General features: G+C 42.4%; 2 protein-coding genes across 2 annotated transcripts; both read left to right on the top strand.

Annotated features, from left to right (window-relative positions):
• Nucleotides 1-5331: 5331 nt before the first annotated feature.
• fhdc2 (FH2 domain containing 2) lies at nucleotides 5332-11770 on the top strand (the record flags this gene model as incomplete). Its single annotated transcript, XM_083890669.1, has 11 exons — nucleotides 5332-5811; nucleotides 5922-5983; nucleotides 7320-7422; nucleotides 7688-7773; nucleotides 8006-8106; nucleotides 8405-8475; nucleotides 8700-8807; nucleotides 8994-9064; nucleotides 9438-9555; nucleotides 9652-9816; nucleotides 9923-11770. 11 exons carry the CDS (start codon nucleotides 5332-5334, stop codon nucleotides 11768-11770), a joined length of 3213 nt encoding a protein of 1070 aa, XP_083746795.1.
• A 2824-nt stretch (nucleotides 11771-14594) lies between these two features.
• rhogd (ras homolog gene family, member Gd) lies at nucleotides 14595-18139 on the top strand. Its single transcript, XM_083891555.1, has 2 exons — nucleotides 14595-14615; nucleotides 15232-18139. The coding sequence occupies exon 2, from the start codon at nucleotides 15261-15263 to the stop codon at nucleotides 15834-15836; it is 576 nt and encodes a 191-aa protein (XP_083747681.1). The 5' UTR covers nucleotides 14595-14615; nucleotides 15232-15260; the 3' UTR covers nucleotides 15837-18139.
• The last annotated feature ends 42809 nt before the right edge of the window (nucleotides 18140-60948 follow it).

Raw genomic sequence — 60948 nt, 5'->3', positions numbered from 1 at the left:
TGTGTTAGTGAGAGAATTTGGGGGAAAAATGGGGCAGGACACTTACAGTGTGTGTCTGTGTTGTCTGTCTCCTCTTGTCTCTCCTTATCAGAGCGCCGCTTTGACCAAAGCCAGAGATCCTTGTCAGACCGTTCTGGATAACTGCACGTGATATGAGTGCAGCTGGGGAAACCAAGAGTGATCTGAGAAAGCTGCTTTTGATTAGGTATATCTCCCCAGGCCAACTGTCCCAGTCTGGGATCAGACCCAGGTAAGGCTGCATGTCTATACATGAGTTTAATATCCCCATGGAGTCGCAGCCACACTGACCTATTTACTCCATCATGGAAATGGCTAAGGCCTTATCCACATGGAATCAGAACGAAATGTAAACAATATTTTGAGTTGTCATTTTGAGAACATTATCCGTAAAAATGGCATAATTTCAGGATATGTTTTTAATCCACAAGAGATGCCCAAAATGACTCTAAAGTACATAAAACAGGCCAATATGTGGCTCTGTAATGCTGCTACACCTAAAACAGAGAAGAAGATGTTGAGCATGCACCTAAAGACGTGTCAACTTTTTAAATATATATATATATTTATATAGTATTATTTGAAGGAGTATACATTACAATGTATACAGAAACAGAAGTGAGCAAACAATATCATAAAGCAAACAGACCAAACAAATTCCAAAAACAAGAGTATGATGACGACAAAGATAGTGACAGTGAGTGAGAGAGAGAGGTGGGACTACTGTATCATCATTTTCCCAGAGCAGTGTACATTTGGTGGCTTTTTAAGATTTCCCCACTCGAAACCTGTTACCAAAAAAATATAATTTCAGGGCAAAACGACGTTTCCATGTGGATATAATAAAAAAGAAAAAAACTTGTGTGGACAGCCCCTAAGTCCAAGGAAGCAGACTATACTCCCCAGAGACAGAATACCACTAAGCTCACATATGGTTATATCAATAGATTTACATGGAATAGTTTTACAACCACTTTTAAAAACTATAAAAAAACAGGGCACCTGAACAAAAAAAGCCGTTGTATTGATTTCTTTACATCTGGATTCATTTCTTAAGTGTGAAAATAAAATGCTGCATAGGTCACTGTATAGAACTCGATAACCATAGCAAAAGTACTGAGCAAAACAAACTTTTTTTCTTTTCTTTTTGGCGTGGGGCTCATAGCCTTCAAATTAATGTAACCCTTCTGGAACTTCAAAGCAGGATTAAGAAGGGGAGATCACGAAGGGCTAACACTTGCTGCATGGGTGCAACCACCCCATCAACCTAAGCAACCTGAGCTTCTTAAGGGTTGTTGGCATTAAGGGGTCTCATGTGTTAATCCTTCATTTCTCAGTTAGGAAGAAAAGGTAGCCGGGCTTGTACAATGTAATAATATTTGGACGTGCAAATTGGATTATGTGCAAACTTGTGTTTATGTGATTTGGTAGCGATGGTGGTGTTTTGTTGTTAATTTCACTGTAACTGTGGAGGCATTTATGTGTGTAGCACCTGTGTGCAGCAGTGCAGACACGTTTTCCTTCTGGGGACAATAAAGTATATCGTATTGTATCATATTCCTTGCTTGAGCAAGTAAAAAATATGGACCTTCTCACAGTCAAGAAAACTCAAAGTATAAACCTTACACATGAGCAGTCTCATGCACGTTCATTCACTGAAGAATGGCCTGAATGGAGCACGGGCTCTGAAGCTGTTATGCAAAGGTGGGGGGGACTGGCTGTGAGTTGGCCAGTAAACACACCACACTGATTTTTTTTCTCCTTGCAATTTCACTGTCTTGGTGGAACAAGTGAGGGATGCCAAGTCAACTCCTCACTATACATTAATCACTGTCACAGCGTCCACACTGCATTAAGTCTGACATACTATGTGGAATTGTTAGCGTCCACACTGCATTAAGTCTGACATACTATGTGGAATTGTTCAAGGTTGTTCAAGCGCTTTATGGACTATAAAGCTGCCATCTCTTAACAGTGGCATTTCCTTGTATTCTGAGAAATGCACTGTACTCAGAAGAGAAGTGAGTGGCTCAATAGAAAGCGAAGTTTCCTGAGAGAGGTTTATTCTGGCACGGGTGCACTATAACATGTCCTGTTGCACAGCCACAACAGAAGCCAGATCTTTTGGGTCGTAACCCCCCTAATTACCACAGGCCAAGAAGTGATGACGACAACCTGTCAGCGTGGTCTGTGAAAGGGGCTACCTGAGCTGGTTCCATGAGCACCAGGTGACATGGGCCAAGAGCGCTCCAGCACCTCCAATGAAAGGTCAGTGTTATGAGTCTACATCCCAGCACCTGGGCCATTTCAGCACCCTAGAGGGACTTCTGACCTCTTAGCTTTCACCGGTGCCCAGTTCTTGGTTTAGGGAGGAGATGTGGACATCATTTTCCCATGTCTGATAGCCATCTGCTCCCTCTCAGGTTCACAGCAGCATCCTCTTCTTAGCCTGATCAAGGCCTTCTGCACCAATTACAGATCAGAGTCCTGCCCAATATGATGATTAGTCTGAAACCAAGGATGGATTACTGAACGAGCCTAACGTGTCCCAATGGCTCAGTAGCCCCTTTTCCAGTCTGTGCCCAGTGGCCCACTGGCTCATAATCTGTCCCCGCCTGAAACAGAGACATATCGAATTGACATTGCAACACAGGACAGCAAGCTTTCATGTTCCACCTCATCTCTACATGTCAAACATTATTGTAAAAAGCTATGCTGTTGATTAACAATGATTAACATTATTTCTCAGTATAGCAGGGCCTGCATGTTCACACACTGTGCACAGGAAGTGATTCATATTAGAAGCAAAAACAACATTGCACTGGTGAAGCAAGGCAGCTGCAAACTGGTTGGAGAATGACTAAAACCAAGAGAAGCACCCATTGAATGTTTTAGAGTGAATTCTACAGCTCAAAAATCCTGCTCACAGAAATTTGGTGTGATAAACGTTACTTGCCCTGCCTCTGCAATGCTGGTGTATACACACAAATGCTCCCCAGCATTGTTGACAGGGTCCATTTTCAGATAAAGGAAATGCAGCATACAAATAATTGTACATTTCTGTTCACAAAGGCCAAACAAAGGCTGGCCAATAACATCAACAACAGAAATTGAGCGTTACACACTTCAGCTTTTAAAATAACAATGGTTACACATATTAAGCATGTTGTGATCAAAACAGATTTATGATGTCTTTAGTTTAGTATTACTACTGAACGTGCTGGGCCTGATTCTCACAGTTTTGCCTCACTGACTATCATTAGGGCTACTTTCATATTACAAGCAGTCACATTGATGAGTTCAGACTCAAGGAGGATCAGATTTGACATTTGTAACTCAAAGTTTGTTTGTTTTTTTGCATGTGCATTACAGTGCATGTGACTGCACACTCTGCACCACTGTAATTTGTGTAGGTAGACGATGATGATGATGCTCGGCCATTCTCACTCATGTCATGTACCAGATAGGCTTTATAATCTGATTTAGGACAACATACTGACGGACGTTTATTTTTTGTGTCCACACAATCCTGAAAGAAAGTACTTTGAGTCACATCAGTGGAAAATATTTAATATGAGTTACTTCAGCCTGGTAATCTGAATGTTTTTCCTACTCACCAAACTTGAGAATGACTTTGAAACTATTTAAACTTGCGTGACATAACAGCAAGTCACCAAAAGCAAATTGTGAGACTAAACACGGACGAGTGGAGTCATCATGGAGCTTACACAGTCACCTGAAGCCCCCCCAAATCCGTTCATGGGAAAACTGGGAGGTTACAATAAAGACGGAGCAGGCAGCTTGCGGTGCGGGAGCGCGCCTGCGCGTTCCTGCTGAACACAGTGTGGAAGTTTCCCTGCAAGTTTAGTTGAGAGAGACGAGAGGAGCAGTGCTGGGAGCGGTGAGGCACAAGGAACAAGGAGATAAAGAACAAAAAAAAATTGGGATTGCACCGGGAGCAACTGTAACTTTGAATCAAGTCTGTCCTGGTCGCTGCTGCTGTTGTTTGTGTTGTTACCTCACAGGAGAAGAGTCATCAGCGTCAGGTAAGTGAAGTCACTTGATATCGCTGTGTTAAACCACTTGAACAGTGTTGTGGTCATCTGTAAGTGTGGCGTGTGTTTTCTTTCTCTTTCTGTCTTACTGTTTATTAAATTTGGATAAACTTTCATGTTGGAAGAGCTGTTTTTTTTTTGATAATTTCAAACAAATGTCACCATAAATATTAGAATTGATTTTATTCTCAATGAAAACAAAACAAAGGAGAACATTTTTGCGGTGTTTGATTTGTTGAGTTACCCACATTTATCTTAGCTTTACATCCTTCATATATTCCATTGTACAGTGACATCTGATAAGTGTTTAAATATAAACATTATTTTGATGAAGAGATTGTGAGGCGACGGGGTGATCGCAGCGCGCTCCTGCGGTGGACACTGGGACAGTTTGTTGGCAACCAAGCGCATCCTTCCAAAGTTTCCCAAAAGTTGTAATTCTGGCTGAGAAAGCGATGGAGGACACTGTGTATGTTTTTGGTTAAAAGCATAGTCATGCCATGATTAAAGACTTACCCCTGCTGCACCAGACACCTGAAGCCTCTGACTCATTCCCAACTGCATTACTAATCCTGTTTAAAACCTGCTGGTGCAAGTGTGTGCAACTGGCTTTCAGATGTTAATCTCCCCATAACGTGGAAAGAATATGATAAAGTTGGGATTTCTGAAGCTCAACCTCTACTTTACGGCGTTGTGGTTAAGTGAGCATCTATGTTGTCTCCATGTATTTTAATTAGAGGGGAGAGGACGCATGGTGGAGGTGTGTGTGCATGCTGTGAAGTGAAACTTAACAGGATGGGACAAGCTGTTCAAACTGCCTCCAGAGGGTGGTGGTGGTGGTGTGTCTGGTACTTTCTTTTTTAGAAAACCCCTTGAACTTCCACTTTGCTGAGTTGAAGTTGAGGTTACATGTTTAGGTTCAGCCACTGGTTAGATCAGCGAGTGCACTTGAAGCACGCTAATGAAAGGAGAAGTCAGTCCAGGTGTCGGCTCATGTGAGGTCATGGGCCTCTGTTCAAACTGCCCAAGTTAATGAGTATGACAAAGCCCCCAGCAGTGACAACAGTGATTGCTTTTTCTCCGCTTGCACGCAACATCGTCTGAGATAACACATTTTTTGTTGTTTCTTTTTTCCTAGACTGGAATTACTCATTGACCTTTGAACTTGAGGTAATGGGAGAGAGGAAAATACATTAATATTGACTGGCTGAGTGAGGAGAGAAGTTTCACCCACCACCACCACCACCACGTCAACTCTATGCTCATCAACTTGACAGTGGCCATCAAGGGAACTTGTGCCTTTCATGGAACACTGTCTGCCCACCCCGCTGCTGCCTCAGAAGCTGTGGAAGTGACGGCCATGGATTCACGTCCAGCGCTGGTCGCTCCTCCACCACCTTCCCTAGCACCTCCACCGCCACCTCCACCGCCGCCGCCTCCTCCACCACCACCCCTACCCACACCCTCTTCTTCTTCTTCGCCTTTTAGTCGAGCTGACAGCGCCCGTCGGAGCCGACTGAGGAAGCTTAACTGGGAGCGGATCCCTAAAGAAAAGGTGGAGGGGAGGAATAGTGTGTGGAGTGGGGCAGCCCCGGGTGAGGATGAGTTCCCCATTGACCTCCATTCTCTGGATGAGCTGTTTGGTCAGAAGGACAATAAGCCTCTGGACAGGAGCGGCACCCTGAGGCGCCGCTCTGTTCTGCTGCGCAGCAGATCCCCACAGGATTGCTCAGAAGAGGTCAGATCATGGGAGGAGCAGTGATAGCGTTTCGTCTTTTTTTTTTTTGAAGATGATGTGATTCCTTGTATGTTTCTTCCACTTATAAGTGTAATTTTGCCTCTTCACAGATCTCACTACTGGACTCCAAACGCAGTATGAACATTGGAATATTTCTCCGGCAGTTTAAGATGTAAGACTCCTTGATTGCTATCAGAGCTGAGAGATTAGTCAGTCATCAACAAAAGATTATTTGGCAGCTACTTTTAATAATAATAACTTTTGATGCAACAGTTATTGAGCTGATTAATTCATTAGGCCTTTCCTCTGAATTTGCTAGAGGTCACTATCAGTCAGAGCTTCAGGTGCTGCTCACTGAAGTGTGTTCAACTGTGCCCAGGGGAACAGGACTTCACTTAAGACTGAATTAAAGCGTGTGGATCATATATCAAACTTGGATAGGTGTGTGAGTGCAGCGTGTGTCAGAAGTGTGAAGTCTGAGTGCAGTAAACAGGTGCCGGGGAGGATGCGCTCTGAGCAGCTGGGCAGAGAGGGGGGTCTTGAAGGAAGGCTTGTGCGGCTAAGTGGCCCGGTATAGTCCGACACCTGCTTGACCGCCCCCTCCCGGTAAGAGGGACCCCACTGGTGGCCTGTCATATTCATCCTTCCCCTAAAGTCCTTTAAGGGTGTTTGCACTTCCTAAACAAAGCACAGCTAATGATCTCTAAAGAACATTCATACAGTATGGGATCTGAAACGGTGCTGACTCTGGAGATTAAGGGAAATAAAGCACTCGTTTTCGATATTGCCATGCTTACACGTGTGCACCCGAGTGAAGATCACTTCTTTAGTAAACTCGATTTGTCTGAACTTGTAGGGCAAGCCATTATGTAAAAAAAGAGCCTCTTCGGTACACAGACATTAGTCTTATTGGGAGCTTACTGGCCCTTTGTTCTGAAGTGAGTTGTTCAAATTTGGGCGTAGTTTAAACAAAACGTGATATTACATTGACATCAGTGTCTGGTTAGCTCTTACATAATGTTTTGATTATGTGGCAGTTCTATTTATAGGCTATTTATACGGAAACAATTCATACCCGGTGTACTTTGGATCGGATGTCGTCAAAGAGTTCGATGTGCATATGAATCAGGAGACTTTGTTTGAGAATAGAAGCTGCACATGACAGAACCAGGCAGACATGAGTATGCGTGATGGGTTAGCGATTGGGGCGGAAACTGTTGGAGTAGGCGACCAATGTGTCACAGGTTAGTCAGTCAGATTCTGCTCTTTCACCTTCGCCACCCAGATCTGTTTTTCTGCATGTCTGTCCCAGTAGATATTCCACTTTGCATCACCCTGAAGCTTTGATTGATAATAACAGGGAAAACCTCAGTATTATGAGGTAAAAAAAAGGGCTGATACTGCTCACAACATGAGTTTTCTTAAAAGGGTGGCGTTTTCTCAGGCTGAACTGTCCATTGCATGGTGATGTCATGCTAAAAAATGTGATTGTTGCTGTTTTTCCACAGGCCTGCTAAAGAGATAGTTGAGGACATCAGACAGGGTGTTGGGGGCCGTTATGCAGCGGAAAAGCTCGCAGAGCTCTGCAAATTGCTCCCCGACAGTGAGGAGGTAAAATGCCTTTTTGGTGTACGAATACAAGAGTGACAACCGCCCCCTCCCTGTCCCCTACCCCTTCTCTTACTCATCATCTGGCTTTGGTTAGGTGATCAAACGTTTGCTGTTACACCATGTCAAATGATGTGTTTTGTTTCTAGCAAAAGAGCAAGCTGACAGATAGTGGAATTGACTGTTAGCAGCATTTTGGTTTCAGTATTTCCATTTGTTTTAATTAAAGCGGTTTTCCAGATTTTACTCAGCATCTGTTCTCTCTCAGGAGTCCCGCCTGAGGACCTTCAATGGAGAGCGGAGCTGTCTTGAAGAGCCTGATCTTTTCATGCTGCTGCTGGTGGAAGTCCCCAGGTACACCCCACCTACGATTCCTCAGAACTATTTTCCAACGGAATTTTATTCCTGAGCTTTAAAATTCCTCTTTTATCTGTTTGTTTTTTATGGGATGCTTGTCCACCTCACAGGCTTCACCCTGTGATGACATGTCCTTGTTGAACTGCTGATTGATCAGGAGTGCCTTTCTGTCTCTGTCATCACCCCAGTCCATTCATCCAGTCATTCTTCTCTTTCTCTTTTCCATTAGTTTTCGGCTTCGCCTCGATGCCATGATCCTGCAACAGGAGTTTGACCCTGCTGTGACCTCTCTGTGTGTGGCGGCCAGATGTCTGAGGGAGGCGGCCAGAGGTAAAATAACAACAGGGAGTTGTGTACTCCACCACTATAAAGGTCTAGCTAGCTCTGTTTTGCCCTTTTAAATGCTCCTGTTTACTGTGATGACAATTGGATTCTTAACACATAGGCTATTACATTGCTCGGGTTCAGAATAAATGGCTGATTTTCAGAAAAACCTGCATTTGGTTTAATATTTTTGTTAAAAAAAAAAGTTGTTGAATGATTATATTACCTTGATAGCAGTTGCATAAACATCCATACTATTTACTTGAGACAGAATATTGAATCTCTCTCTCCTGTACCCCCCTAGAACTGCTGAGCTGTCCTGAATTACACTCCATCCTTCGTCTGGTTCTGAAAGCTGGGAACTACATGAATGCAGTGAGTGCCTCTTTATTTTATTTGTTTTATATTCTTTTCTTTTCCTGACAAAGCAGAGCCAGTCCCTCTTTCTATCTGTGTATAATACACCAATCCCTGTGGGGTGTGGTGTGTTGAAGGGGTGTCACTCTGACTGCACACCTGGGTTTTGTATTGTTTGTTTAAAAGTTGTCCCATGTTTTGTGTGCATTTGTTTTTCTGACCTTTCTGACGTGGCTTCTCAGGGTGGATATGCAGGGAATGCTGCTGGTTTCCGAATTGCATCACTGCTCACACTGGCTGACACCAAAGCCAACAAGCCTGGCATGAATCTGCTGCATTTTGTAGCCATGGTAAGAACTGGAATTTAGATGACACAGAGTAAATATCTGGAAATTTGATTTAAAAGAAATAAAAGTGTCCCAACTGTAACCCTCCTCTCAGTCTGCTTCAAAGCACACATTTAGTCTACATTCAGAAATTACGTGCTGCGTATTTAGAAACAATAGCAAGATAATTATTTGTGTTTGTCTCCACAGGAAGCTGTAAAAAAGGACCAGAGTTTATTATCATTTCCCAGCCAACTGGGTCATGTTGGCTCCGCCTTCAGGTTGGTCTCTACCCAAATTGCCATCACATTCAGCATGAGGAATATACTACTTGTCTTACAGAAGCCAAATAACATCAAAAGAAAACTCCTACTTAAACAGACACAGTGCACATGTATTTTCACTCTTCTATCATGGTAAGGCAGCCAGCTTTTAGCATCGGCTTTCTGTCTGGTTAAAATTGGGTCATGACAACTTTGATACTCCGAGCCAATATTTGAGCTCTGCTGCAGCATTTACCAAAACTCCATTCCAAGTTGGGTGAAAATATGTAGTTCCTGTACACTTTGGATTCAATTTCATAATGTTGGCTATGTTTTTAAGATGTCGTGTTGCACATAATTGCTTATTATCCTGCTTTCTCATTTCCTGCAGGTTGTGTGAGGAGTCTGTGCTGGAGGATTTAGCTAAGTTAAAAAGCAGAGTTGTTTCCCTCAAGGCCAACATCCAGACTGAAGCAGATATTCGGCAGCACACACAACCTTTCTTGGAGGTATACAAGATCATATGACCAAGATTTTTACACACAAAGTTTTGCACATTTAGTAGAGGGTAATAAAATGAATAATGTATTTCCGTCCGCGTGCAGGTAGCTGAAGAGCGTCTGAAAGAGGCAGAGGATGAGGTAGAAGGTATGAGGATGTCGAGTCAGGCTCTGGTGGAGTTCTTCTGTGAGGATGACAGCACTTTCAAACTTGAGGAGGCTTGCCGGGTCTTCCACTTGTTTTGTCTCCGTTTCCAAAAAGCTGTCCAGGTTAGATCCAGAAGTTGTTGGAAAAGTCTCATATGAGATGGAAAGGAAATCATTTGTCATGAACAGCTAGACTCAAGGAATGAACACATTTTAACTTTTTCTACAGGAGAATGCAGACCGGGAACTGAAGGAACAGAAACGTTTGGAGCGTCAGCGCGAGATGGGGGAGAAGCGTCGCTCTCTGGCTGTTTGTACGGGGCTGGACCTTGGTCTGAGTCTTGGCAGAGACCCTCACTGTCAGGAGAACCAGGACGAGCTGGAGAAACTTTTAGAGAAGAACCTAAGCTACACTTGGAGCCGTCGTAGCCTGAGAAACTCTGAGCACCGCAGACACTCGCACCACCTCCATGATGTGCAAAAGAGCTTCCCTGAGTTGGGCAGCAGCCCTACATCGAACAGTTATCACTTCAACAGTTCCTCAGAACACGACAACAGCATGGTGGTTTGTAGCTCTCCGGAGACAGATGGCACATGTTCCCCCACTGACCATGAGCCTGTTTTGAGAGGAGGGATCTTGGTCAAGCCCAGCCAAACAAAAGCAGCTCAGGACTCACACGTTGCTTTATTCCCTCAGCATGGACATGGCTACACAGTCAAAGAGAGCGTTCCCTTTGTGTTACAAGGCCAACCGAAGGAAAGTAGACTTGTAAAACAACGTGTAGCTTTGATGAACACTGAATCTTCTCCCAGCTCCTGTACACAATCTGCTGCTATAAATACAGACACAACTGCACTATGTGTTAAAACACAGACCTCTACGCACAGACAAAGGTTTGGCCCACCACTATCAGACAATAATCGCTCTCTTCTGGGTAAATCAACTAACTCTTCTGTCAGTGAGCCTGTAGCGGAGTCTGCTCATACAAGTAGAATACCCTCTCATAGTGACACCAACTCTACACTGTCAAGGTACCAGAGTTCTGAGAGCCAATCACAATTATCTCCAGATAAAACCCAGTCACAATCACAGATAAGCACTGTGACAAGTGCTGCGATGCCTTTGCCTGACAATGGACTAACAAGACCGACAAATACATCTGTGGACATGAACTGGATTCCACCCAGTCTCCCAGAGTTCAACCAGTCACAACCAGAGGAGTATGCTGACCTGCCAAGTCCTGAGAGGGAGATTGCAAAGTCATACTCCCGTGTTGGTGAAACACTGGAGTGCCACACATTGGTGAAAGGCCTCCGTTCCTATGACGCCTTGTCACCCCCAACCTCTCCACTCCCACGACCTGCACCAACTCTCTGCTCTAAATGGAGGAAAGAGAGGAAGGTTGACCTTCAAGAGGGGACAACTACATGCTCTTCTACATCAAAAGACAGTCAAACCATACAGATCCCCGTGCGTAGTGGAATTGGATCCAAAAGAGGACTTGTGTCACGAGCAGGACCTTCCAGCAACACAGGCATTCCCAGGGTCCGCTCCAAGACAGAGTCTTCAAATACTGGTCCAGTCAGTGCAAACCCTCCCATTCCTAACCGACAGTCCACAACTGGTAGCATATCAATGCGCTCATCTCCCACCAGCCGACCTGCCACCATGCAGGCAGAGGTGAAACGAAGTAACAGCACACAGGAGAGGACTGCAACTGAATCACAGACTTCAGGAAAGTCCACCCTGACCCGCAGGTCCTCAGACAGATCCGTATCAGAGAAAGTGACAGGTAGCCCGCAGCCAGCCTTTGTCAGAGCCAGTCCTTTCCGTGTGTCGAAAAGACTCGCCCCAAACTCTGAGACTCAGGTTTTGTCCCAGCCTCACGCTGCTCACAGCCCATCCTCTGCCACAGCCAAGACAATACGCACTGCTGTCATATCTGCAGCCCGAAATAAAACTGCCAAGGCCATAAGCACAAGCTCCTCTCCTGCTAGCTCTAAAATACCTTCAGCTTCTCGGATACCTGGTCTCAAAATGCCTCGAGCTACTGCAGCTCAGCCACTGTGGAGGTGATGGAAATAAGTGTCTGTACTGTGCAGTTTGTCATATCTGTCCTTTTATGTACTTCAGCAAGATATATGCAGTGTTGGTATTAATGAATGGTGTGAGTCAGACAATAGCTGATATCAGTTCTCGCTCACCGTTGGTTCATTTAATGTATCATGTATGTATTTCCAGGTACTTAGGTTCTAAGTGAAACAGAGCTGCACTGGGATCTCATTTGTTATAGCCACCACTCGATATGCAGAACAGATCGTTTAAATCCTACCTCCTTTTACATGTTCTTGTGTCCTGTGCAGGCAGTAGGACACTACAAAGAGACCCATGGCCATATTTAGAACAGTCTAACATGCAGTGTATTTCATGTTAGTAAAAGAGATTCAACCAAGTGAACACAGTGTGGCTGGAGTGAAGTGTGCTTTGCAAGGTGTTATTTGGGGAACTGTTTCAATCACTCTGGCATAGATTGAAATACATGTTATTTAATGTTATTATTTTATTTTAGGAGTTACCCAAATGTTCTGAATACTGTGACCATTTTGCTAAGTGATCACTGCATTCTCACACTTCACTGTCTCCCAATCTGAACTTAATTCAGCACACTATTTAACTGTTTGCCCTATTGTTGGGAGGCCTCATCAGTCAGATGCACTTTACAAACTGAAGAAGAGGCTTTGAGGAGATGATCTATAATTTCTGTTTTATATCAAAATATTCTATAACTTAATTGAATAGCATTGGTTGTTATTCACGGCATTGTGTGGCTTTGTCAATAAAAGAAGGTGAATAAAGATGGTAATGTGAGAAATGGTGTTGACTGTGAATTAAAAAATGCATCCATCAGTTGAATGAAAAAGCACTCGTGTTACTGACGTTCTCAAACCAGTTTTTACAGTCTGTTGCTGTCCTCAGTCGTCTTGTCACCTTAAATTTTCTGTCTCCATCTTTACTCTCGCTTGCTGCATCTCTTGCCACGTTCATCCTCAATCCTGTCAGTGCCTGTTGCCATGGAAATGCTACAGACGTCCCAGGGAATCTCCTGGCAGAATAGTGAGGTGCTAGGGTTGGGGTGGAGGGTGACTGAGGGTGTAGGGTCCCAGTGGGAATTCTCTCTTTATAGGCTCCGGTGACGCCAGAGCCTCTTGGGAAAGGCAATAAACTGGTGCCTCTTTGTGTTCTTGAGTGTCCGGTTGTCGGTCAGTGCTGGCCTCTTAACCTGGCTCAGTGTATAGAGGTGACATCATCAACGGGTCTCCAGGGGCGCGAGTGTGAGTAGTCTTAAGTGATCCCTTTTAAGCCGCCGTATGTGGTTTGCATTGATCTCAAAGCACTGGCTGTGAGAATACTGTCACGTCTGAAGGTCAATAAGTGATATATGAGCTTTAAGACTGGTTTTGACCATAGAGGGGATGAGGTCCAAAAGACCGGAGACAGGATTCTTTATAGTCTGTTTGTATTTGTGCCACTAATGCATACATAGTGACACACTGTGGCTTTTAAAAGCACGTGTGGCAAGTTCAAGAGAAAGGATGAGACCAAAGTGGAAAGTATATAGGGTGCCCATGCATTCAGACAATTCTGAAAGAGTTGGCAGGAAATGAAAATCAAGATAAGCCCTTTTGCAACCATCTACAGACTTGATTTAAAGTGTTAGAAAAACTTGATTTCCAATATGTGTCACTCAATGTATTATATTTTGTATTGAATGTAATGTATTTTAGTTGGTCATTAATGCAGTCAAGGGATTACCCTTGTGGAAAAGTCTGACTTCATCTTTGCATCACTGAGGGAAATGCAGGGGAAAATGTCATACCATGCTCCACTCACAAGTCTGACAGCTTAATATATTGGTTATAGTTCACATAATTGTGGGTGTCTGAGGACTTGTGCACTCAAATACAGTTTTAGCTTGTTATTTTCTGGTACTTAATACCTGGGTGTTCACTTCAAAGTTGGGTCTATTATATCTATTACTAATGTATATTTGATTTTACATGGAACATACTGGTTCAACAGATATAAATACAACACATTAAAAAGCATCAGTAAATCTAAAAGGACACACCTGGTATAGCCTTCTTTAGGTGAAGCAATATAATAAAGATGGATGAAATATCTGAGGATCCTGGGGTGAGTCACTGACAATGTGCCCTGAAACGTAGATGAAAGATTTTATTTTCATTATTAAAATAAGCAACCAAATGAGCAATAGAATGATCAAACCAAACCAAAACCTATATTTTAGACTTTTCGTCAAATATAAATAAACAGGCCTAGTATTTTGGTTTGTCCCCTAACAACTACTGGTAGGTGTTTACATTTGGGAGTGATCCCTGTCATCTGCTGATGAACCTACAAACAAAGTGTGGAGAATCTCTGACATATTGTGCATTATTAAAATAAAATATGAATACAAATAAAATGAAACACTCATAAAATAAACTGGACTGTTTCCTGTTCTTTCACTCTTAAAAACTACGTTGTTTTTAATACGTATTTTTTTCTGCTTAATTGCAGTTATGAATGCTGGTCTTTTTCTTGCAATAGGGTATTTTACTGGCTGGTTCACCATACGTAAATTATGAACGCTTTGAGTCTTGCAACAACCCTTCAACCTTAAATTATTGTGTGGTTTTCCAGACAGGGTACGGTACCGGCCACATACAGCCATAAACACAAGGGAAAGAGTACAGCGTAACAGCGCCACCCAGTGTACGAAAGACGGCAGTCACAAAATGAAACTACAACAACCAGTTTGCATTGTTTCCCGTACGTCTCTTTTTACGTATCGGACAGCTCCCCGGATGCGGCTGTGATTGACTATACCAGGCAAAAAGAGATCGAAAGCCAAGTGGCGGTAAGTCCCATAATCCTTCAAATTTAATATTTTCAGCAAAATGCCGGGGCTGAGACATACATTGGAAGACTGTGTAAATTTTAAAATAACTCGGCAGTGTTATCTGGTTGGACTCGGCCCTTTATAGGCAGCGGCTCGAAGAGAAAACTTTTAACTTGTTTGCTAACTAGCTAGGTTGTTAGCCACCGAATGCGCTAGTTCCTTAGCTTGATGCTAGTTAGTAGGGGAACGCCTAGTATCATAGGTGAACTGTGCTAAATAATATATGCCCGGAAATCGGCGTCTCTCGGCCGCCTCGCTCGCTGTATTTCTTCAGAGTTTTGTTTATCTTAAAACTTTATAAACACTTACTGTAAGTAAACGGCGGAAACTGTCGCTAACTTATAACTATGTACCGTTATTTACGAAGTTGAGCTAGCGTCGGTGGCGGTTAGCGTGACTGCTAACTGGGTGGAAAGCTGGGTCGATGTTCAAACTGCTGTCATGAGTTGGTTAGGGTGAGTTTACTTTGTTTACTGTCCACGGTCCTTATTATTGCTGCTGACGAAAAGCTCAGACGTGTATCTTGAGTGCTGTAACTGGACGTTACTCAGGTGACCCTTTCTTCTGTTGTCAGGTGCTGCAGCCCCAGTGGTCGTAGGCAGGATGCAGACCATAAAGTGTGTGGTGGTGGGTGACGGGGCAGTGGGTAAAACCTGTCTACTCATCTCTTATACCACCAACGCCTTCCCTGAAGAGTATATTCCCACAGTGTTTGACAACTACAGTGCCCAAATGAGCGTGGATGGCCGCACTGTCAGCCTCAACTTGTGGGACACAGCAGGCCAAGAGGAGTATGATCGCCTGCGCACGCTCTCCTATCCCCAGACCAATGTCTTCATTATCTGCTTTTCTATTGGCAGTCCCTCTTCCTATGCCAATGTAAGGCACAAATGGCACCCTGAGGTGTCTCATCATTGCCCCAACGTACCCATCCTGCTCGTAGGCACCAAGAAGGACCTGAGGGGTGATGCAGAAACGGTGAAGAAGCTGAAGGAGCAGGGCCTGGCCACAACCACTCACCAGCAGGGCAACTCGCTGGCTAAGCAGATTGGGGCTGTTAAATACATGGAGTGTTCTGCTCTGCAGCAGGATGGCGTCAGGGAGGTGTTTGCTGATGCTGTGAGGGCAGTGTTGTATCCAGTTACGAAAAAGAACCCCAAGAAGTGTGTGCTCTTGTAAGAAATGGTTCCCACTTTTGGACTGTTAAGAGAGATGATGGAGATCCACAGATGCAAAGGAAAGCTGATGAATGGTGGTTGTCATCTGGCTGCCTGCATGCCATGACCAGCAGTGCAGACATTTGTTTTCAGCACCTCTGTTACTGCTCTCTTCCTTATTCATCTCTTGGAGGATTTCTCTCTGTTGCCATCATCACCAAAGTGACTATGCCAAAATGCGGCAACTCACTGAATCTCCTCTATTTTTCTTACATTAAACTTTTTATATTTACACTTTTTCCAATTTTACATCTGTTCTAGATTTATAGCTTCTCTGCTTTGCTTTATAAAATGCTGATCATGGTTGTCACAAGCCATAATAACATCCAAACAAACCAATCAACCTGGCCTGTTTGACTGGAGAGAAGAGATTGAGCTATGTTCAGGTGGAGGAATAATGACTACCTCATAGTCACACTTAAGTTGCATCTCATGGGTCTCGAGCAACATCACCATCAAAAAGCTTTAACTTGCTGATTTTGACGTAATAAACAAACTAGAGGGTGAGCAAATTTTAATTCCAAGCCATTCAAGTTTAGAAGAGGTGTATGACTCCTTGATAAATGCCAGTATCCACCAATATGAACAAATAAGAGCTGTAGTTCCCTTTGTGCTCGGTCTGGCATGTCAGAGCTGTCTGTCAGGCTGCTACTCCAGCCTGTCACACTGCTCCCTCATTGCCACACATGCAAGAGCCTGTAAGCCTTTGATGATAAACTGCACCAGTAAAAGCAGCCGACCATTTTTGCTTTTCAGTCACAGAGAAGCAGGTGTCTGAAGGCCTCTGCCAAGTTAACCCACGCGGGTGCTGGATCTTATTGGGCTAACATTGTCAGGAAGTCAGGTTGTAGTTCAGCTCGCCTCTGTCTTCGTCTTAACTGTTGATGCTCACATGAGTGCCATTTAAAAACATGCCTAAGAATTGCTCTTTGACAGGGTGCTGTCAGAGAGTCTTTATTTTGTCTAATTATGTTAAATTTACTCTGTAAATGTTTTATTTTCCTCAAATGTTTTTAACCTACAAGTGTGATGATGGCCAAAGTTGAATATATTTTTTGTAATAGCCTATGTTTTATTACTACTCAGATTTGATAAACATCAACATTTTCAATTATGTTTTTGCCTTACATTTAAGGTTAGCAAACTATTACCACTGCATAATTGATTTAGTATAGCATATACTACCAGAATACCTTTAAACTGGCTTATACTAGGCTATATACTTATTTTCCTATAGTGTCTTGGTTAGATGAATATCATTTCATCTTGGAAGAAGCAGCATCTCAGCTGCCTGGTTAACCATGCAACAGCAGTTAATCTACAATGTGGAAAGAGCTTTTTATTTGGTCAGGTGCCTTATCTAAACCAGGGACCATCCTAGAACTCCTTTGTCAAGCCCAAAGTTGGTCACATCACTGCTATAAGTGCCACAAGACCTTTTTTAGATGCAGGTCAAACCATCTCTGGGTTTCATTTGTGAAAAGAAAAGATCAGAAACCTCATGCCTTAGTTCCTAATTGCGTCACTCATTGTAAGACACAGGTGCTAAACTGACATGTTGCTCGGCAAGTGTTTGTGCATTTTTTGAAATGGAACTCTCACAGCCCACAGCCCTTAACAGATTGTGGTTTACATCCCTGCAATGCATAGTGCAGTGAGAGCAAGGCACAAGCACAACTCGCAAACGTGTTAAGCAAGAGCTGCGTCGGTGAAAAGTGCCTTGTGTGATTTTTATACTTTTTATAAAATAATATTTTAGTAATGATTGGCTGTTCATTTGTGCTTTCAGCTGCCAGTAATAAAAGCACCCCTCTTAAAAAGTTATATTCATTTACTCACACAAGTGGGGTGTTAAATAAGAGAACCTATTTTGTGGCCTGTGTAAAATCTAGAATAACTAAAGCGCAACACGAGTGGGTGGTTTTGTGTATCAGCAGTGATTCGGATTGGGATTTGCCTAAAGATGTGTGAACATTTTTGCAGATCAGTGTGTGGAGGGTTTTATGTAAGTGCACAATTTGTCAAACTGTCAACTGTGGCGAACTTGTTTCTTTTGCCACGTCCTGATTTCACTCAGATAATGCTGTTGAAGTGGAACATACACCTGTGGGCTCGGTATGTCGGTGTCCCATAGCTGTATGATGCCGTGTGCGTGGTACTGCGCTTTTACACTGGGAACTTGATTTGTAGAGATCTGTTTGTAATTGTTTTATATATAACAAAAGCATATTTGTATAAATGAACTAACAGTGAGATGATTTTAAATTATGCCAAATAAAATGTTGGTTAAAACCATTTTTTTTCCTCTACTGTTTTGTGACACAAGAGTTGCAGCATTGAACATAATCAACACATTGTTGCACAGCAATATAACAATGGAGGAACGAAGATTGAAACTGATGTGAATGTAATGTCCTCTGAGGTCATGGAAACCAGACTGAACGTGTTATTTTCACTTCCGCAAACTGTACCTTGGGACTGTAACATGCTTAGACAATTTTATGTCACATTTTATTCCCTTTCAGTTACCACGCTCGAACACTAGATGGACACAGCTCTCCAGCTTTGCCCTGTGATGTGCAGAACAAGTGCCATTCTGCAAAGCTTGTGTGTGATTTTTTTCCTTCTGTGCATTCAGAATTAATGGGCCAGTTTTAAGGGTCATCATTTAATTTATCAGACACCCACAACTTTAATCAATTGCATTGGCTCAAAGAAAAGAAAAAAAGAAAACCTGTGTGCTGCTAGCTTTGAAAAATTCCCCTGACCTTTACGGGCGGTGGCTGTGACAAATGACCGATGTGTTGAACTCCACTAAAGGCTTAGTACAACATTTCTGCAACAACATTTAGAGCTCATTTCCTGTGATGTCTGTCTCTAAAATGTTTTAACAAACAAACCTTTGTGACTTTGTGAATGCATGTTTACAGCTTTGTAAGCCTTTTGTCAATGACTGTGACGGTGTGTGAACTCTGAGTAGCACAGACTGAGAGGCCGGCCTGAGCTGTTTGATGGTCAAATAAGATGAGACGGGATGAGAGCATGTTGCTGTCTGTGATATGCTTAACTAATTCAGGCAGATTAATGACACTTGGCCTGGTTAGGGAGATCCACATTTAGGTGAGTGGGCAGCAAAAGGATCGTAACTGGTAATATCCATAAATCACGCGCGTAAAAACTGTAGTTTACATCTCTATCGCTCCTCCGTGAGACCTTTTCTGTTTTAATGGCTTCAAATTGGCACAAGGTTCCAGTACATTTTACATGTTTTGTCATAGATCACACGAAACCCTGCTGCACAGTGGACCTTTACAATCTGCAGAAAGATTTCACAAAGCCCGAGTGACGGACACAAAAGAACTGCAGTTTAAATCTTCGCAATATGTTCAGCTTTTCGTGTTTTGTTGTTTTTATATTGACCTTGCTCTGTTTTATTCTGTAGTGTCATGCAAAGAAAAATTATCACTATATTATCATAAATCAAATCTGCTGCCCTGGTGCATTGTGGGAAGTTGCCTTCTAAATGCTGATCATGGTTTTAACCATGGCTTACATCACCCAGGATGAACAAATCAAAGAACACTCGGTTCATGGTGTTTGTGACAGAGACCGTGCACATCAAGTTTATGATGTGAGCGCAGATGTTTTTAATGTTGAGTAGTCACACAAGGAACTTTGTGTTTTAACATAGCAGGAGGTGAAGTCTTGGCATTCCATCTCTGCTTTTTTTGATGGAAATGTGCAGCCGAGGAAAGGTCCATTCTTTCTGTGAGTCATCACCGTGGCGTGAGTGGGAGTGCTGGCCTCCGCCGGGACCTTGATCTCAGCTCTGTTTATCAATCTTCACGGTTCTTTCTTCTGCCTCTCATCATTCATTTAATGATGTGCTGGGTAAAGGCCGACCGGCTCTCGGCACTATTCAGTCAAGGAACTTGGGAGCTTCTTCCCCAGTTCTCCTTGTCTAAAGATGAAACAGCAAACGAGCCTTGATCCAATCGACGACCTGCAGCCATAGGCTCACTGAGAAATCTGCAGTTCTGCGCTCAGATGAAACTGTTCCAGCAGAAGGAGAGGGGAAAATGAGATTGGAAGAGTGGGGGGCTTAAAGAGGCTAATGATGGAGTAGAGGGGAATTCAGTTAAGTTGTATCAAATGTAAAATGAAAGGAAAGATTGATGCAGAAATCTTCTATGTATGAGCTCAGTGGTTGCTTGTGTTTGTGTAATTGACTTGCAGCACCAAGTTAGCTTAGCTTAGTGTAAAACTGAAACCTTTAGTTTGGCTCTCTTATATTTCTTTACATGTGTAGTCCATAACTTATACACAACACAACTTTGAACTATGTGGCTTATTTTGGGCTTATATGAGAAGTAATATTGCTTCATCTAGGCCTCTTTCTGTAAACCTGGTTGCTTGTTTCCTTCTTGAAACCTGGCAACCCTGCTTTCTCCTATACAGGTCAGGCCAAGGCAATGTCTTGCAAATAATAGCCCATCTAACAATAGAAGGGGAAGAATATGACAACATGAAGCATAACGACACAAATCCTCGGGTCAATGATCACGTGGAACCCATGAATTAAAAAAAAAAAAAAAACTAAAGTTATAACAATAGAAAGGGAGGAAACAGGAAAGACACACCCAGACAGTTAGTGGATGTAGGGACACATAACCTAAGGAACAATTACCCATATTTTCTGGAGATCTTTAAATTAAAAACAATTTAGTTGGATTATAAAATAAAAATGAATATACAAACATACATGTTTAAGTGGGATTGTTATAAAGACCAACATTTTGCAAAAGAAATATGCATTATAATTTAATATAAATGTTAAACTAGCCTTTTTATGCTAAGCTCATAGGCTGCATGCAGTCGCTTCAGGCGCAGACACAACTATTTTTGTCTAAATCTAAAAAAAGACAGCAAATATTCCTATTTCCTCAACTTTTTTTCCTTTTGAAATGAACTAATTATTTCAATGTTTATGTCAATATTCGACTCATCTCTTGGGAGGGAGCGGAACCAGGCCAGATGGAGACCTGTAGGCGCTGAACTGTAATGAGATTGTGAAGTGAAAAAGCAAACAGAGAAGCAGAACAGAGGGAAGAAAAGAACAGACACCCAGGTCTACTTAACTATTAATTATACTGGTTTACAGCGAAGAGGTGGGAAACTGCTGCCTGTGAATCACTGAGGTAACAGGAACAGGAACATAAAGTCCTCATGTGTGCGCTGTTCACATCTCCTCTCCTGGATGTGTCTAAGACAACAAAGGCAGGATGAAACCAGACTGGTTAGATGTCTCGTCTTCTGTTGTTGACACTCGTTATTCACCGATGTCTGTATCACATGTGGTGGAAAGAGGCCGGGTGGCGCGGCGTGCCGGAGCGTTGTCCTGATACCTTTTTCTGCAGTGTGCTCACACTACTGCAGGGTTGGAGTGATGAGGTGAGGTGAGAAAAGGGGAGGGGAAGAAAGGGAAAAAGGGAAAGCTCTTTGTGGGACACGCTGTGGTTAGATGTAAGTGAAAGCAATCGATGAGCTAAGTTTGAGCTATGCAGCTCTTCATCAATATTAGATGAAGAGCATATGACAGACCACACACAGAGAGCCGTTTGCCCTGACCAATTACCAGCTATATCTTTGGTTTTAGGTCTTGTCTGTGCTGTCATAACTCCAGAGTGACATGACAGCAGGAAACCAGAAACACTATTGAACCTAAACGAGCCACATTGCTACTCCCTCCCTCCTCACTTTCCCTTCCCTCGTGACCTTTGTGTCAGCTATCCCCTTCATCTGTCAGCAACAGAGCAGAGCCTTTTCAAAAATCTGTCAATTCAGGCAGTGTGTAAAGATCTCCCAGTAATTTAGAATGACCTGACCCTCAAAAAAACCCTGCCAATAGTGAATTAATCTGCAAACATCCAAACATCAGCCAAGTGTGTGTGTGCAACCTGAGGGAAGGATGGAGCAATCAGACACTGCTCGTCCTCTGTGGAGCCCCCCCGACGCTTCACTGCAGCAACATGTAGTGCAGCCAGTGATGGACAGAGAAGTGTTTGTGGGACTGAGGCTTCTGTGATTGTTGAGACAGTACATCCTGTACTGGCTCATGTTATTGCTTTTCCTGCAGCGCGTTGCCTGCTTTGATCTCGCTCGCCTTGCCTTCTTGAGGCACGTTTTTACCGTTCGCCTTACACACCAGTGTGGATTGTGTGTCGTAAACCAGGTGGAACAGGCTATTTTCTTCTTATTATCTGGACTTTTTTTTTTTCTTCTTCTTCTTCTTCTTCTTCCTGTGGTCATAGGCAATATCTTTTCACTACGGATCTCTGCTCTTTGAAATGCACATTTCTATCTCTCATTGCTTCCATCTCTTTTGTCATGGTTTTGTTGTCATAAAACCAGTTGTCGTTAGTCCAATGGTAGGAACATGTGCACATGTGTGTGTCTTATATGTTTATAGATTACAGAGTGGTCAAGCTCTGCACCTGAGCCTCCTTCTTCATGTCAGTGGTGCAGAGACTGATGTTCTTTGGCTCTTGCTCACAGTGCCGTGTGTAAGCCCCACTTCTACAAAAAAGACAAAATGAAGAATGATCTGCTCATTCGACAAAAGCTGTCTCTAATCTGATGTTGGCCTCTTTGTGTTGGTGCTTCACATAGTGAGTGTGTGTATGAACTGCATTTAAGTAGCCAGTGAGAACTCACTCAGATAAAAGAAATACACTCTTTTCTCCCTCAGGGGTACCTGCTTCTCTCAAAGTAAGAAAGGAAATATTTCCTGTCTCTGCTTCTCCCTCTTTTATTCAGTCTCCCTCTGTTCTTATCGCTTTGTTTCTGTCTACAGCAGATCCACAGATATATTTTTACATTTACCACTGTTTTGATTTCATGCCTGGAAACATAGAGATCCAAACAGTGGCTGAATATTTTCATCCTCCTTGTTGGAACCTTGATTTATTTTGAGACGTTTGGATGATGTTAACCCTTAGAACACAGAGCATCTTGGCTGCTTTTTTCCATTACTATGTTTAAACATACACTATACACAGAGGGTATCAGAATGCGCAATATTGAGTCTTATATATCTTTTTTTTTGTTTTCATTTTCACCAACTATATAAACACACCTGAGTAAAAAGTACTCAAAATGTTGAATTTGTGAAATTTGGAAATGCTTTAGTCTATATTTGTGACTTCTGCACACTTATTGCTACTTTATATCTCTACTTAAATGTGATATAAAATTAATCATATAACTTTGACTCAACAACACTTAAAGGGACACTGTGTAGTATTTATGGGTTTATATAACCCAAAATCCACTTTTTTATACATATTATGTGCTCCTGCATTGTCTAGTCGCTGTATAATAGTTTTTGTTTCATTTTCGTAGTGTTTCAAAAAGTCATGTAAAATAACATGGTCGCGGGCCGTGGTTGCATAGCCACTGTTAGCAGCGAGACGCCATGTTTCTACCGGAGCCTGTAAGGACAAACGCGAGAGAACAAAACAAGCGTCACTTTACTTGTAGCGGAAGTCCCGCCTCCTCTCTCTCCGCTTTGTCTGCTACAGCCACGGTAGCTCGCCCTCTCCCTCACCTCACGAACCTCATCTGCTGACACGGAGAAAGACGACGAGGACGACATTTGACCAGCTGCGGACACCGTAGCGCTCAGGGAAGGGATGGGGTGAGCAGAGGAGCAGTTCTTTGTTGTAAATTTCAGCCTCTCCTCTAGATGGCACTATAAACTACTTACTTCACCTTTAAAGGCGCCATATGTAAGAATGTGGCCATAAACGGTTACTACATTCAAATTCAAAATACCGAGGTCTTTTAGGTTTCGTTTTCTGACGTAACTGGCAACCCGTGGTTGCTCGGCAGCTGAGACTCTACTGACTGCAATGATTGGTAGACGGCCGTAGGTGGCGCCACATGCCAAAACATGATTTCAAAACATAAACATGATTTGCAGTCTGCAAAAGATTTTTTTTAATGCAAATATTTTGTCTGTACTGTTGTTGTTGGTGAGTTCAGTTTGTTATATGAACATTATTCCTGAGTCTCTGTGACATATTAGGAGGATTTTATGGCCAGTTGCTTTAGATTTATTACATAATGCACCTTTAAGTAGACATTATTTAAAGCCTGAGTATGTGACCTATAAACACACACCCCCCAGGATGTCCATATAAGGAGCTGTGTATTATTCCCACAGCAAATTACCACGAGTGCACCTGCGGCACAGATCCGTGCCACGTGAGCCCTAAGGGTTAAGTATAAATTGGTTACAGTGCAGCAAATAGAGCTTTCGGTGAGACTATTTTCTCATAGCTAAGTATACTACATTCAAGATAAGATCTGCTTCTTTTTTCTTTGTATTTATTTGCTGATTTTGAGTTATTTACATGAACACATGAACACAAAACACATCATTTGATCAAATACAAACCTATTCAAAAATGTCAACAGGGAGGAAATATCGCAGGATGCAGCTGGTTGCCATAGTGCACAGAATTGGCTGATTGCATTTTTGCATTCCACTATGTTGACGTTTGTGCACATGAATACAGTGCGTGTTTGAGTGCTCTTATAGCCGGTTTGCTTGAAAAACACCTGACATACAGAGAGTGACAGCTTGTTCTGTAACCATGGAAACAGGAAATTAGCCATTTATAGGCTCCGGAACCTCTTACACTTAGACACTTGGGGTGGAGAGGAGAGAGTTGACACTTTGCATGTTGATATTAGAATGTCCAATGTGATAGATAGATAGATAGATAGATAGATAGATAGATAGATAGATAGATAGATAGATAGATAGATAGATAGATAGATAGATAGATAGATAGATAGGTAACGCTTTCTTTTACAGTCCCCTAATTACCAGGTATTTACCTGGTAAATTCATGGTAACACCAAAGTGTTACTAGGTAATTACCAATGGTAATAAGAAAGTAAATACAGTGAAACTGTTGCCAAAATACTGGGCATTTACCTGGTAACTATATAGTTAATTATAGCGTGTTATTACTGCTGTTAATAAGAAGGTATGTACAGCTAAACTATGGCAAAACTATGGTAAATGTAAGTGTATTATTGGGTTATAAACTGGTAATAAGCAGGTACCTACAGTCCCCTAATTACTAGCTATTTACCCAAGGGGTAATCTAACAAACCTAACCCTAAAAATGTGTGTAATTACATGGAAACAAGCTTGGCTTTCTTTTACAGTACAGTTTTACTTTACTTACCGAGTACATTACCGTGCATTACCCAGTATTTTGGCAACGGTTTCACTGTATTTACTTATCTTATTACCCTTGGTAATTACCTAGCAACACTTTAGTGTTACCATGAATTTACCAGCTAAATACCAGGTAATTAGGGGACTGTAAAAGAAAGCGTTACCGATAGATTTGTTGTGCATTGCAGTCCTGTTAATTTTCTACACCACAACATCATTGTCCTCCCCCCTCCCAGAGTGGATTTGTACAATTTGAATAATAAAGTGTGAATAATCCCCCAAGATTCCCTTTTTGATAAAAGGCAGTGGGCCCAAACCGTGTGCCAGCACAGGGCCAGTCCATCTCTGAAGATCACTGCTTACAGTTTGTGCATCATTGAACTGAACACGGTGTATGTGCATTGGTCTTTAATGAGGAGTTTATGCGCTCAACTCCTACTATAACAGCCTGCTCAGTGTAATTGTCAATGGAGTGTTATTGGTCACCATTGACATTCTCAGTCGGCCGAGGAGAATGGTTCTTCTTTATTTTCCTTACATATCGCATGAGAGTCACGCTCATTTTCATTCTCTGACTCTGATTCAAGGACGTCTTTCCCATGGGTCTAAATGCAGTTTAATCACAGTTCCACCAGCCGGACATCTTGTATTCCATGTATTCCTCAACAAAGACAAACTCTCTTTCAGAGTCATCGCTCCAACATTTTCCTCTTTCATCTTGTTAGAAAATCAGAAACAATTTTGCCTGCTCGTCACTTTATTTTACTGATTTTTATACTGCAGAGTGTGATGAGCAGTGTGTTTTAATTGCTTGGCTGAACCATGCAGCGCCTCTGCATCAATCATGTTTCTCTACTCATTTGTTCAGGTTTGTGTCAGGCACCTGGATGTATCTTCTCCAGATGTGGTGTCTGAATCCCTCAATGGTTTGGGAAACAAGCTGTGTGCAGTAATTGAGGCTAGCTCGCCCCCTGGGACTCTGAGCCAATTGCTTATAAAGTCTGCCTCTTTCAAACCACTACTATCACCATGCAGCAGAGTGTGTTTGACCTCTGCTTGCCTTCTCTGCATGTCCTCATTATGAAGGTCAAGATGACTATAAACACTCACTCAGCCAACTGGAACACATGTACTGGAATGGACAATTCAATTTCTTGTCTCAGGGCTACAACTGCCCATCACCCTTTTCTAACACAAGATATCAGGTCCTTTTGTGGGTAGTGACCGAAAGAACGAGACCGTGGATACAAGCGGCCGAAATGGGTTTCCTCCGCAGGGTGTCTGGGCTCTCCCTTAGAGATAGGGGGAGAAGCTTGGTCATCCGGGGAGAGGCTCAGAGTAGAACTGCTGCTCCTCCGCATTGAGAGAAGCCAGATGAGGTGGCTCGGGCACATGGTTAGGTTGCCTCCTGGACGCCTCCCTGGTGAGGTGTTCCGGGCACGTCCAACTGGGAGGAGACCCTCGGTTGGCCTGGGAACGCCTCGGGATTCCCCCGGAGGAGCTGGACGAAGTGGCCGGGGAGAGGGAAGTCTGGGCTTCTCTGCTCAAGCGACCCCGCGACCTGACCTTGAATAAGCGGTAGAAGATGGATGGATGTATTGTATTGTATTGTATTGTATTGTATTGTATTGTATTGTATTGTATTGTATTGTATTGTATTGTATTGTATTGTGTTGTATTGTATTGTATTGTATTGTATTGTATTGTGTGCTGTTGTGTTGACCTGCCCAAGGGATTACAGATAAAAATGAGTTCAACTGCTAACTCTGGTACATTTACACATCAAATAAATAAACAAAACAGGCGGGTAATGTTAGCACCGGTAATAATAAACATCAGGCCATGACATTGAAATTTATGTGAATATAAAACTCTCTCTAGATCTTAGAATTCACTTACTAAAGAAAACATCAACAATGTGATTTTCAAAACCCTTTATAGAAAAACCTTGCACAGCCCCAAACGGCCAAAATGCGCCGTTTATGAAAATTTGCTACACTGCAGGAAATGAAGTCATTTTGAAAACAATATTTGGGACCACTTTGGTAGTTCCAGTATGAAATGACTTTGAGTGTGACGCGGCTGTTAGTGCAAGACGGGCTGGTCTGAGTATTTCAGAAGGTGCTGATCGACTGGTCAGAGGAGAATGGTCAAAATGGATTTTAATGATGGATCAGCAAAAGACCATCAGTGAAGCAGATGTCCTGCAGTAGCAGAAGACCACTTAAGTAGGTACACATAATACCTTAAGAGTTCAGACAATGAAAATAAAGTCACTGGACACTGTAATCTCAATATAGAATCATGTAATAACCCTTTGTACTGTTGTATCAGCATATATCACTGCACTCTGATGTACGTGCACACATAAGGTCAACCACACATTCATCTATTCCCCCCCGTGTCTCTACAACACACACACCCCAGTTCTAATTTCACAGCTGAAGAGAGGAGACAACTCTGTCTACATGGCACAAAGCACACTGGTAAATCAACAAGATCTGTACTGAATAAAATATCCAGTGTGAATCTCTAATGCCTTCTGAGTTAGAAGTTTTAAAAAAGAGGACCAGTAAAATCATTTATTCAGGTTTCTATTCTTTTACGACATGGTCACTGTGACCTTTACAAAGCTCTTATCAATATGTTATTATATGTTTGAATCAAGATTTCTTGAGAGTCCTCAACAAGCCCAGATGTTGTCATGTCTCTGCAAACAGTAATCCATCCACCTTCTGTATATATAAGGATATTCAAATGTATTTTGGTAAGTAATGTATTCTGTTTGTTAATTTACGAGCAGACACTCCATAACTACTTTAAGTGGAGTGATATGATGTAACAGCAATGAAGACATGCTTTTAATTCATCCATAGTTCACAGCCTGGAAGTTTTAGTCATTTGTTTTTACTTCTCAGTCAACATAAGATGTTTTGCTATCGACATTTTATCTTTTACAGCTTTAGGCCAGCATCTTTGTGTCGAGTTACCATGGTTACAAGTGTCAGTGTGGTCCACTGTAGAACAGAACAACTCCCCTCAGTAAATCCACTTAGCCCTTTCCAACTCTTTGTCTGTTTTAGCAGAACTGCTCTCTCTAATCCAGGAGCCTCAATCGTGTTAAATGTGTGCCAATCATTGCTAATAAATGAAGACCTTTGACCTCAGGTCCATGTTTTTATTTATTTTAAGTTTAGTCTTTATTTATTGACAAGAAATAATGCATTTCACCAAAGTTTCCATTAGTATCCATTAGTATTTCCATTAGTTTCCATTAGGGTTGCAATTTAACCTGTGGGCCACAGAGCCTCACTTCCTAGATAACCTGTACTCCAGTCCAGTGTCTCTCTCTCTCTGCCTTATTTTGTAGCTCTCCTTCCTGTGTGTGCTTGTGTTTCCTCTCACTTACCTGCTGTCTCTGCTCACTCCCCCTCCCTTCCCTGTTCTCTTGATGAGCCTCATCCTGTTCACCTGTGTCTGATTCACCACACCTGATTTCTGTTCTCCACTCACCTTCCTTCATACTTGCCCTTGCCCTGGTTCTTGACATGTGTTTTTTTGGATTTATCTGCTTGCCTATTTTCCTGACACATTTTCCTTTTTTTATCTGCGACCAGTCTGCCTGCCTGTGTCCTGACTTGTTTTGTTTGACCATCCTGTGGAATAATTCCTGCCTTTTTGAACTATGAAATGCTGCCTGTGCTTGGGTCCTCTGTACAGCCTGACACAGAAAGGGCTGCAAAGTGATGCCATGGTGAACCTGTTTCTACTGGAACGGTAGGTTACCTTTATGTCTTTGTGTGAACTGTGTATTTGTTGATTTACATCATCATGTTGTCAATTGAAGAAATATCCAAATTCCACTACTAGCGTGACTTTTGGCTGTGTCGCACCGGGTGCGTGAGCTCCAAAATAGTTTTGGATTTCTGACCCCTTGTCATATTTCTACTACCCTCACACCCCACGCAAAGTAATTAAGTAACTTTTACTTAAAGTACATTTCAAATGAACTACTTTTTTCTTTCTACTTGAGTACATTTCCATCAAAGTATTTGTACTTTTATTGAGTACAATATTTTAGTACTTTTTCCACCTCTGACTAGGCCCCACTAGTAGGCATGTGTTAGCCCCACTAGTAGGCACTAGTAGCCTCCTGGACCATACTAGTACTAGTGGGCATTTTTGACTTCACTAGTAATACTAGTAGTTACAAAAATTAGTAGTACTAGTAAGGTATGATTTACCTTACTATTACTACTACACTCGTAGAAATAAAAGTGCTAAGAACCATATAAGGTTCTTCTTTTTGCTCCATAGGGAAAGGGGCTTTGACTTTTGAATCCAAAATGTAGTCTGCTCAAACTGTCTTTCCAGGATCTCTAACTCTACCTTTAAGTCACCAAACACTTTGAGACTTGAATGGCAAAATGTAAAGGAACCATGATCACCATGATGAGTAAATATTAAGCACATTTATTTATTAACATCTTATGTAGGAAAATTATACTTAATGTCGCAATAGAGGTAGAATAAGGTTATGTATATTAGGTGTTAATATGTGCTTAATGATGACTAATAATGATTACTTTTATATGTTAGTAAATGGTGAATATGTGTTCCCTAATCTAAAGTGTTACCAAATGGTTAACTGCACCAACTGACAGCCTTGGTATAAGTGTGGCTTAAAATAATAATAATAATAAAAAAGACAAATGTCTCCAGTTCTCTGTATGTCCTGTGCAGAGGGTAAGCATTTAGTTCAGTCACATTAAGAGCTGAAACCATACATAATGTATTATATAATGCCTGGAGCGGGATATACAGTATCGCTTCAGGGGTGAATATTTGGGTGAATAATCTATAAAAATGTGACCAAACCTTCATTTGAAAAAAAATATTCTGTTTTCTTTGATGTAGATGTTTATTGATTAAGTCTTTTCTCCACAGAGCAACATGAGACTGGATATCTTTGATCCAATTATAAAATACACCGAGAGCATTGAGGCAGAACTTTAAAAATAGTATGATGAGGGGGAGACATATTCCCCTGGAGGGGAAATCTTAAAGGGAAAAGCCGTCCATTTTGTTTAATTTACACCTCAGATATCCCACCAGGCTCCCTGGAAACACACACATTTGAAATTGGTTTCTGGTTGTGTGCTTTGTGCATGAATGTACAGCTGCAGACCTGTTTAAATGCGTAAATAGTGTCTTTCAATCAAACCTGCGGGGCCCATCAGTTCTCCATCAGACTTCCTGTCACTGACAGAGATGACTGTAATTATATGCTCAGCATTGCATCCAAAATAGATTTGCGATCCACCAGCCCACACAGTCGCCACACATGCACCGCCACATGCTCGCACACAGCGCAGGAACACACAAGCATCTCTAGTAATCAACTCTGATGGAACACAATTAATATCCAATTCCACTGGCTTTTGTTTTCTCTCGGGGATTTAAAAAGAAATGAGGGACTCTGGGGGGAATTGACTGATACCAACCAATATTCACCATGGTGACATTGTCTGTTGGAGGTCAGGGGTAAAGCACTATAATGACCTCAGGTCTGAACGGTCTGTGAGAGAATAACACTGACTAGAAACGGGACAAAAAGCTTAAAGATAATACCCTCAGAGGTTTGTATTAGGATGTGAGAGGTCTTTAGTATGCTGGAGGCCTCAGGTGTTTGGAGACACAGAAGATTCCAATCTTAAGCTTCCCATCTGGTTCTTGATGACACACTGTGGATAGCCAGCTGATTGAATCCTGCTCATAGTCTTCAATCAATAGCAGGAGATGCAGGGGAGGGAAAAGAGTCCTGGCTCTTCTCCACTTCACCTTTAAATCTAACTTACTATGCAGAGAAGACAACACCTTCATCCTTTATTTTGCAGGCAAGATGAGCCCAAGAAATGCCTGAAGGCAAAATGTGTGCTCTGCACTCTGCCGCCTGGCTGCCTCAGCGATAAACTGTGTCTCTGTAGCCTGCGGTGGAGTTATGATTCCGACTACATTTGCCCACTGTAGTGAGACAGACTGGTTGGTGGGTGAAGGATGGTGAGATAGGGGAAGTGGCCATTGTACTTGAATGTTTGACCCCGAGGATTGTCTGTCAGGTATCACTTCATTTGTAACTTTAAAAAAAATGCCTATATTTTATGTAGTTAGAATTTTTTTGTTACATTTTTCTCCAATGTAGGCATGATAAGAGTCTGTTTGCTGATTAAAGCGGATACTGAGTGAAATGAAGGATGAATAATCAGATTCAGCTTCGGAGGGCAAGACCGTGTGCACATACAAGGCAGCAGTCGACAGGTGTATTTGCACATTAAAAAGACGAACAAAACTGAACATATAAATTAAACAATAAATTATCAATGATACAGAGAGTTTAAGAGAGTTTAGAGAAGCACAGGGGAAGTGATTTATATTTAATCTATGTCATCAAACTATGTACTGAATTCAATTTTCTTCCTTTTCAGTGAAAAAGTAAAACTACTACTACTACTGCTAATAACAACAATAATAATAACATAATCATTATTTTTGTCCCTTACACACAATGAACCAAAAAAGGGAACAACTATTATTATTTATGAAAGCAGAGTCTTGTACTTCACATGCTGAGAACAACCAGGAATCCATAAATGCTAACACTTTAGATTTGGGAACACATATTATTCACCATTAATAAGATGCTTACTAACAATAAGTAGCATACTAGCCCTTTATTAGTAAATATTAAGCTCGTATTAACACCTTATGTAGGAAAAATCTTAATCCATATCGTAATAGAGGTAGAATAAGGTTATGTAGAATAAGGTGTTAATACATGCTTAATGATTAAAGGGCTAGTATGCTACTTGTATATGTTAGTAAGCATCTAGTTAATGGTGAATATGTGTTGCCTTATCTAAAGTGCTTTATATATATTAAATAGCCACCAGGGGTTGCATAAAGAAGCTTGTTTGAATGGAAATCAATGGGTAAATCAGCTTCCACATGATTTATAACAGAAGTTAATGTCTCAATCACTATCGGGCCTTTTTCAATAGAACGTGATCTTTTTTTGAAACTATCTTTCCATTTTGAAGAAAATACACAAAAATGGAAAGTGCACAGTGTGATTGACAGCTGGTTGCACATGACTTCTATACATATCCTGTTGCCAAACTCCAGTTGCTACACATGAAGAATAGTTTGGGACGGAAACGTAAAGAAATAAATGCAATCCACCCGCCATCAACAAGACTTTGGTCTAGTTTTAAAAGAAATACTTTCGCTCTCCTTCAATGTCCTTAACACCCACTTTTCACTCTCCTATCTTCCCTCTTCTCCCGCTCACCAGAGAGATGGATAGCCTTAGATCAGGATGGAGGCGGCTGCCTCGGACAGTCTAATGTGGCGTGTGAGTGAGCCATCACTCTTGTAATGAGGATTCAGGACAGAAAGTAGGGTGAGTGGGCGTGAGGAGGGGGAGAGGAGAAGGAGGGATCAGCTCATCGAAGGTCAGCCTGGAGGTCAGAACACAGAGCTGTGAACGGGACAAGTGAAGAACATAAACACCATGGTATTAGGAGGAGACAGAAATAGCAGCTACTGGGGGCTTTGTAACGGATCGAGGTCAGGTTATGAATGTGCATAGTGTGTGTTTAACACAAGGGGGGGTAAATGGTGTGGGCAAGGACCCCTCCCAAGCGAGCAGTTAAGGGTGAAGTTGGTTGGTGTTATTGTGCAGATATGTCAGCATCTTCAGGACCCGCTGTGAGAGGAAGGGTAATGAGCGCAGGTTCAGTGTCGAGGTGTTTGTTTTGGGGGCACCAGGAGGCATCTAATTAATGCCATCCCAGAGACCCTGTTGAGGCCTGACCTTCTACTCAAAGCCCAGAGCTGCCTGCATCACCCCATCCTGCCTGGCTGCCATCAGTGAAGCCTGAATTATTGATAAGACCGAGAGGAGAAAACTGGGGGCCATATCAGGATTTCTCCGTTGCATGTGCATATTTTGTGTGCACAAACAAACCAGCTCACAGGAAGTTGAGTGATCATAAAGTGAGCGTTAGATGAGACTGACCCCAGGGGCAGCCGTCTCTCAGGCAAGGACAGGAGCTTCAGAAATAACATGTATTTTGGAGCAATAGTCGTTGAAGGTGATGGAAAACAGAGGGATGGAAGAGGAGCAACAGGAGTGTGTGGCGAGTGAGGTCAGAGGAGAAGAAAAAAAGTGAGATTTGTCCAAACGGTTAGGAATGTGCCTGCGTGCAAATGCAGCACAAACGTCTCTCAACACACAAGTGGAGGGAGAGAGCGAGAGAGAGAGGGAGTGCGCTGTGACTCCTAAATCAGGCTGATACTTTTCCCAATTGCTCTGCTGTAATTTTGCCACAGCTGGGGTTTGCTCACAGCAAACAGATGGAGGTAATAAAGCCGGGAGCTGGGTGGATGCTGCGATCCCACTGGACTGTCTCCGCAACCGCACTCCATCCCAGCTCTGCGCACAGAAAACCTGCTGAGGATCGAGTAGGGTATGAAAGGCCGCGGGGCAAAGATGACCAGTGGGGAACAAATTTCAGTCTGTAGGAAAATGGCTGTGTTTAAGGACTGAAGTCTAACAATGACACATAAATGGACTCCAGAAGCAACACAGAGCCTGGGTCTTAAATATCAACTGTTAAGTCACAGACAGCAGGGCCTGGAAACGTGGCTCAGAGCAGGTTTTATGTTGCAAACGCATTGATAAATCAATACACGGCACAAGAGGAATGTTGATACGTAAAGGGATATTACAATTCTTTTGGGAAGGGAATACACTTTAGCCTTTCTTGGAGATTGATGTAGTCAAATTTCTTATCTTAGCTTAGATTAGTTAAGACCGGAGATGGCACCTGTTCCCAGTCTTGATTCAAATTGCTCAAAATCTACAAGACAGCAACTCTAATGTTCAGTAAAGCTGATTTAAGACACTAAAAAGGTAATTCACACCATTCCTATATGCAGTGCAGGTTTCCCCCCCTGCTTCAATTCAGCATGAATTGTCATGGATGAACCGGAGTGGGCTACGACCTCGACAGGTCGCCAACCATCCAGTCTCACGGTCAATTTCGAGTGTCCAATTAGCCTTAATCACCAAATCTGCATGTTTTTGGACTGTGGGAGGAAATCGAAGAACCTGGAGAAAACCCACGCACACATGGGAAGAACAAAGCAAACTCCATGCAGAAAGGCCCTTGTTATGACCGGGTCGCAAACCCGGGTCTTCTTGTTGTAGTGCTAATCACTACACCAACCATGTGGCTCATATTCAGTGCTGTCAAGTCCAAAAACAAATGGGAAACATGTTTTGAAAGTGGTGTGGATATTTTCACCTAATTAATGTTAATAGTAATAATACATTTTATTATTGTATGCAGAAAAAGAAGAAAAGCATATACAACTCTACTATAAAATAAAGGCACTGATAACTTGAGAGTAACAAACAACACTGTCACTGGCCGAGATGCATTGAAATTGCATGGAATCTCTGCAGACCAGAAACCTGAAGATTATTGCATAAATTTGAAAGACTAATTAGCCTTTGGTGATTAGCTCCTGTTCTTGCTTTTATTCCCTTCTCTTTTATTCCCAGCCCACCCACTACACCCACACTCGCTCTCTGCTAAGTCATTAACAGCGAGCCTCTCATGGGAACTGAAGCTACCTGCGTTAGAAAAAAACAAAACAAATACTGGTTTATTTCATGCATTAGGCGTCAGATCCCTCGGGAGCGACAGAGTATGAAGTCAGAAGATGGCTGCTCTCACTAATGTATTTTTAATCACTTGTGTACACATATTATTCTCCATCCAGACAGGAGACAGATGCAGTTAGTTCTGGAATCACCTACCTATTATCCAACATTAATACACATTATTTTTTGGATATGTTAAACCATAAGGTATGCTCATATAGGTTTTTTGTCTTTGATACATTATTTTAATATTACTATTTCATGCAAAAGCATAAAAAATGGAGTAGTATTCCATTTGTTCCTGCCAAAGTGCTCTTGTATGCTTCTTGAAAAGCTTTACTCTTTGAATTCAAGAAGAGGAAACGGGAGGGGCCACTGTCAGCTGCTCATGCTCTATACTCTGAATAAAGAAACATGCATTGGCATGAAGGGATAATTTCTCCTACCTCAGTGACACCAGAGGCAATCAGATCCCATTAGTATGACACGCCGCTAACTCCCTGCACACACACGCACACTGGTTTCCATCACTTCAGAGGACATTGCATTGACTTCCATTCATTTTCTAACCATAATTACTCCTGGTCTAATCCTAACCTGGACCCTCAACTCTAAACTTCACCATTTGTGTTATGGGGACTTGATTTTTGTCCTGATAAGGAAGACACGTTCCCATAATGTGACTGTGTAAACAGATTTAGGTCCCCACAACATAAGGAATACCAGGCACACACACACACACACAGCTCTGCCAGGGACTGTATTTCTTTTAATTCAATAAACAGATCATTGTGCCTACATATATAAGCTTTAACTCTGTCAGACTGTATTCTATACAGTATTGTCAGCATCCCCAGGCTTTATTGTGTTTGGCAAAGCAAAGGCATTTACTATATAATATATACTGAAAGTGTTTACATATTCAGGGTTGTGGATATGCAAACACTCACAAAGACGAGGCTCCGACATCCTGTTTTGAAATCACCTTCACTCTTCCTGCGGGGTCTTGCGAGTCCCAATATTCTCCAGTCTCTCATTCAATGTTATATTATATCGTTATAATGTAGGAAAGAAAGTGAGGATGAGAGAAATAATGTGATGACAGGGATAACAAAGATGTCAGAGTAGGTTTGAGCTTTTACAGCAGCAGCCAGCGGGCCAGATGTAAGAGTCTGCATTTTGTCTTTCCTGACAGAGCGAGAGTGATGGCTGCTTTGATCCAGTGGAGGATCTCACATATTCTCAGTTCCTATCTGAGCACTCAACACATCGCTACTGGTGCGCAAAAGCCCCCAAAGCTGCTTGTTCGTGAGCGTCTGAGCGCTTGAAAGAAAAATCCCACAAAGCCACCTGTCGGGTTGTGATGCGACTGCAAATTGTTCCATTAGCTGGCATCTTCTCTGGGGTAGAAGAAGCGAGAGTTCTTCCACTCATGGCAAAGTTGCAAAAGAAGAACCTGTGGGTGTGGATGGGGGGACAGATTGGGATGTTGTTCCCATCTCTCAGTGTTTTGCTAACACCCACCTGCAGCTAAGTAAATGTTAACATTGCAGAAAATGGGCTGGAATGCACGTTCATATGGAGCTGAGTTCCCATGAGGAAATCCACAGTCAAACTGTGAAAAGGCCTCTCTCTAGTCTCTGTAAACAGTGGTCTCTGCTTAGATTTTAGAGCTTCTTTCCCCTCTGTTTGAATCCATGTTGACAGACAGTGTAAACTCTTCCATCCTGTAAGTAAAACATCATATATTTACCCAGTCACTGCAGAAGTGGGGGTCTACGGTTGGTGTAGTGGTTAGTTCGAGCCCTGGTTGGAACAAGGGCCTTTCTGCAAGGAGTTTGCATGTTCTCCCCGTGTGTGTGCGTGCGTTTTCTCTGGATTCTCCAGCTTCCTCCCACTGTCCAAAAATATACAATATGGGGATTAGGTAAATTGGTCACTCTAAATTGACCGTAGGTGTGAGAGTGTGAGTGAATGGTTGTTAACTGTATACTGTGGCCCTGTGATGGACTGGCGAACTGTCCAGGGTGTTCACTGCCTATCGCCCTATGTAAGCTGAGATAGGCACAGCACCCCTCACGACCCTCCAGTGGAGGATTAAGCGGTAAATGGATGGATGGATGGATTGCAGAAGTGCCTGAAACGTGTATTCTCATGGATGGTCTGTTTGCATGTGAATCAAGTGGTACCCAGTTGTGATGTCACCCATAAGAATCTGAGCTGCCATTCGGAAGCCTCGTGATTTGTGATGGCTGGTGACATGTTTGGGTTTTGCAACCAGGACGACGCCAGTTGTCATTTACACTGGTGAAGACTAGCGGGTGACACCATGAACTTCTCAGGAAAATGTTTACTGACGTTGTCAATCAAGTGAGAAGTAGAGTCATTTTCCGTTCAGACTTCCACTCAAATTGAGTTTTTTTTTTTTTTTGCAACTAGCAGAGTCTCTCCCTGGTAGCTACTCTTCCAAAGGTAAGGTAGCTATGCCATAAAGGAATCTCTTTGCAAGGCGTATTTGATTTGCAGTGTTCACATACTTCCTATGATTCCTATCCATACTAGTATGGTATAAATCTACAGTTTATGATGTCCTTTTTTTTTTATACTAAAGAGTGTATTTTCAGTAGCTACTTTCACTTTCTCCCTAGCTCCACCCCTCTGGTGCCAGAAAACCAAAAAAATGACACTGGCCAAACTGTCAAATTCTAGTATATGATGCTTGCCACTTGCCTTTACTCTTCAAAGTCAGTGTAGGTTGACTATAACTCTGTGACTCATACTCTTATGCAATATATTTTATAGCTGTGATTCATGTTTTTAGCAGTGGTGGCTTTAACAACAGGGGCATCAAGCCTAATATGAACAAAAGTCAATGCTGAATGATTTTTTTGGAGGAAAGTAAAAAGTGAAGAAACCAGACAGCATTCCAGCTAAACGATAAAGATAAACTTGACAACACTTCACTCTGACAGAGATAAGGTTATGAACAACAGTAGTTGTTGTCTTGCCACGTTCGAGTTTTGTTACTGAATTCGCAGTAACATCAATCTGATTAATTTAATCAGAGATCTATTTTTTTTCCTGGAAGTGAAAGCACATTCTGTTCATGTGCGTGCACTTAATCAGCAACCGTCATGTTCTTTCTAACATGAGCCTCGCAAATCAGGCTCTCTGTTTATTCTCTGTGTCTGGAACATGAGAATTACAAGCTTTAAGATGTGAATTTGGCTGCTGACACACACAGCTGATCCCTCACCCTTGAGACTTCAACCAAAGACTATGTCGCAGTCGCGAGCCGTGGATTTGGTCTGCGTCGTCTTCGTCCACTGATATACTTGGTTTTCTGAACAGTGCAGACATTCATTGTGCTCCTGTTGTGGGGGAAAGAGCTCATGAATCTGCTCGTATTCCCAGTTCATGCTCGCCATACAGAGCAGGACACCTGATGTAATTCACCCACACAGTGTAAACACATCAAGAAGACATCATGGAGATAGCACTGCCAGAGGGCTCGCAAGTCAACAAATGTGAAAAGGATGAAATGATATGTGGTCGAAACCAATTTCTTTCTCTTTTTTTGGCATCAAATGTAGTTAGAAATACTTTGTAAAATATATATAAAAATACTTTAACACCGATTGCAAACGCTTATTGTCTACATACAACATTATTTTTAATTATTTATGTCAAATCTCTTCACTGCAGTGATGAATGAGCAGATTATACCCAAGATAAGATCAAATATATAGCCTTAAGATAAAATAAACAAGTATAGACACCCTCTGTTCAAAATAAGTCTTGCTCTTACTGTGTTACTCTCTTCACTTCTGGAATACAGTTTTCTTGATTTATTACATAAAGCACTCATGTTACACCATATCAATAACAAGAGAATTGTCCGAGAAGTGTCCATCCATTATTTTTTATGACACAATGCAATGGCAGCTCTGAGGAAAAGTACCATACCTGAGTCCTTACCAGTGACCAACCAGGAATCACTATTGCTCTTTAAGTAAACTGGAATAACTGTTTTACTCTGAGAGAGAATAGGACATAGATAAGCACTATCTATTGTTATGTACCAATCTTCTTGAGCAGTTGTAATTAGAGTCAGCTATAGACAAGACTGTTTAATGACTGGGTTTATCATGGTTTAGCTGTTATTTACATGTTGTTACATAAGGAGCTGCGTTGTATTTAGCTGTTATCCAGAACATCATAAAATTCAGACATGGTTCATATAATTGTTCTTGCCTGTGTACTACACATACTGTTATAACAGACTTATACTTATATGCAGATATACTTTTTAAATCTCTAACGTATCAGTGATTTACACGTTTATTGCTGCCATGGCTTTATGAACAACAGTTATGATAAAGCAGAAGAGGAATTGTCCCATCTGCTCTGTTTCCCTTTGTCTGCACCACTCTCTTATTTTACACCGTGTGCGTTCAGCCTGTCAAAAAAAAGAGGAAACATGCTGATCTTTTTTTCCTGTCTCTGCTTTTGTGAGGACGTTTTTTGGACGTGTTTCCAGTATTTGTGTCTCTTTTTTCCCTGAGTGTCTGTGGTTGTGTGGCGCCCGCCTGCATCAGCTCACCTGCAGGGCCGTTTTTACCTGATGGGAATATTCGGCAATTGCCTAGGGCCAAGCTGAGAGGGGCCTCCAGAGAAATGACAATTTTTTTTGACAAACAACATTAAATTCTATGATTGTTTAAGGAGGGACAGTTCCAGGGAGGCTCCATGCCATCAGCTTACAGCCAAATGTTCCGTATTTCATCATCGTTCAATGAGACAGTCGTGTGTGTGAGATTGTGTTGCATTGAGCAAATTAGTTATGCCGAGGGTTTAATTTGTAGCTGCAAAAATGGGTGGGTTGTCAATTCAAATGTTCACAAAAGGTGGTTCATGAGTCAAGTAGCTGCTGTGTATTTTGGTGTCGGTCCCTCAAAGTACCGTGAAATTGCTGCTCGACTGCACATCAGCAGTGACTATAAAAATGAATTTATTACAGATTAAATAATGTGGCCTAAAAAAGGTCTACGTTGCTTGGACACAGGATTGGAGATATCTGAGCTTCTTACGCTATTTTCACACTGGTTGCATGGTGTGGCGTGTGTCTCTAATTCCGGCGCCTGTGTTAACAGATAAGAGTGTTCACACTGCACGCCTGAGACGTGTCTAGTTTCGAGTTTTGGCGTCTCATCTATTTTTCAGGCGTGGTTATCAGCAAAGATAGACAGAGATACTGACTCTGCACCAGCAATATTCCATAAAACCAACACCTCTCTCAGTAGATTTAACGTCCAGGTTGAATCTGAAAACATGAAAAAACAACAAAAGGCTATTTTTTGCAGCTGTAATAATGATACGGGTGGTAATGATGACTGCTGACCTGATGATACTGATGAAGGATGAGGCGTGATTGAGCAGAAGAGACGGCGAAAGACTTGGTGGTGATGGGGAAGCGGAGGGCGCTCATGACAGCAGAGCGAGAGATCTAAGGCAGATAGAGACGACATCTTTTTTTTTAAAAAGACAGCAAGAAGATGATTAGGTTGCAGCACCATTGAGCAGCTGAGTGCGGCATTGACAACCCAGGAAATGAGAGCTATAGTTGCAACAGAGCAGTGGTCCTGAGCTTAATTTTATCTGCATTCAGTTTTTAATCCCTGATTATGCAGCCTACCAGTTTTTATGGCTTCTCCATGATTTGCTTCTGCGCTCCAGGATCAATCCTCATCCCGTCAGCCTGGCCGGCTGCTCATCATCACCCAGCATTGCATCACCTCACCCGCCCTCACCTGCCATCACCTGCCATCACCTGCCATCACCTGCCATCAGCTGCTCAACTCCACACGCAGCCTTCATCAGACACTGGGTTTAAACACTCATTGGTCATAACAATGTCATATGTGAGGTGTATGTGCAGAAATTGTTAGGTGTTGCCTAGAGACCAAAAACAGGTGCAATTGCTATTCCTATTGATTTTCTCCCTGAGCTGCTGCACGTCCATAAAAGATTCAGGGGGAGAGTGGAAAAAAAGAGAGAGAGAGAGAGAGCACAGATGTGTTCAATGAACAGCGCTTGAGAAGACTCTTTGGTCCCAGAGTTCATTAGTTTCTCAGGGACTTTTGCTTTGACCTCCAACCCTGTCCAGCCATTCTCTCGCTCATCCACTTCATCTCATAGAGCGGCCGTGATTTCAACGAGGGTTCTTGCATAGATTTTTTTTGCATAGATTATTTCTCACTTCATGATTGTAGCAGACTGCTGAATATAAGATAAGAACATAGCACACATACTATAAAAAATGGACACAGTCTTTGGGTTTCATTCTTGAAGCTAACACAAGATCACCTGTCAAGGGGAGTGACTCTATTTGTCTCAGTCTCAGTTTCAGGTTTTCTTCAGTACACCATGTTGTCAATTTTGTATCTTACAGCATGTTCCCATGTAGAGTGAAACAACACATACGAGTGGACACCACTGTGATTGACAGTTGTTGTCCAATAGGAGCCTGGATGCCAACGTCAAACAGAATTGCAAAGGTTGAGGCTTCAAAATGGGAGTTGAAGCGGACCTAGACCGGAAGTTCCAATTAACGCTGTTTTTTTAGTGTGCATCTGCGTCATTACCTTGTTTAAAAACCCCTGAAGTTTCGAAACAAACAGTTCAGCCACTGCTGAGATGCTGTGTTGTATTGTAATCTCGGGCTCAGCGAGATCTCTGAAAACCCGGTCCGGTTACGTAAACACCGGTTCTCCTGAACAGCAGATCCTCCTGCTCCGGGCACTAGTCCGGGCACATCCGGTTGCGTATATTGAACCGCAGAAGGAGAATAACGTCCGTTGTGGAGGTGTTTCACAAGCGTCAGTGTCTTCTGACTCAAAGTCATAAAAGGGACTGCGGCGGGGAGTCGTGAAGAAGCTATTTTTAAACATTGTTAAAACAATGTTCTGATAATGAGTAGCAGTGCATCCACCGTTCCAGAGGGGGGAGCTGCGCTTCTGAGAACTGGTGTTATACTGGTAATATATCACTTCCGGGTACTGGCCAATCACAACACACTCTGTCTTCTGGGGGTAAGATTTATGTCTGAAATATCGCGGCTGAGCACAGCGTCAGAAAAGACAGATTTCTATTGGCTCGTTTACAGCAACTAGGAAGTTTTTGACCATAAAAACAAGTTAATATATGCAGGTAGACCTCCATAACTAACATATATGTGCAACAGGACCACTCTATGTGAGCTTTAAGATTTGTATGGGTGATGTCACGACCTGTTTCCAACAAAAAAGTTAACACACCTAATTATAAATATAATTACTGTTGGCTGCTTGTTAGTCATCTGCAGGTGTAAACGTAGAAAACCTGTGAATCCTCCCCAGCTCTTGTTAGTTTAATAAATCTAATCCTCTTTGATTACATTTTTTAAACAAGTCCCCACCAGGATACAGAGAGCTAGTTAGCAGTTTCCACATTAGCAACAGCAACATGAATGTATTTGTGTGCTTGTGTGTGTGTATGTGTGTGCTTGTGTGTGTGTGAATGGAGTCAGCATTGCTGGCAGTGCAGTGTGGCGCTGTGATAAATCACTGTAATTTGTGCAGCCTGCAGAGGAAGCAATACCACTGACTATTAAAGACAGCAGCTCGACATTGATTACCATAGCAGGTAATTGCTTGGTGAAGATAAAAATCTGTGCTAATCCTGGGATGTTGTCAGGTTTTAAAACCAGAAAAAAAAAAACTTTTGATCTTCCCAGTGGGCATGTAAAAGCATGGCCATGCCAAAGGAGATAAGCTGAAGTGGACCAAATCAATTTTTGCAGTAGGTTAATTGTGTTTCTGTGCCTGTCGAGCACATTTTAAGAGAAGGATTGTTTTTATATTGATTCAGTGCAGAAGGAAGATTTTAATTTCCCCAAACCTCCCTGGTAGAGCTGACAGTCTGAGGTTAGGAAATTTAATTATCTGAGCTCGGCCCCCCAAACGAAACAAAATCCACAAAGGACAATCATGACATTAAAATGACTGACATGATTCAATGGGCGCTTTGAAATTTTGAACAACTCAAGATAACAATCAACAGATCAAGGTCACATTTGCCGAGATAACAGAAGGTGCAGAGAGGCTTGAATGCTGTGTCCTTTGTGGAAGATTTCATCGGGGGAATTACGTTGTGTGAAAAGCCTGAACCATGCTGTGAGTCACTGCGGAGGCACTTAGACGAGACTTTCTGTGCTACTTCCCCGTTGTATGCAAGCAATCTTTGATTTCTTTTGATTTTACAGCATATGTCGACACTGGAAGGGCAAAAATAAGTGTCTCTTGCTCTTGTAGTGAGAGTTTTTGACAGCAAATCAATTTATGCTCACCACCCACTTTATTAGGCTCACTGTTAACGGAAATATATAATCAGCCAATCACATAGAAGCAACTAAATGCATGGGGGGGGGAAAAGGGTGATTTAAATCATTTTGAGCATGGCGTGGTTCTTTGTGGCGGACAGCTGGGTCGATTATTTCAGAAACCATTGATTAACTGGTTAAGTGGCAGCAATTTGCTTTGCAGCAAGAAGACCCGGGTTTGCGATTTGACTGGAACAAGGGTCTGTCTGCATGGCGTTTGCATGTTCTACCCGTGTTTGCATGGGTTTTCTCTGGCTTCTCCAGTTTCCTCCCACAGTCCAAAAACATGCAGATTTGGGGATTAGGAAAATTGACCGTAGGTGTGAGTGTGAGATTGGATTGTTGTCTGTCTCTACCCCGCCTTTCACCCTATGTCAGCTGGGAGCTGTAGAAGATGAATGTATGAATGATTTACTGCAATATTTACACAAACTTGAAACGGATGGACCATACATTCCTCTGTACCTAATAAAGTGACCAGTAAGTGTATCTTCTTCAGTATATAATCCTGTTGTCAGTAGTATTGTGGCGTAATAGTTTGCTACAGAGGGGCTGAAAAAAAAAGATTAAAGTGCAATAAAATCATAAAATATTAAATATTCCAATATTGACAAGAGCTTGTGCCCCAAGGCAAATAACTGCAGTCAGGTACACACACACACACACACACACACATATACACACACACACGTTTCACTGTGAATTGTTTGTGGACCGTCCATTACAACACAGTGTTCTGCACATGTCAGCTTTACTATGCGAGTCAGCACATTGACATCATGTTGTAAACCATTCATTGTAGCAGAACACTTTACATTACTCTCATAATGCAATAAAATGCATTATTGTATGCATTATATAAGATGACCATGTCATTTGCCAGTGACCATAATCTGGAAACCTCAACTGTACATTGCTCTCATTTTCATTATCCAACTTACGTCAGGGTTTGTGAGGTGTGCAGCTAAAGAGCATGCTGGGAAAAAAAAAAAAATCTTGAAAGCTCAAATGCATTTAGAGGTTTACAGCAATATCTAAGCTCTGACCACTTCTGAGATTAGTGGTGGGTAACAATCAGGAATTAGCATTTTGCTTTTTAAGTCCTTTAGTAATCCATTAATTCAGTCTTCCATTAATTGCTGCCATTCAGCTTGAGTGTTTTCTGTGCGGCAGTCTCTGATTAAATCTCAGTAACTCAAACATGCTCTGCTCCCCATGTTTTTTTAATTGAATTCCGTCTGTCCACTGTAATAACCATGGCGACAGGGGAGCACTCTCTCTTTGTTCACCTTGATGTGTTGAAGACAGAGACACAGCCAAAGGCCAAAATAGAGACTTCACAAGACTCTGGGAGAAGAATACAGCAGTGGGACGATCACTTCAAAGCAGTCACACGGCCTATACATAATGGATGACACAAGAACGGTCTACTCTGAAGTGTATTATTCTTCCCTCCCAATTAATTTAGAGGTAATTATTCCTTAGGCACCTTAATAAGATGAGAGGCCACCTTTGAAAGACTGCTGCTATACTGCTGGAATTAGAAAACACATTCACAAGCAAACGAGTCAGTCTTACGTTTCCATTTGGAGTGAATTCATTATGAGTTGACAAACATGTCGGACAAAAACAATTAATCTGGTCAAAAAGTTGTGTTTCACACATGCTCAGTGTAATATGAATCAAAGTTTGTGTTCAAAAAAGCATTAACTTACTAACTTTACTTTACTACGATCATTTTTGGACAGAGAAAGAAATAGTGATGACAACGTATAGCTTTTTAAAAATGAACACATTAACTTTGTCAGCCTTGATAGAGTCGGAGAAGTCTTTGCATTCACTCTGTATGTTTACAAAAAACTTTTACTGGGAGCTAACAGCAGTTAGCATTTGGAAAATTGATCATTTGCAGGCACTAGCAGGCACATTGCCATCATATATAACTGGACAGATAAATCCTCTGAGGCTGGAAGTTTGTGTAGAACTCTGGGCTGCACTGTGGAGCCAAGAATAGAACTTTTGGTGGACTTCCAGTTTTCGCATAATGTGCCCTCGCCAGCACTCTCGCATGTTTTACGGCAAAGCGGAGCTTCTCGAGACAACAATTCCAGGAATTTAGCGCATTGTGACGTCCCAATGAGCACGGAAGTCAACATTGCATGTTTTATCTCCTGTACTTAGACTGTGGAGGAGTAAGTCATATTTTTCAGACTTTGCCAACTGATAGGGCCTCCAGAATTTAAAATATAAGGATGTAAATGATTAAAAAGTTGATTTAGCATAATATGGGACCTTTAATTTAATAAACATGTAAATATGTTCCACAGAAATTGCAGACAGGGAGAAAAACAGGGTAAGAATAATCAGACTAAACAAGAGGACAAACTTCTTCGAAGAACTAAATGGTCTGATCAGGGTACCACTGTCGCAGGAAGGTCCGAGGCTTTAATGAGCAAGAGTAGATGAGCTGATGAGAAGCAGGTCATCTAATCATCAAGGACGACAGAGGGGGAGGAGCCGTCAGACACGCCCATGACCACACACGCCCACACTCACAGACAAAACCCTGATCTGTGAACATGACATCTAATTTGTCAAAGTTGCACCCACACACCCAATGTGTGCTTTCAACTGGACCCCAACTGAGAGTTCTGTGCACGCTTCACAATACCCGCCCCTGGGCTGTGATATGGAATTAATAGAAGACGAATCCGGTACACAGAAGAGGAAACATTGTTGTTTCACTGACAAAGGCACTGAATTTATGCTCTGTCATCTTAAAGAATGACATGTATTGAAGTTAATGGATGACAGACAGACAGAATGACTTCACTGCCCACCAGCTGAAGTGCTTTGGTCTATGATGTAATAGGTCAACCAGAAAATGCCAAACACTTACACTGACATGCCACTGACAACTCGCTGGCATATTGTAGACATTCAATAAATCAATTCTCCACTGGTGTTTGTACACAGGGACAAGGAGGTGTCACTACACGATCATTCACCAAATACAGGCACGTCATGACGTGACACAGGGAACAGGCTTAGTTTTCTGATGTTGTGTTTCTCCTTTTCAATCTTCTTTTCTGTGATGAAACATGATATTCTTGTTCGAGATTCAGCCGTTATTTGTCTTGACTTGAAATGTTTGCCATGATCAGATTTCCAGCATGTGGGGAATGAGATCAGGGAGGTGTCAGCAGGTCTCTGTTTAAGGACGATTAGCTGCCACTTGCACTATATTCATATTCACGATGGATGAATGGTGTCGCGTCATTCCCATATAATCGTCCTATTCTGTAAGACATTATACAGGAGATTCATTCAAAGCTGATCATTCAGTGAAGCTTTGTCTCTAAGCAGCCATTTCACATAGAACGTGTTCATGTAAAACTATCATTAATCTCCATTTTTTGTGTAGTGTGACAGTTTGCAAATGCATATTCTGCACATTTGAATGCAAAGAGAAAGGAAGTCGACATTGTTCCTGATGTACTTGGAAGCAAATGGGGGGGGGGGGTCTCTGCTGTTGCTGCAGTGCTTAGTTGCTGCCCAGGAGAGGACAGGGGCTCGATGGACACACACACACACAGCACATAAGGACTGATGATGATGTATAACCTCGCCGTGTTGAGGACTCTCCTCAGCAGTACATGCCAGGAGAGTGCAGTGACTCAGGCTGACACAGCGGGAGTGCAGATAGCAAATGAAAGCACTATCTGCTCCCAGTGCACCACCACCACCACTCCTCCTCTGTCAGAAACAACGCTGCTTTGCAGACTTCTCGGTTTCCGTGGCTCGATGGTTGATAATGGCGATGTTGTTTAATTTGGTTTGTGTGCTGCTTGCAACCCTGTTCCACTGCTGCGCCTTCCTTCCCCTCCTTGTTCCCCAAAGGGCCTAATAAACCTCACTCACAGTGTGCTAAATAAGTCAAAATCACATGTACACTTTCCTTTTGAAATAGTAATTAATTTATGACGATACAAAAAGAAGCTCAATAACGAGACATTTTTGCCGCAGGGTATGGGGAAGGAAAATAAAACACAAGCATGGAAAATGACTCAACATAGTGAATGTTTAATGGCTATTCTTTCAATGTAGTTTTGATTAAATCACTGGGGAAATTCTTCATATAAGAGGATGACCGTCCACTGAGACTGCAGCTGTAGGTCATGTTTCTATCTTTCCATTTTTCGGTTCTTTTGTGTCTAAAATATATGTGCTGAATTCTCCAAGACCACATAAAAAAATCATGCTTTCTAGCCTCTGGCTAGAATTAATGCTTCTTTTTAACAGAACTGTGCAACTTTTCAACATGACCCATGTGTTTATTTTATCACTTTGAATCACTTCACAGCATGGGGAAGGAGAGGGGCTGTAGAGCACATGCAGGTAGAAAACAAGCACCTGACATCAAATTTGCAATTTCTCCCAAAATCTGTTTTACGGCATGTTCTCCTCTTGTGTTTGGACACCCAGGGTTGTGCTATCCCTATCTTTGTGTGTGTGTGTGTGTGTATCTGTATGTGTGTGTGATGGAGTCCAGGTGTAAATGACTGCAGGTGTGCGTGCGTGATTTAATTCCCACGCGTGTGATTGTCTGGGTGAACCCTAGTAGCTGTGATTGGTTCTGCACAGGAGGCTCCAGTATAGCAGGCCTGATCCTCCCAGCTGCAGTGGACTGCCAGCAGACATCCTGTAATAAACCTTTAAAATGGTTTGTTTAATGTGTAGCTGGGTTTTTCTTTTTTTATGGCAGTTGAGAAGGGGGAGGGAGCGATCAGTTTTTCCCGTAGGCCTGGTAATAACACGTCCTTCAGTTCAAACATATTCAGACTGGCTTTACATTAATTGGTGGCTCTAAATTGACGTAGACGTGATGTGCAGATGTGAATGTGAGCCCTGTGATAAGCTGTGTCTCTAAGTGTCTCTCGCACAGAACTGAGATTGTGGCTCCCCCAGTGTCAGTTGGAATTGGCTTCAGCTCGCGCCCCCGCAACCCTTAAAGGATAAGCTGTATAGATAATTAATGAATTCATGGAAATGTGTTTTTAGCATTTCCTTCAAACAAAACCTGCACACACTATTACTTTAAGAAAAATGCGATCAGGAAGTCAGATTGTACGCCTGTCCTGATCGACAGATAAGACTGCAGCTAACACAGGACTTGCAGGTCAGGTTAAACAGTCTTAAGTCATTTACGTTGAAGTCATATCAAACAGGATTAAGAGCTTTGTGTTTAAATGGTGTTGTGGAAATTCTCTGCTGATGCTGGTCAAGAATGAAATACAGACTTCTGCTGGCCGACAAGGTTTTGTTTTATTTTCAAAGGTCAAATCCACACACCAGACCCAGAACATAGTCAGACCTAACCATTTATGGAGAACATGGAGATCTCTTTGTCTGGGAAGGGGTCTGCCCCTCCAGGTCGTGCTTTCACACCCCTTTGTCTACGGCAGGAATGGGGATGCGCCTCCCACAGAGGTATCCTGCAGATGTTGTAGTTAGGTGCGAGTTGAGTCTAGACATCCTAATTTGAATGCACAAAAGGACCTGGTATCTTGTGTTAGGAAACGGGTGTTGGTCAGCTGTAGACAAAGAAATTGAATTTACCATTGCAATGGCAACGAGGTTGCATTTCCATTTCCACTGCTTTAGCAATGCTGCTATAAAGATGTTCTAAGCACTATTAGCCCACTTTAGCCCAAGTTGAACAAATCCAATTCTAACCAGAACATTTTCTTCAGTTGTCTCTTTACATCATTCCACAAAATTATCATCAGCAGGAAGTCTGCTTTGTGCAACATCAGTGACATCTTATTAATACCGCCAGAGCAGCAGTGTCTCTGCAGGTTTTATTCTCCATCATGATTCCACTCGATTATTATCATAACAGTTACTGGACCAGTCAGAGCACAACGCCAACCATAAACCAGGAAACTATGCCTGCAGATTACATTTGTGTCAAACTGTTAGCACGGTTGTCTCGCACACAGCAAGAAGTTCACGTCCCGGTCTGGGCCTTTCTGTGTGGAGCTTGCATGTTATCCCAGTGTGTGTAGGCTCTCCAGCTTCCTCCCACATGTCCAAAAACATGCAAAGGTGAATTTAACACTCTAAATTGCGTATATAGGTGTGAGTGAATGATTGTTTGTCCTTGGCCCTGCAATGGACTGGAGATCTGTCCAGGATGTAACCCACCTTTCACCTTATATCAGCTGGGAATGGTAGCTGAAGAATGGGGGAACAGTATTTGCAGCAAGACAAGCAATAATGAGCAACAGAGCCACTTAAGAACACGGTCAGTTTAAGTGATGAAGCATATCTACTACGCGGCCATACCTTCATTAGAAGTTCATATTTATTTTGTTCTGCTGCGGGAGGCTTCGCCCGTTTGAAATGCTCTTCTACATGTGGCTCATTATCATTCGCACACAGAGCAAATGAGGCAGTTCCAATCAAGCGTTCGTCTCTGTAGAACTGCCACAAGGCAATGTGCCTTGCATTCAGACAGGCCGTGTCATATTTTTCACAGATAACAGTAGCAGACCAGACACTTGGCTCCCAGATCAGACTGTCAGGCCATCTGCCGTACCATCCCACAAATTCACTCTTTAAAGTGATACATGGTAATCAAGTCATCTAATGTTTCCCATCTTCATGCAACTGCTCATCTCCACATGCCTGCTTCCCTCCCATTATTCAGCTCTGCCCACCATGCTGCTGTATATCCTCTTACATATCATTAGTCATGTTCAGGGGCTGACAAAGATCGTGGAGACAGCTGCTGTGAGCATTGAAACCCCTGCACACACAGTTATGACATGCAGGCACATTCATGTAAAGGATTTAAATCCATGGCCATTCAGTGAGCTGACTGAAATAGTGTGAAGTGGTTAGGCTCTGAAAGCCTTCTGCACTGACTCAGTGAAAATGCATGATTTTCTGTGAGCAAGGGAGACAGAGAATGGTGTGCATAGAGAACAGGGTCCAAAATTATAGGAGATTAAAGTAGCTGCAGGATTAGGCTTCAGGTTTTAATGATGGAAATGGAAAAGCGGTGAACAGGGTCTCCTCTTCACTGCCTGTCTCCTGAGTGCGAGTCTTTTGCTGATGGCCTGGACAATGTGTGGTGAGACCCTGCTCTAGTCTCCATTTCATTTATGTGCGAGCATGTTTCCTTAAGCTATGCAGCCTCACAAATAACGTGGGTTGGATCGCATGCACACGTGCAAGCTGCGACATCGTTGATGTCGTTGCTACTTGTGCATATTTAAAGCCATACACTCACAGGTTAGGAAATTCATTACATTTGTACAGGCATGCATGAGAAACGACATTGGGAATAATAGGATTACTGTAATAGTTTGGTTAAAGCACGTACATGATTTACAGTAATCAGACTTCCAGAGGAACTTCATAATCAGGTTGACATCTGTAAGTGTTGTTACATATTGGAAACTTATTATTAAAGCCAGAAAATAATCTGCTGAATCTGTGAATTCACAGTGCACTATACCATGATTTATGTGTCTTTCTGTGTGTAAACTGGAAACACACCCAGCCATTTTCTTTTCCCTTTCTTTCTTTTTTCTAATAAAAACACAAAATATCACCGTGGGTCTGCGAATCATCAACTTTTTGAACCTGCATAAAGTGCAGCATGTGCATGTAAATCTAAGAGCAACTCCCAGTTAGTTAGATTCATAACACTCTCGGGCCAGATCGTCTCTAAATATAGTGCAATACTTCTTAGATACACTACCAAAAACACTGGGAATAAGAAACAGCAGCAGGCTGAACCGGTATGAACCTGCGTGCGTGCACTCCCATTCATGGGCTTAATAATCAGGCTTCAGTTCTCTTCCCTTTAGCCACATTTCATCACCACATACAGTATGTATTAGCTGCACGCAAAGTTTATCTTCAAGTGTGAAACTCTTACTGACTGCTGAAAATATTAAAATATCCCACGACCCTCGGCGCAGCTCTGTATTTTACAGGGATAAATTTCAGCAAAGCTGTAATTGTGAAGAGGGCCGACTGTAACAGAGATAACTCACGCGCCACCCCGAGGAAATTAGATGATAATGTATTGCTCGCCATTGAAAATAAATCTGCAAGGTGTTCTTTCATGCAAATGTATGGCAGCTATGTGTCAGCAAATAAGATACACGGGTGAAGGGAAGATGGACGACTGCAGAGGAAGTTTGTGGCAAGTTTCCTCTGACACCGTGTTCTTGCTGGAGGCGGCTGTCGTCAATAGGGCAACAATAAAGGAACACTGTCAGAAAACCTGAGGTTTTACCTCCTCTGATTTAAATCACTCATTATCTTATATTGATTGGTGCATGTTTTATTTTAATTAGAAGCCGTTCTCATGGGTTTCAAATTTGACATCACTTTATAATCAAAGAGGCATCGTTTAACCCTTCAGCATTTTTTTGAACTGGATGCAATAACTGTGAGAAGTTTGAAGAAAGATGGCAACTCTGTCCACTCATAATCACCACAGCTACAATTCATACGGTTTGATCTGAAATGTATAAAGATATTCTCTTTTTTTCAGACAGTACTGTTTCCATCACGCTGCTCTACCTTTCCATTTCAAAGGATAAGTATTCCCTTTGTTGAAGGGCTGTGCACTTTAACTTCAGAGATCACTGCATCCATAATAAGTCAGACGGGCCAGCTTCAGAGAGTCAGACCAGGATAGAAGAAGGAAAATAACAGAGCGTGAAAGAGAATTCAGAAGTGAACAGATTCTTGTGGCGAAGCCCAAAATGCAAAATCTGGTTTTTGGATAGGGATGTCTGTTTTGTCTAACAGGACTCCAACACAGCAGACTGTGCGGCATCTGCCGCAGTAAACAGGAAATTCAAATCAAGAAGACTTGTTGTTTCAACCCCCTGTGAGCATCCTAACTCAGACACACTCTCATGTCACTTCCCTGAGCCCCCGGGAGCCCGGCCAGCACACTGTCACTGTCCACGCCAACGCTGAAAGATGAGAAGTGGGAGAGAAGGAGCTGATGAGGCAATACTTTCTAATGAGTTGCAAAGTGGAATCTTTTCTATGGATTTCTCAGTAATCAGCAGCCAGTTGGAGATTGTGTTTATGTCGGTGTGAAATCAAGTTTCGGCCAAGACTGAGTGGACGGCGTACACCGTCGCTGTTGTGTACGGCTTGTGAGAGGAGTATTGTCTGCTGTTTAGAGACTCTTGGGGGCTGTGACAAACCCTAATTTGTTGTTAATCCTCTACTCGGAGCAAGACAATAGCTTATTTTCCCTTAGAGGTTACCACTGTACCTGATAAACTATTCTATTTGTCTGATGTTGAACAAGATAAAACTTCCCCCTCGGCCAACACTTCAGGATTAATGACTTAGCCTCCGTATTAACAGAGCCGCACTGTATCGGGCTGAAAGAGCCAAATAGAAACAGGGATTAGACAACAACAAAATACCTGAGAGTACAGTTTGTTAGAGTTCGATACAGTTTGGTTCAGTTTGGCACGTTTGGCAGTTTCCAAAATAAGTGAAAATAAGCGTACTTTCCCACTTTTTGGCGCCCCTTCCATTGGGCTACTTAGCACAGTGGTTTGGCTCGTAGAGGGTGGAGCTAAACACAATGCCGTCCATAAATTGGTTGACAGAGAATCATCAATTGGTGAGGAAAAAACGGCTCTGTTTCTCCATGACGCTTTCTCTCGGACAAAGCATGTCCTCCTCTTGAGGACAAGAAGAAAGAACATGGAATGCTGAGTGTTGCCCATTGTTGCCCTTTAGTTACTGTGTCGCGTTCTGGAATTTGTTAACAAGCTACACCGCTATGTCATGCTGGTGTTATGCAGTTTAAGTGAAGCAGCTATCACCATCCAGCTTGAAAACGACACTGTGACAAGTTGATCTACACCACCTGGTGGAAGCAAGGTTATCAAGTCTTCTAAATCATTATGGATTCATGGGAAAACTTTGCTGTTTGGACTCTGGTTCTGCTCTGTTCAACGGAGACAGGCAAACGAAACAGGCAAAAATCTTCCAGGCTGCTCCTGGCTCTGTGTGATATTTATTGCTGTAGTTTTTGTAACTTATGATGGTTTCTAGTTTTTACATGCTTTTAAAGCTAAACCTGAAGACAGGTAATAAGTTATGTAATTACTTAACAACAAGTAACAACAAGTCTAAGGGAGAACAATTAGACATACTTTATTTCCTTTGAAGTTGCAAATCCCAGTTGAAAAGGCTCTTTTACTGAGGAGAAGTTTAACATCTCATTATCCAGTGGTAAGATCAGCTCTTGTTTACAGCTCTAAAGTTAGCTGCATACACTCACCATTGATGATGTAATTAGGGCCCCAGCACGAATTGCAGGGGTCGAAACGGCTCGTGGCACAAAGTCGTGTGTGGAAGCTATTGTTGTCCTTCAGTTGTTAGGATTGTTAGTAACACTCACCCCCAGTGCTGCAGTGTTGAATAAGGAGGCGAAGACTGGCTTTGCAACTTCTGTGCATTTATTTGTGAAAGTAAGTTTAACTGCGGTCACTGTTGGCCGTGGCCACACCGCACATTTAGCCGCGCAACAACACAACGAGAGCCTCTGCTCTTTCAACACAAAAACAACCCCAGGTTGTCTCCCCCCCTCTTGCGAGACAATCCCACCCCAATAAGTCTGCTCCCTTGGTCACTGTGGAGGGTGTCTGCTGCCCCTAACCTGTTGAAAAACATGCCCTCCACAGGAGCATCAACCACTGTCTCTGCTTCCTCTGGCCATTTTGTAAAATAGTCCATGGCGACCAAGACGTACCGGTTGCCTATATCCATGTGGGGAAATGGGCCCATAACATCCACAGCTGCTCTTTCCATGGGACCCCCACTGCCTGTTGCTGTAGTTGTGCGCGGGACTGTTCTGTGGGGCCCCCTGTAGGCTGTCCAGAGGTCGCAGTGGTGGCAAAAGTCCTCCTCGTCCCCTCCGGCCCACCCCCAGTAAAATCCCTGACGCAGCGGAGTGTTTTGGCTACCCCGAAGTGAATCCACATCTTTCAGTGAGTCTCCTGCCACCTTTCTTCTCTCTGCAGTACCCCATCCCTCACTCTCAGCGCTCCAAACACTGTCCAAAGTCCTTTTGTTGCAGTGGAGCTCCCTGTCACTTCTTCCCAGGGTGGTCTCTGTCTCTGCACAACAACACAACGAGAGCCTTCGCTCTTTCACAGCAACAACAACTCCAGGTTGTCTCCGCCCCTCTCGCGAGACAATCCCATCCCCATAAGTCTCAATTGAACCCCACCTGTAACCATTTGCATAACTGGTGAACTCATAATAACAGGAACACATTAATTCAGCTCATTACAGTATTATTATTATCCTTTTTGAGGGGGTTAACATGCATAAAAACTCTTATAATACAATATTGGTATAGCGCCCGGACCCTCAAGGGCAATGTATCGCGTTTTGCCGATTTGGCGTGTTGTTCCTGGGACCACAGGTAACATATATGGAAGCATGTTATTGTGGTGCTTTCGACAAGGTCCTGCAAAGTGGCAACAATTAAGGTTTTGATGGCAAATCAGTCCGATCCTACTGATAGGCTATAATGCTGTGGATATGAATGTATGTTTCAAAAGGCTAATGGGACATGCCAACAACCTTAAGCCATGAGTAAGAATAAAGACTGGGAGGCAGAGTCTCTGACATTAATTAAATAAATAATTAAAAACAACCATATCAGCCCCCTTATAGCTCATTACATACACAGTTGTCTGTTTTTATTTAAATAGGCGCTGCTACAGTCAGTCAGGCCGCAACGGTCACCTGCTCAAATTCTTTCTTTCGTAATTGTTTTTTAAACGAAAAGCAACTGCTTTCTAAAAGCCAATACTGTGTTGCCAAAAACTTAGTTGACAGGGTGACTAAAAAGATCAATTGCAAATAATCATTTATGATGACTTCTGTATCCCACTATGACAATTACAGCGCACACACACCTGTATGGTAATTCATTAGTGAGACTGTGTGAACATTTTATGCAAAGCAGACAGATGAACAAAATGGCACGATGCACTGGTTCATGTAGTCATTACTGTCATTATTATTCCACATTGTGGCTGCCTGTAATTACCCAGTTGGCTTCCCAGTGCAGCACATGCTCTGAATCCTTTGCATCGCTGTAATGTAATAAACCAAAGTGCTGCAGATCTGTGTCTGACGAGCAGGCAGAGATAAGGAAATCTTTCAAATCACACAATTAAAGCTGCAGTGATTTGTTGCTGTGGTTGTTGGGGTTATTATTCTACCTTTGTTTCCACTTTGTCAACAGAAAAGATGCAACATTATTCAGATGCTGACAGAGGGAGCATTAGTGTGCGTATACAGTGGCAGTGCGGGGGGGGGAGACAAGAAGTGTTTCAAACCGCTGTATGTCTTGACATAAAACAAGTCAATTCCTGTGTGCAGAGTGGAGATGTTGCCAGGCTACATTTTACTAATGGAACACAGAGAGAGTCTCCTGGAGCTGATAGGCTTAGTCAACATTGTGTGAACTCATTTGACAATGGTTTGAATGTAACAGACATTTGTTAATATTTTGGGCCAATTCCAATTCCTATCTTAACCCTCAATCTTAACCCTCAAGCTCAACCCTTAATCTTAACTGGCCCTCAAAACCAAGTGTTGAGGGTTATTTTGTCACTTAGAAATGGGACACCCCTTAAATGCAGATACGTCTTCAGACTGTGGGGGGCAGAATAACGCGAAAGCTGCGTCCAGTCTGTCAACTCCAAAAAAGAAGAAGAACAACACATTTATGTCACGATTATTTATTACGATCCGTTTGTCAGTCAAGTTATTAGGTTGTCAGTTAGTTATAAGATGATACTCATACAAATACCACAACCACAAACATATTCAGCTGACAGTTACCACACACCACGGCTTATTGAAAAGTAAACCATAGCAAGCGATCGCTTGTCCGCACCGGCCGGCTATTGACAAAAGATCGTAAAATAAAAATAAATGTTATGCAACAATGACATCAGTAATCTATAATATGGGCCTAAACTAAGATAATACAATGGTTTTCATCATTTTTATATCTCTTTTAACAAAGAAAATACTTAATTTGTAGCGTACGTGTTTCGCTGCTTTCGGCGCCATCTTTGTTATGGCAAAATACGTAATGCATTCTGGGTAGCCCTTGCTCCCAAGGGTGGTTTCGGAAAAAATCTCAATATTGAGGGCGATACAGCCCTTAAACTTGCCCCTCAACTTAATTTTTCTGAGAATCGGGACAGCACTTGCACTAGAGGGAGCGCGCATTTTGAGATTGAGGATTAAGATTGAGGGTTAAGCAAGGAATTGGAATTCACCCTTAATCCTTAGAACATAGAGCATTTTTTTCCTTAACTATGTTTAAACATACAGAGGCGATCAGAATGTGCAATATAGAGTTTCATATATAATTTTTTTCACCACAACCTATAGGCAATCTGATGAAAAAGATTTTTTACCAGCTATATAAACACACCTGAGCAAATAGTACTCAAAATGATTAAAATCAGATAGAATTTGTGAAATCTGGCCCTGTGAGAGTTGGTGTGAGAATCATCTCACTGCAGTCAGGTGTGTGTGCCACTGATTGGTGTTGATGAAGCTCAGGTGTGGGGAGTGTTCATATACCCTGAGTCTCCAGAGCTCTGTTACGACTCACTGTCTCACCTTCAGAGGTAGTGAGAGGTTCTCCCTGTGGCTTCTTAGGTTGTTGTTGTCATTTTAGTGCTTTATTTCATCAAGCAATCCTGTCGTCGCTCTATACAGTTTCATTGTTCCCCCCCCTTTCCAATCTATCACTATTGTGATTTTGTGGTTATCCCTCTGAGACAACTTTGAGACACCCCTGGGTCCACATCTTCATCCCTGCTACTTTATAGCACTACTTAAAATGCAATATAAAATGAGTCGTAAGTTTGACTCAACAACACATAAGAAGATGAAAAAGCCTGAATATGTGACCTGTAAACACACCCCCAGGATGTCCATATAAGGTGTTGTGTATTATTCCCACGCCAAATTACCATGGGTGCACGTGCGGCACAGATCCGTGCCGTGTGAGCACTCTGGGTTAAGAGTTACAAACTACGGTTGTAAAACAGTTTACAGGAGATTTTACCTTTTCTGCTTTATTATTATTATTATTTTATTTTTTTAATCAGAAAGGTCAAACGCCTAAAGTTTCACACTTATTCTACATGTTCCATCTGTTCAATGTTACATTACACATATTGTTCTTTAAATGAGTGAAAACAATATTTGTTATGTTGTGTTTTTGTTTCCAACCAACATTCATGTGGAATAAAAGGGAAGAGACAGATTGTGTGCACTGACCATATTATGTGGGACGACAGTAGCTCAGTGGTAGACCTCAACTGGAAGGTTGTGGGTTTGATTCCCGGCTTGTGTAGATGTCTATATGGCCAAAACACTTAACCTCAAGTTAGTGTCAGCAGAGCGTGAACGGGTATGAAAGATGCATGATAGAAAAATGCCCTGAACATAGTATGAATGGGGGAAGAAGTGTAGTTTTAAGCAGCTTTGAGTGGTCATCAAGACTAGAAAAGCATTATAAATACAGACCATTTATATAAAAAGTTGACGTATTCCTCTGAATAACCTCTGCCAGTTATTTGTGTGTGTGATCGGTTAACTCGCTCAGCCTAAACACTACACTAAGTCAGTTTTGTTCACGTTGACATGCACAGGCTGCTACAATAAGCGTTTAAACTAACTTGCTATGGATTAAAAAGTCTGCCGCTCTCAGGTTGTTGGGTTTGTAAAGTAGGCTACGCATTGTACTTTTTGAGCAAGTCACTTTGCCAGTGCCTCTTGCGATCGGGAAACTCTCTGGGCAAGCGGATCCTTTTGAAGTCGTCGATACATTTTTTCAGATCCTCCTCCAGCATCTTCCTCTCCTCTTCTTCCTCATCCTCCCCGGGCGGTGGGACACCATTCTCCCTCACGGCAGGTCGCGGCAGTGTCTTTAAGGTGAGGGTGGTGGGACGTTTGAGGGTCTCACCGAGATGCAGCTTTTGGGGAGGAGGAGGTGGAGGAGGAGGAGGAGGAGGAGGAGGTGGAGGAGTAGGAGGAGGATGGCTGGAGGTAGATGATGGTTTGCATGCTGGCGGAGGTGGAGGCAGGTCAGGAAGTGACAGATGAAGGAGGTCATGGCTGTCTGCAGCGGGAGGAGGCAGCAGAGGAGAGTCCAGGGAGGGTTGGTTTCGTGCACTTGGCGTAGTGACGCAGTTGGATTCTGGAAGGCTTTGGGTTCGGCTTGTGCTGCCAGACTCCACCGCAGCACGAGCGGCAGTGGACGAAGAGGCTTCCACTTCAGTCAAAGCTGGGGGGTCGACCGTCGTTACCTTGGAATTGACTGAACCACCTGCAACAAAGAGAAAGCAAGGAAAGTTTGTCCTTTTAGTGTCACCTTTCAACCGCTGCTGTGTTTGTTCTTTTGAGTTTGATGAGCAGATCCATAAACAGTCGTTCAAGACACAGCATTATGAATATTCATATTCATTTATCAAGTCAGGATTTCACAGATTTGTAATGCAAATTTAAGCAATAAATTACCTGCACTATTTATCATTTCACAGGCTTTTACGGAGATAAATCACAACTTAATATTGTATTTTTATGGTGATTTTTGCATATAAATATAGTATTTCACAGCAATATGGCATAGCTGCAAAATTCCGGAACGTCATATGACATAACTGTGAAATGACAGTACACAGCTATCAATTTAGAGTCATTTACTATAAAATGATAGAGCAATCTGCTGAGCAATGACAGTGTCAAAGACGCAATAATTTACCAGTCATGTTATTTGAGTAATGGAAGTAGCTGCCAGTAATTAACAGAAAATGTACAATCAGATAATTTACAGTGAATGTTTGAATGAACTTCTCCCATAGAAGGCGGCTCTGCACGAGCACAGATTAGCTTCTTACCAAAGTGTGTCAGTAGCATGAGGCTGGCACAGACGCAAACACCTTGGCTTTCAGCTTTACAGTCAGTTTTTGTCTCCAAGAACACAAGAGTAAACACATGCTGGCACAGACACTTGTCAGAGCATTACGGAAAGAGAAAATGTGCAGCGAAAGGAGCTTTGGCAGCGGAGGAAACGAAAACACCAGATAAGGAGAATGAAGGACAGTTTCACACTTTTTTCCCTTTTTACTTTTGTTCACATGTTTTATTTCTGGGAGGAAGACGGAGAACGTGAAACCTCCTGACCGGAGCCTGACAAACCGTTTTTTTCACAGTGTGTAGATTTTTCATCTCAGTTCTGTGTGAGGACAGAGAGGGTTGCTGCTGTGCGACTTCTCAGAATAGTTGGAGTGGCACATATACATTGTTTAACCTTGAGGTATTTGAAAGCCCAAGGACCACTTTTAACTGCTCCTCCTCTCTTTACAAGCAGACTGTTTTTAGAAACATGTGGACACTGTCTTTTGATTTTTTCAAATCAAATTTCCCTTACCCACTTCCAGAGGTGGAAAGTAAAGTACTCAAGTTACTGTATTGAATATTTTTTTTGTGTATTTTGTATTTTTTAAGTACAATTTAAAATCAGGATTTTGTATTTTACTTGAGTACGTATTGACTCAAGTATTGTACTTAGTTACTTTATAAATCGGCGACCTTGAGTGTCTTGAAAGGCGCCTTCAAATATAAAGCATTATTATTATTATTATTATTATTATTGTAGAACTTTCTAGCAGTTATTCAGCGCATTCTGTACGGAATCAGAGTGGGATTGTCATCAAAGCAATCGCAATCAAAGCCTTAACATCCAAGGCGCTTCTCATATATAACCAACCCCTTATTCGTGTGTTTTCATCTGTAACTGATCATCAGAACCTGTATGCTTTGCCGGTTTACAACCTATTAAGTAGTGTATTGAATTGTGTTTAGAATAAAACCTCTTAAAGACACTCGAGTTGTCCGCCATACTTGTTCTGGTCGCCCTTTCCAGAGGGTAGTTTATTGAGCTGTAAGAAGCAGCCGATAAAAATCTGGACAGTTGTAAACCGTGGTAGGGATCGTTGTTGAAGAACACGGTGCCGAGCGGGGAACGCCCGTCGTTGAAGAACATCGTCGGGACCACAAAAACGCCACCACAACAAGCAAAAAGCTAAGAGCCAACAGGGCCGTCAAAGGGCTAAAGCAGTCACCGCGACGGAGCAACCGAAGGCGAGCTAACGAGGCCGTTGAAGGCAAAAGAAGTACCGCAGCTGCAAGTAAAGCGGAGCTGCGCCAACTACTGGTAAAGGAACCAATAGTTACTGAGCAAAGTAAAGTGGAGCTGTGTCAACTACTGGTAAAGGAGCCAATAGTTACCGAACAAACCACCAAAGAGTCAACGCTTGGCCGTCAAAGGAGACAAGCCAACGCTGCTGAGACTCAACGCAACTGCTACCACGACATCGAAGAATCGACGTCGCAGGGCGGCCGTATCATTTATCGTTGTTACCGAGGCCCAACTGCTAACCGCCTTTGATCTTTTCAGTTAAACTGATCAAGAGCCAAGAGAAAAGTAAGATGGCTGACAACAAATTAGGATTGGAGGACCGAGAACAGGAGTGGTCCAGAGCGAGAAACGTCCTCACAAA

The sequence above is a fragment of the Microchirus variegatus genome (genome assembly GCF_963457635.1).
Source record: "Microchirus variegatus genome assembly, chromosome: 6".
Taxonomy (NCBI): Eukaryota; Metazoa; Chordata; class Actinopteri; order Pleuronectiformes; family Soleidae; genus Microchirus; species Microchirus variegatus.
The sequence above is the reverse complement of the archived record's forward strand: the minus strand, read 5'-3'. Positions and strand labels throughout refer to the sequence as shown.

Excerpts from the sequence above, each read along its gene's own strand:
- rhogd (XM_083891555.1), top strand. The coding sequence starts at position 15,261 with ATGCAGACCATAAAGTGTGTGGTGGTGGGTGACGGGGCAGTGGGTAAA.